Raw genomic sequence first — 72,089 nt, forward strand, 5'->3', positions numbered from 1 at the left:
TGGCTCACGCCATTCTTCCGGTTTTCTTGATCAACAAAGTTCGCAAACTTTGGTTCAAGGAATAGGATACATAAATGTGTTTCCACAACAATGCTTATGTCCACCATTGGTTATGTAATATAAACTCTCATTTCAATCATTAAAACATTCTTAGAGGACGTTATATAGTTGTTACACCATTTCTCGTCAAAGCAATTCTCAAGATGATTGAAACATATCATGAATTTCGTCACATGGTAACGATAAAGTTGATCGTAGCTAAAAGAAAACCAACACATATTTCAAGATACAGATAGGCGAGGTATACTCGGATCGAAATACCAAATGTGTATAATCGAAGTCTATATATATATAGCATACGACTTCTTGTCTCAAAGAGTAGGAGATAGAGTAGATAGACTTTTGAGTGATAGATAAGTTCAAGTCTTCACATACCTTTTTGTCGAGAAGTTCCACCGGTTCCTTGAGTAGTTCTTCTACTTGTATGATGAATCGCCATGAAGTCCTTGAGCTCAACTACACTTTCTATCCTAGTCCGAGACTTAGCTATAATAGACTAGAAATCAAGACTTATAGTTTTGATCACTAACATTGACAAACATGCTTGAGATAAAAACGCATGCGAGTTCGACCGAGCAATGCTCTAACAGTGCATGACAGTGGAACGGTGGTGCAAGTGGCGCTCAACGTAGCCATAGCCACTGGATTTAGGCGGCTGGTTGCCTAAAAGTTTCCACAAGTCTATCAGTTCGGTGGCAAACTTGGATGGCTGAGATTGCATCTCAGGAGGAAGGATAGCCGCCGATTATGGCTACCTTTTGTAGGCAGTGACGCCTTTAACGCGCGCTAACGGCATTGCGGCATGGTTTTCATGGCTTGCATGGCTCGTGTATGCCATTGGCACGGTAGTGTAAGTGGCATAGCCGCGCCTGTGGAATGGCGGCATGGACAAAGCTGGGATTTGGTGTCGTGACCAAATTAGGGTTTGGCGGCATGGCTGGCATGGCTCGTGCATGCCAGTGGTGCAGTGGTGCAAGTGGCGCCTGGCGTAGCCATGCCCGCTGAATTTAGGCGTCTGGTTTCCTAAAAGTTGCCACAAGTCTATCAGTATGGTGGCAAACTTGGACGGCTAAGATTACATCTCAGGAGGAAGGGTAGTCGTCGATCATGGCTACCTTTAGTTGGCAGTGGCGCCTTTAACGCACGCTAGCAGCATTGCGGCATGGCTGGCACGGCGACGCCTGGCGTATCCATGGCCACTGAAATTTTGGTACGTTGGTGTGGAAATTTTGCCTAAATTAGGGTTTGGTATGTCGAAACCCTAATTAGCATATATAGCATGCCGCATGTGGTGAGAGGTCATGTTTGGCATGTTTGGCATGCGCGTCTGGCATGTGCGTTTGGCATGTGTGTTTGGCATGCGCGTTTGGCATGCGCGCCTGGCATGCGCGTCTGGCTTGTTTGGCATGCCGTTTGGCATGTGTGCCTAGTATGCGCGTTTTGGCATGTTTGGCATGCCGTTAGCATGTGAGCATGGTTTTGGGAAGCCAACTTGGTATGGTGACCTCTTGACACAATTTCCAACCCTTTTAAGGATGTGGAAGGTTTAGAGCAACCTGATTGGTCGATGGGAGTAGGTGCCGGCCAATTATGGGCGTGGATACTCTTTCAGTGCACGTGGAAGGTTTAATGCGACCTGATTGGTCGACGAGAAGTTGGGCCGGCAAGTATGGGCCCATCCACGACTTATGGGAGTGTGGCAGATTTAAGGCGACCTGATTGGTCGACAAAGGAGTAGGGCCGGTTTAGGTAAAATGGGGGTGTGGCCAAGTGGCGCCAGCGGCCTGTGGCATGGCCACGCTTTTTCTCCTTCTCCGAGGCTCTGTTACTCTTTGTTTTCTGATTTTAGGAAGGACTCTGCACCTATTAATCCACGGCAGATCAATTGCTTAGTTGCTTAAGCGTAATTTCGACCAATGGGGTCTAATATATTGCGCAGGGCGCAAAACCCTAATTTCTGCAAACTAGTGAGGTTCATGAGTTTTTTGTGAGTTATCACAATTATTGATTGGATTTTGTGTGCTGTCACAAAATTCCTTTTTACAGAGTGCAGTGTGCTTTCTGTCTGAGCATTTCGTGTAATGGCCTTAACTTTGGTACTTGGAGATCCGTGCTACTCTGCTGCGAGTGAACATAAATTCGTCATGCCATACCGATATTAAGGGTTCTGCCGGGGAACATAGCACAAGAAAAGTACTCAGTGAGTCTTATGTAGGTGAAGTGCTGAAATTTACAGAATGTTTGGGATGGTTGCTACATCTGCCAGTCTGGGTAAATTTCATGTAGATATATTGAATGGCTCAATATGTATGCCAGTGGAGAGGTTGATACTCATGGCTCCGTTTACTTATGGAGTGACGTCACGTCAGATGTAACGTTTAACAGTTTTAACCTTAAGCTAAAAACCACCATCAACAGTAACTACACAAGATACAATTGAAGCAAAAACGATTTGATTCACTCGAATCTGTTCATGAACTTTATAGCCACGGTTCGCAATTAGCATTCCTTAGTTTATATAAACATGAGTTCACAAACAATCGTCTTTAGATATAACCTAACTCAAGTTCGCGGACTTAGTTCACGGATCTTGTTCTGGTTCTCTTGATCAACAAAGTTCGCAAACTTCGGTTCAAGGAATAATTTTTTTTTTCTGAATCACACTATGTTAATGATAAATTAAAAGACAATACAGACAACTACATAGGCTTTTTCAAGTAATTTTTAACAGTTTCTATAATATTCAACATTTTGTTGCTCTATTCTTGTTAAAAAATTTGGCCTTCCATAATAAATTTGCCTTTGTCCTGCTACCAATCTAGTTCCCTTCTTTGCTGTTGTATCTGCTGCAAAATTTGTTTCCCTGTAGCTATGCAAGAATTTGATAGAATGAATGTGACTTACTGCCTTTTGCCATCTCATTTTCACAAACCAGAGCATCTTGTTGTTCTCAAACTCAGTTATGACTGTTTTGGAATCTGAGTTAAGGATTACATTCTGCACTTTTCATTCAACAGCCAACTCCACTGCACAAATGATTGCATACACTTCTGCAATGTAATTTTTAGCAACACCAATTCCACCAACTATGGCTCCCAACACTTGACACAAGTGATCTCTAATCACTACTCCAAACCCAGTAAATCCTGGATTCCCAATTGATGCACCATCACAAGAAAACATGACAAAACCAGGACATGGAGGATTCCAGAAACAAGCTTTGATACTTTGAAATTTCATTTTTCTTGACTCCAATTTAAAGTAAAGGATTACCTGATTATCAATGTCAAAATTCCACTTATTGCTTTTCATTCTGAGGCTTCCTTCATAAACTGTCTTTTTGATTCTTGCTTTGAAGTTCTGCATATTACGCTTAATCTGCTCAAACCATAACTTGTTTTTTTGAAACCAAAGATCCTTTAAAATTGCACATGCAGCTATAATCCAGCATTCTCTGATGAAGGGACTTTTACCTTTTGCATTTTTTCACACATCTTCAAAAGATTTTGGAGATTTGATTTTGAATACAGCACTTATCCAATTCCAAATCTGTTTACTGAATTTGCATTCCCATAATAAATGATGCATGTTATCTTGCTCCTCTTCACAAATGCAGCATCTTGAAGCTAATTCATAACCTCTTTCCACCATCACAGAATCATCAACATACACTCCTTGGATTATTTTCCATATGTTACTTGCTATAGAAGGATGTAAGAATGAATTCCAAATATTTTTTGTAGCATTACAAAGGTTGTTCTTTGTTCCTTATCAAACTGATTGCGGATGAAGTTGTGAAATCACCTTTTATTTATCCTCTCCATATTAAGCAATCATCACCAATACCAAATTCAGGTAAAGTGTGAGATGCAAGAATTTGAATAAGCTCTTCTGGTAAATTCCATTTTCCTTCAAGAACTAAGTCAGCAACTTTCAAGTTTATATGCTCTTTAACATACCCAGTGAGTCCAACTTCTTCTATCAGAGGAGTATTACTCAACCATGCATCAAACCAGAATGATATTTTTTGTACATCTCCAAGACACCATCTGATGTTTTCTTTCAAATGATTCCATGCCCATTTTAGACCTGGCCAAATAGATGAAAGTTGCCAGTTATTCTTCCATTGATGGTGTTTGTCTTGAAATTTTTCTTTGATGAATAAGGCCCATTCATCTTCTGAGTTCATTATTCTCCATAGTATCTTCATCAATAATGCTTTATTAAGAACTTCCAACCTTTGAATTCCAAGGCCACCTTCACTGTATGGAGCACACACCTTCTTCCGTGATAGAGTTTTATATTTTCTAGATTCACTATCTCCAGACCATAAGAAGCTTCTGATTAGTTTTTCACAAATTTTGATCACTGATTTTGGCCATTTATAGATTGCCATGTTGTATATTGGCACACTACAAAGAACTGATTTGATAAGGACAAGCCTGTCATTAAAAGAAAGCATTTTTCCTTTCCAGCTAGACAACTTCTTTTGCATCAACTCCACCATAGGCCAAACTGTTGCAATTTTAACTCTGCCAGAATGCAAAATGACTCCCAAGTATTTGACAGGTAAATGACTTACTTCCATTTGCATAAATTCTTTAATTTGCATCATTCTTGTTGTGGTTGTCCCATCTACAAAAAGTTTACTTTTGCTTCTATTTATAACTTTCCTTGAACTTTCTTGATATTCTTCTAATAGTTTCATCAGATTTTGAATACTCTTCTTTGCTCCATTACAGAATATGAAGACATCATCTGCAAAAAAAAATGTGAGTAGGATGAATTCCATTCCTTATTACCGTTGGACTTGTCTTACCTTCCGTCACCAATTTTGAGATATTTCTGCTGAAAACATCTTCCATAAGTACAAAAAGGATTGGAGATAAAGGGTCTCATTGTCTTAATCCTATGCCAACTGAAAAAATCCATTTGGTCCACCATTTATCATGACTGAGATTCTTGCAGACTCAAAAATGATGTTTAGCCGTTCACACCATGTATCTGAGAATCCATACTTCTTTAAGACTTGAAATAAAAATTTCCAGCTCACAGAATCATAAGCTTGTGATATATCCACTTTGAGTCCAATGTTGCCATTTCTTCAGTTCTTCTTCATTTTATTGACCATTTCTGAAGCAAGAACAATTTGATCTTGTATGTTTCTCCCTTTGATGTATGCTGCTTGTTGAGGAGATATCAGTTTATCCATAAGACTTGACATTCTGGATGTAATAATTTTGGTGAAGATTTTGAAACTTACATTAGAGACCAATTGGTCTATATTGCTGAGGAGATCTTGCACCTTCAACTTTTGGCAGAAGCACAAGGAAGTTTGAGTTTAAGCCCTTTGGAATAAATCTTCTTTTCCAGCAAAACTGCACTGCATTTACTACATCAATTTGAATCACCTCCCAACAATCCCTGTAAAAGCTGCCAGAAAAGCCATCTGGACCTGGAGAGCTATCTAGATCCATTTCAAATAATATTTTTTTTTGATTTCTTTCATAGATGGGACTTCATCCAACATAGCTTGATCTTCTGCAGTTATAGCTTTTGGAATTACTTCAAGCAATGTTTCTGAAATATTCACCTCCTTGAACTTAAATTTTTCTTCAAAAAAGTTGATGAGCACTTCTGCAATTTTTGCTTGATCTGTAATGATTTCATTGTTGTTATTCTCCAATTCACAGATGGAATTTATAGCTTGCCTTACTTTAAGTTTGGTATGAAAGAAATTAGTGTTAGCTGACCCTTCTTTGACCAATTTGGTTCTAGCTTTAAGCTTTAGCATTTTACTTAATTGCACTTCTTTTGAACTTAACTTGTTTTCTGCTTTTGCTAAGTTGTTCAATAACTCTTCGTTAAATGGATTGTCATCAGATAGTTTCATTGCTTCTTGTACTTCTTTTGTGGATTCTTTGATTTGTTCATTAACATTGCCAAACACTACCCAATTCCATTCCACTGAGACCTTCTTTAACTTTTTTAGCTTGCTCTGAAAAACAAAAGCTGGATCACCTTCTATTTTTTCAGACCAACACTTGGAAACAACTTCCATAAAGTTAGGATGATCAATCCAAATTTTCTGATACTTTTGATGAACATTTTTTGGTTTAGGGCAGCTTACACATCCACCCAAAGTTGGAGAGTGATCAGAAGCTATACTTAAACCAACTTTATAACTCCAACCTTCATGTTTTTGAATCCACAAATTATTGATTACTGCCCTGTCAAGATTGCATAAAATTCTTTTTGAACCATGATGACAATTAGACCAACTATAGGCACACCCAGATTTTGAAGCTTGCTTTAATTCACACTTGTCAAGGCAGTTATTGAACTCCAGCATATTTTTTGTATTAGCAGCCCTTCCTCCAGATTTTTCTTCTGCAGTTGTGATTGCATTAAAGTCACCAATAGCCAACTAAGGAAGATTGAAACTACTTATTACTTCCATCTCAGTCCATAAAATTCTTCTTTGCACTGCACCAACATGAGCATGAACTCCAGACACCATATTGCCTCCAATGTTTACTGTGATCATTTGAGTTGACATAGAAACCACAGTTGGTGTAGGAAGACGTTTGTTCCGAAACAACCAGATATTCCCTTTTTTATTTAAAACTGAATTATGAATTACCATGTTCTGCATTCCTGGTAAATTCAACTTATTGCAAAATGTTGCACTACAACTAAGTTTAGGTTCTGCTATAAAAACTAATGAAGGTTGAAATTGATTTATTAAAGACCTTAATTTCTCTTGAGCCCTAGGTCTTCTCGGGCCGCTGAGATTCCACAATAATACCTTCATTGTAAGGATTGGAGGTCCCTAGTACTTCCTTTTCCTTGATTCTTTCTGAATTTATACTTATTGTTAACTTGTTGAGATTTTACCTTAGTTGTAACTTCCTTTTTTAGATCATCTGGATTTGGCTTTGTACCTGATGATGAAGGCTTTTGAATTATTTTTGACCAAGTTGTTGTTGGAATTCTTTCCTCAGAGATTGAACCATCTTTCCCATTGATAAATTTGATAACACTTTTTTCTACTGCATTATCTTCAGTTATTTGTTGTATTATTGCAGGAGGTAGATTTGCACTTTCTTCACTTACATGTATATCTATATCCTCTTCAATTACAGTATTGAGAGTTTCAAATCTTCCAGAAGATAGATTAAGTGGTGGAATTTGTTGTTGAAGTACTGAAGTATGCTGACTTATTCCTGTAACTGGAGTAAAACATATATCAAACTTGTCTTGTTCTTGTGGAGATTCTGTTCTAGGAGATTGATTACCATTTGAATTATTTCCTTTATCATTTGCTTTCTCAGGAGAAATTGGTTTGAAATTAGTTGTTGCATCTCCTTGTTTTCCTTTGCTTTTGCTTGATGCTTCTTCAACTGATGTTTTCACTCTGCATTCAGCCTGTACATGACCAACAATTTTACAATGATGACAAAATTTTGGTAGCTTTGTTAGAAGTACACTTTGCATAAATCCTCCAAACTTTGTTTTGATCCATAGTTTATGTGGAATTTTCTTTGCTAAATCAATTTGAATGAGTACTCTTGCATATAAACCATTTTCAAAATTTAAAGTAGCTTCATCTACCTTGACTGGATCTCCCAAAGCTTTGATGATTTGAAAAAGAGTCTGCTCATCCCAATATTCTAAACTCAGTCCAGGAAAATGAACCCAAACCATTGCTATAGAAGTTCTATATAACTCAGGGCGAAAATCTGGTATCAATTTCGAATCCATAAAGTTTGATAATCTACCTCCCAATTTCCAGTTTTGATATAACTTTGATCTCTTTCATTATCAAGTTTAATTGTAAAGAATCCCTTTCCTAATGGTATAATATTACATTGACCAACTAATTTCCATTGAGATTTCAAGTTTGATACAACATCTGCAAATTTTAGACGAAGCAAATCAAGTCGACCAATCAAAGAAAACTTCCACGCCGCACATCTATCTTCAGTACCATTGATAAGATCTATTGAAGGACTTTCCTCAACAGAATTATTCAGATCCACAATGGATGAATTCATTTCAGAATTTTGAGATTTATCCATGAAAATTACAAGAAAAAATAGAGAATTAAGAAGTAACCAACACCGATTAATGAACATCAATCATTTGAGAAATATTTGGTCTGAAATCACCTGAATTAATGATAAAGAACACTGAAATTTGTACTTGAAGCCGAGAAAAATTGGACGAGTTGGTCGCCCGATTCGCAGAGCTCAACTTACCTTCTGGTGTTTCTCACAATCCTCGGTTCAAGGAATAAGGACTTATGCATATATGTGTTTCCACAACAATGCTTATATCCATCATTGGTTATATAATCTAAACTCTCATTTCAATCATTGAAACATTCTTAGAGGACGTTATATAGTTGTTATTCACAAACCATTTTTCGTCAAAGCAATTTTCAAAGTGATTGAAACATAACATGACTTTCGTCACTAGGTAAAGATGAACTTGGCCAAAGCGAAAGCTTACCAACACATATTTCGAGAAATAGATAGGCGAGTAAAACTCGGCTCAAAATAGCAAATGTGTATAATCAAAGTATATATAGCAAAACGACTTTTGTCTCAAGATAGGAGATAGGATAGATAGACTTTTGAGTGATAGATAAGTTCAAGTCTCCACATACCTATTTGTCAATGAAGTTCCACCAGTTCCTTGAGTAGTTATTCGTCTTGTATGATGATCCGCCATGGAGTTCTTGATCTCAATTACAATTTTTATCCTAGTCCGAGACTTAGCTATAGTAGACTAGAAATCAAGACTTATAGTATTGATCACTAACATTGACAAATATGCTTGAGATAGCAACGCATGCGAGTTCGACCGAGCAATGCTCTAACAATTTCCCCCTTTGTCAATTTTAGTGAAAAAACTATCAATACATATGGAATACAAAAAAGATAAAGAAACTTATGTAGCTCCTATTCCACGTGTCTAATCTTCAACATTACTCAAAATCTTCGTCACTTCCAAGTACTCCAATGATCCCAAAGGTTGTAAGTTCAACATCATCGTTGTTGAAAATCCGTAGCTATAACAATGAAAAAACATAATTCTCGATCATTGTTATACAGTGTCATAATATCATTACACAACATCAAAGTTCAATTGTATCACAACTTTGACAACAATATTATGGTGATATGTATCACTCCCCCTTAGTCAATACTCCATCTCAGATGGAAACCACACCCCCTTACATAATGACCCGAAAACCATATGTATTTGTAGTGTGAACTACATATTAATTCTCCCCCTTTTTGTCAATAAAATTGGCAAAGGTACAAGAACGGGATCCTAATGAAATTTCCGAAAGAGATATTTCATGACCAAAAGAAAGCATATATCATCTTGTTTATATGCAATCATAAAGCCGAAGCTAAATGCATTCATAAAAGAGTTTAAAGATACAAGATTTCCCCTATAATATTCCACAGCCGTACTCCCCACAAAGATTTGGCAATTAAGAACTCTCCCCCATAAAATGTCATTCCCAAAAGAACAACAAGGGCGACCTTAATTTCGAAATAAAAGAAGGATTTCTTTGGACATAACAAATCACATACGAGTATGAATTTGAATCCAAAAATACTCAATTAAATTAACCAAAAGAGAACTTATGATTAATTTAATCGGAAATGCTCAACATAAGTGAACTTATGGAGAATAAAAAATGATCAATTAGATTAATCACAAGAGAACCCATAATTGATCTCATCGGAATACACAACCAAATTAAACACAAAAAGTAATCAATTTAATTGGTCATGCTCGACATAAAGTACCTCATGGAGCAACAACTAAGCTAATCATAAGAAAATAATCAACTCAGTCGATAGTGCTCAATATAAGACACCTTACGGAACAACACAATATATACATAAAATTATGGATCGGGGAAGATCAATACTGCGGAATACACAAGGATTCATTCTATTTTCCATCACTATTCGCATAAAGACATTCAATAGACATAATCCTTGTAAACAAAAGATTTTAACCTATCCTCCATCAATAATTGACATAATAGGCTTAACTTTTGTATTTGTAAAAAGTCCATTCATTCTTTTATCAATACGTGAATATCGACTTACGAAAGACTTCACTTTTGACAAGGTATGGGACAATCATATTCACGGACGCAAACATACATATCACATAACAAATTGCAATATATAAAACCATAAAGATTAATACTGCAAAAATCATCTTCCAACCAGTTTTAGAATTTAAACAAATAAACCTAAAAACATGAATATGAAAACGTTGGACATAGATATGTGTAAACACAATAATGGCTATTCCAAACTCTAGTTATTCTTCTTAATAAAAACAAGAAAAGAAAATTTCTCATCCGAATACTTACTAGTCGTTGTAGATCTTTCTCAGAGCATCTACAGAGAATTCCTTCTTATTATTGGAAAACCCATTGATTATGGGATCGTTCAATTCCTCCAAGTCTTCAGAAATATCTGTCAACTCACTAAGTTCTCTTTTTAGTTCACGCACGGTGTTTGTTTTTTGAGACAACATTCGTTCATAGTGAATTAACTTTTCTAAAGACGAAACAATGTGAGATTTTAAATCGTTTCTTCCGTTGATGAATTCTTTCACCAAGTCCCTGAAGTTATCATCAAGCTGATAAAAAGACAAGAACCAATTAGAGGAAGAACCTTCTCCATCATTTGTAGCCTTCACTTTCTTCACCTTTGAGGAAGAAATTCCTTTACACAGATACACGTTAGCTGCTTCGACTGCATCCCTGCTTGTGGTGCCTCTAGTTACAGGAGCCATGAAACTGTATCTTTTTTGGGAAGGAGGAAGTCTACAAACGATTTTATAAATAGACTTATGAACGTCTAAACCCTATAAGAACAAGTCTTCTGTAGTTTAATGATCCATTATCTATATTGTTAGGAGAATATTTTCTTAACAAAAATACCATACTTGAGCCAAAAAGACGCAAAACCCCATTTTCTCAAGTTAAAGATGAGGATATGAACGTCTCTGGTAATAGACAGAGACGTTGTGAGCCAAACGCTCCCCTTGTTTACCACATAGTGGTTTACCAAGGTTTGTTGTATAAATAGATTTCCTACCTCTTATGATTATGGAAGCACTGGTTTCATGAGACCCATATTGACTATCCAGATTCATCTTTTGCATGTTCTTTTGCAGTTTGGTGATTTTCTTATTGCTCCTTCTGAATCTCCAACACGTGCTTTGAACATGATTTGCTTTTGCATAAAACGAACAAATCAAGGATCCTTTGTCTTGTTGAAATGCCTTCTATTTATCACAACTGTCAATTTTTATTCCATGATTAATAGAAACAACAGAGTTGACAATGCTAACATTTTTGCCTTTAAATCCTAAACCATTTGTGTTTACAAAGGACTTCTGACCAAATAGCATTGCTGAAATTTTGTCAGAGCTTCCAGATAATCTTTGTAGATCATCTTTAAGAGTGTTAGTCTCTTTTTCCTTTAAAGCAATGGTTCTGGTGAGTTCATCATTGAGACAATCTATCTCAAGAGTTTTCACCAGGATTAATGATACTAGTTTCTTCAATGAATCTTTCAATTGAAGATTTTCCTGAAGAACCTCTCTATTCAAGAATTCGAAAATCTCTGTGTCAGACTCAAATTCTGAATCAGAACTTGAGTATGTGGATGTTTTTGCTGCAAGAGCTGAGGGTTCACCACATCCATCAAACGTATTCAAACCGTTGACACTTAAAGATTTTTCTTTCACAGAATCATTAACAACAAATTCTGAAAAGAGACGTTTATCACATCTAATGCTTCCTTTTACAAATTCTTTGATCCTTTCTATTATCAATGGTTTATCAAACAGATCACCATTTGAATAACATTCATCATCCCAGGACAAGTTAGAGGTTTCACTTGCGTCGGAAACATCATTGAATGCAAAAGTTTGAACAGAATTTTGATCAAGAATTTTTACCTTTCCAAAAGGATTATTTTTGTAGAGAGTGTTGAGGTTGTTTCCTCCATCGATGGTATGCTTCTTAGAAACGTATCTATAATCTTCAAATATAGTTTCTAAGATATACCAGGCATCTTTAGACTTAGTGCAAGTAGACACATAGTGCTGAAGGTCTGAGGTAATGGCCTGTTTGATAGCATCTAAGCCATCAGAATTTTGCTTTGCAGCAAAGATTTCTTCTGGACTATATCTACCAACATCCTTAGGCACAGATACATCGCCTTCTGTATTAACCGGAGGATCATAGCCATTAACGACACGTACCCATGTTCGAAAATCACGAGCTTGAAGAAAAGCACGCATAACAACTTTCCACCATGGGTAGTTTGAACCATCGAAGACTGGTGGTACGTTAATAGAGATAGCACCTCTGTCCATAGAGTCAGATCACTACAAACACAGACTTGTAAGGTCTTACACGTGTTTGCCTGCTCTGATACCAATTGAAAAAGCGTAGGTACAACAACCACACCCAATATTTCTCTTAGCAATCTATACGGACAAACTCTATATACTTTTAAGAGAATCAATAAGACTCAATCTTAAAAACGTATATCAAAGAGTTAATATCTCAATCTCTCGATTTGATCTATACTCAAGCAAATAGAAATCTTCTAGTCTTTATCAAATACTAGAGAGATAACTTGAACGGTACCAAAGACCAATGTTCAAGTATCAATCAATTTCAATCAACAACCAAAGGTCGGATTTCCAATTGATTTATTCTAACGCACAACCTGTGATTTTTCAATTATAAAGATAAACAATATAATGCGAAAATAAAAATAACACAGACACCAGAATTTTGTTAACAAGGAAACCGCAAATGCAGAAAAACCCCGGGACCTAGTCCATATTGAACACACACCGTATTAAGACGCTACAGACACTAGCCTACTACAAACTAACTTCGGTCTGTACTGTAGTTGAACCCCAATCAATCTCACACTGATCCAAGGTACAGTTGTTCTCCTTACGTCTCTGATCCCAGAAGGATACTATGCACTTGATTCCCTTAGCTGATCTCACCCACAACTAAGAGTTTCTACGACCCAAAGTCGAAGACTTTAATAAACAAATATGTATCACACATAAAAGTCTACGATAATAGATAATTCCATCTCCCACGGATATACCTACAAGTTTTGTTCCGTCTTTTGATAAATCAAGGTAAACAGGAACCAATTGATATCCCAGACTTATATTCCCGAAGAACAGCCTAGTATTATCAATCGCCTCACAATAATCTTAATCGACGCGACGAAAGAAGATATTGTGGAATCACAAACGATGAGATGAAGATGTTTGTGACTACTTTTATATCTTGCCTATAGGAAATATCAATCTCAAGCCAATCTTTGCGATTATACTCGTACGATAGAAATAGCAAGATCAGATCAGACAACTACGAGAAAGTAGTATCGGTCTGGCTTCACAATCCCAATGAAGTATTTAAGTCGTTAACCTGGTTTAGAAGAAGAAACCAAAGGTTAAAGGAGAATCAACTCTAGCTTACACAACTAGTATCACACGTAAGGTGTGGGTATTAGGTTTCCCAGTTGCTAGAGTTCTCCCTTATATAGTCTTTCAAATCAGGGTTTGCAATCAATGTTAGCTTGGTAACAAAGCATTCAATATTCACCGTTAGATGAAAACCTGATTAGATTCAATCTAATATCTTTCAACCGTTAGATCGAAAACCTAGCTTGTTACACACAAATGAAATGCACGTTTCTAGGTTTATGTAACCGTACCCAAACATGTACATTTGTTGGTTCAACAATAGTTAACCAAATGGTTAGACATATGAGTACTTTCATATCAACCATATTCTTCTTCACCATAACTAGTTCAAATGACTCAAATGAACTAGTTAGAGAGTTGTTCAATTGCAAGGAAATCTTATGTAACTACACAAGACACAATTGAAGCAAAAACGATTCGATTCACTCGAATCGGTTCATGAACTTTATAGCCAAGGTTTGCAATTAGAATTCCTTAGTTTATATAAACATGAGTTCACCAATAATTGTGTTTAGATATAACCTAACTCAAGTTCGCGGACTGGGTTCGCGGACTTAAGTTCTCGGAAGGAGTTCTCAAACTCCAATAGATTTTCTCGGATCAAGAACTTCCGCCAGTTCGCGGACTTAGTTCACTGCTCTTGTTCCAGTTCTCTTGATCAACAAAGTTCGCAAACTTCGGTTCAAGGAATAAGGACTTATACATATATGTGTTTCCATAATAATGCTTATATCCATCATTGGTTATATAATATAAACTCTCATTTCAATCATTGAAACATTCTTAGAGGATGTTATATAGTTGTTATTCACAAACCATTTTTCGTCAAAGCAATTTTCAAAGTGATTGAAATATAACATGACTTTCGTCACTAGGTAAAGATGAACTTGGCCAAAGCGAAAGCTTACCAACACATATTTCGAGAAATAGATAGGCGAGTTAAACTCGGCTCGAAATAACAAATGTGTATAATCAAAGTTTATATAGCAAAACGACTTTTGTCTCAAGATAGGAGATAGAGTAGATAGATTTTTGAGTGATAGATAAGTTCAAGTCTCCACATACCTTTTTGTCGATGAAGTTCCACCAGTTCCTTGAGTAGATCTTCGTCTTGTATGATGATCGTCCATGGAGTTCTTGAGCTCAACTACACTTTCTATCCTAGTCCGAGACTTAGCTATAGTAGACTAGAAATCAAGACTTATAGTTTTGATCACTAACATTGACAAACATGCTTGATATAGCAATGCATGCGAGTTCGACCGAGCAATGCTCTAACATCTTTCCAACACATATTTCAAGAAATATGTAAGCTAGATAAACTCAGCTCGAAATCTCAAATGTGTATATAGAAAACTATATCGTAATACGACTTATGTCTCAGTATAGGAGATAGAGTAGAAATAGACTTTCCAAGTGATAGATGAGTTCAAGTCTCTACATACCTTTTGTCGATGAAGTTCCACAAGCTCCTCTTAGTAGTTATTCGTCTTCAAATGATGAACGCCGTGAAAACTAAGCTCAACTACACAATATATATCCTAGTCCGAGACATCTATAGATAGGCTAGAAATCAAGACATATAGTTTTGGTCACTAACATTGACAAACATGCTTGAGAGAGCAACGCATGCGAGTTCTACCGAACAGTGCTCTAACAATTCTCTTCTGGTATAAGGACACTGGAGTTTGTTCGAGGATTGATTATTTATTTACAATGTCTGAAGATAGAACTAGTGATCATCTAATGTTAACAAACTCTATTCTGTGTGTGGTCAATTATTAGTAGAAGTCAAGTTGTTTGTGCAGGTAATTTAAAGAATGAAGAAGATTAAGAGTTTTTTTTTTGGTATTCAGATCTTTACGATACTTCTTGCACACTTGATTGACTGGGATCCAAATAAACAGTTTATTTCGGTAGACATCAGACTTTTTGTAAAGATCGACAATCTATCTAGTTGTTTCTCTTTTGAGAATTGCGTTGATAGTTTGTAAACTAAGATAGGTTATTTTGGTAATATTTATCTTGGTGATCTTTGGCCACAAATGAGTATATTGATTATACAGAAGATCATTTGACTTTATTTATCTCTGATTGAACCTTTGATTTTGGATATTAATAAGTGTGTGGCTATTGAAATAGGTTAATCCTTTATTGTTTCGGATTGCGATCCAAAGGAGTCGATAAACAAAAGTCTTCACATGTATAGTCCAGATTGGTTGTTGATGTAGGGATACTGAAAGAACTGAGTGACGAGGAGTAGTTTACTTGGTCTCAACTATATGAAGTTGCGGTAGTCAATTTGTATAGCGACTTAGTTCTGAGAGAATTCAAAGATGGACTAGGTCCCGGGGTTTTTCTGCCTTGCAGTTTTCCTTGTTAATAAAATCTTTTCTGTTGTATGATTTATTTTTCTTTCGAATTATATAGCTTGTCTTTATAACTAAATTAGATACACTTGTATGTTAATCAAACCTGGTACGATCATATAGATTGGTCCGCCCACGAACTTAAGCCGTTTACCAAGTTACGTCTTTTTGAAATAATCTTTTAACATCTATTGCCTCTATAAGATTATGTAAGGTGTTTCTGTAGTAGGTTGATACAAAAAGATTGTGGTGTACTTGATACCCTCGTCGTCTCGGGTATCTTAGCATTGTAACTCCAATCCATAGATGTATGACCTCTCTTCTTTCTGATAGATTCCAATGGAACTTGCTCATCCTCATCTGACGTAACTCTAGCTCACAATTTTTCAAGATTCTTTAGGTTTAAGAGAATGATTTTGGTACGAGGGACTTGGGATATAAAGTTTCAGATGATTTGGTAGTAGTGATCGTGGTATTTGACTCTGAGCAAGGTTGTGAAAGAGGGGAACGGTGGGCTAAGGACCGACACTGTTCTTGGTAAAAGAAGCTGAGGTCGGATTTCTGCTGGATAGAAAAGGTGAGCTGGTTGGTGCCCTAAGAGGAAGTTGGGGTAAATTCCCGTATAAACAGGTTTAAATGTGGTTGTTTGAAAGGTTTGGGATTGGAGTATTCAATATCTGCTTTTCCTGGATTAACGAGTTGGGATTTGGTTCAGGTATAATGGAAGTAATGTTGATGGGTGTTAAGCTTTGATTAGGTTAGTAATTGATGGATGTTTATGGAGAGTTAGGTTGCTCGAGTTTGTCGCAGGAAAAGAAGGAGAACTCGTAGAGTCTAGTGGTCGTACTACCAAGTCAATCCCACTTCTCAAACTGCCGCCGAGATACTCGGAAGATGATAAGCTGTCGGAGTTAGGGTTTCGACGATCAAACCCATGAGAGGAAGAATAATTCATCCCAATTTTTGGCTTAAAGAAATCTCTAATTTCATTTGAACATTTGGCTATTCCTTATGCAAAGAATTCTTTTTCAGACTCTATCTTACCCTCTTCAAAGATCCGAAAAAAGACGGACATTGGACATTGACGCAACTGCCCGAAAACTCCACAAGAATAGCATTACTTAGGTAGTTTCTCATGTCTCGAATTCTCAGATTTAAAACCACCCTGTGTCATGATTTTTTTCTTAACGCGTCATGCTGTGATTTGTCATTTTACCTATAATATGTTTATTTTTGAAATCGACTCTTATTTGTCATCGTGTAACAATGATATACGTCGCCGATCGGTCATCTATAACCGGTGCCATACACTGTAGTTTTTTTCTCTTAAGAAAACAAGCTACTCCTTCCGTCCCACTATTAAAATATTATTAAATATTTTTTTATAATTATACCCTTATCAATAATAATAACTAGTAAAATTTAGAGATAATTTTTGTCTCAAACTATATCATGGATATTTATAAATTTTATATCAATGAAAAATATTTTAAAATCTAACGAATATGTACGTGGATATCAAATTATATATTCTTTTGATATCAAAGATAATTAATTAAAAGAATAGTTTTAGAAATATCGATTTGGCTGGTAGGATAGATCAAATATTAGTAGGACAATTTTAAAATAAGTAGGTCATATAATAGTGTAACGGAGCGAGTAATATACATTTCCTAAGAACGCCTCTACCACATGTATCCGACAATCTAGGCCTTTTTCTTTTGTTAGATTTAAGTATCATCTTTGTCGAATGTGTACGCACCGACTATATACCTTATTTTATACATATTTATTTTTGTGATGCATGTGTTGTACATTATTTATCTCCATCATCTTTCCAGCAGTGCACAGTGCCTTACCAGTAAGTAATGATCATCATCATCGAATTCGACCATGGAGATCCTCTAACTACATTGTGGGACCACCATAAAAAGCGGATCATTGTTCATACACTGTCTTAGAACCGGATGTAAATTTCCAATTAAGCTGTGGAAGAACTTTGAGTAGCCGCATTGTCGAATTTCTACCTGTTGGCTAGTCAGATGGAAAGCTATTGAATCACTGGTAAGATAGAGTCATCCCAAGATAGGATGACGGAAACTGAAACCAGGTTGAGGTAACAAGTGTGTGTTCTTTCTCTCATGGCTGCTTGCTAGCTTTGGTAGTTAGGCCGCGACTTCTCAATACAGCAGCCTTTGGGTGGGGATAATTAATAATATGAAAAAGAAACGGGGTGTGATGGCCCTAGGGTGAAGTTTGGAGCTGGATATAGAGAAAGTTTAACGCGTGATGGGTTGGCAGGTCTTAAAATCCAGCAATTTGGAAGAATGTTAATTAAACAAAAACACTGGAGTAGTAACAGTAGCACGTGTAATGTCTCTTCACGTGACCTCTCTGATTTGCTAACGAGAACGAGACGAGACGAGACGAGACGAACATTATTATTTCTCTTTCTTTCTTTCTTTTCTTAAACCCCGTTATTCCGTTAATCCCATAACAGTAATAAACACCAAAATGGAAGGGTATTATAATAATATGTCTGTGAAAATGTAATAAACAAAAGAAAAAGTCAAAGAAAAGTAGCAGCAGAAGTTGTTGTTAATGGTGGTCATGAGTAGTGGGATCAAGTTCGAGTCATTTCTATTCTTCTTCTTCTTCTTCTGTCAACATTTTAATACCCAGAATTTCTTAAACCGATTCATAACTCACTAATCTTGACCTTGTTGAGTGAGAAGAGTAAACGACTCCTTCTGCTAATTTCTAAGATAGATCGATTTTTTGAGGTAAACCTTTCATTTTATAAAGTTGTCTTCAAGTTTTGATTCCTTGTTCACAGAAATTCACTGAAGATCTTGTTTTCTGAGTAAGAGTCTGAGCTTGAGATCAATCCAAGTAAAAATAAAATAAAAATTGATTGAATAAAGGGGGGAGGCATTAATTTGATAGTTTCTAGTGGTTCAGGTGATTCAGATAGTTTCTTTTTTCTTTTTTTTGTTTACTGAGAAAAAAGGGTTTTAAATAGAGAGGTTATTTTAAGATTTCAGTGGATTTAGTTTCCTATTTTAGGGTTTCTATAAGTGTTTCTTGCTGACAAGGCTTGAATTTTAGAATGGAGTAGATTTAGGGTTAAGTGAAAGTGAGTACTGCAGGAGGGATTTAAAGAAATTGCAAAATTTGGGGATTTTTAGGTTCTCTTTAGAGCTCTATTTTTGGCTATGAAGGGGAACATATAGCATAGTAATTACAGAAATTTTGCCATGGAAGATTTGTCCAAGTATTGCCATAGTTCTGTTCACTTTGCAGTGGCTCGCCGTGATTATGTCTCCCTTAAGAGAATTGTCTCTTCGCTACCTCGTTTACCTAAGGCTGGTGAGGTTACTACTGAAGCTGAATCTATGGCAGCTGAGACCCAAGCAGATCTTGTTTCAGCTTCTATAGATCGGCGTGATGTTCCTGGCCGTGAGACTCCACTTCACCTTGCTGTTCGTCTTCGTGATGCAATTTCTGCAGAGATTTTGATGTGTGCTGGTGCTGATTGGAGTTTACAAAATGAAAATGGTTGGAGTGCTCTTCAAGAAGCTGTTTGCACCCGTGAGGATTCAATTGCAATGATCATTGCACGGCATTATCAGCCTCTTGCTTGGGAAAAATGGTGTCGTCGTCTTCCACGAATTGTGTCATCTGCAGCTCGGATTCGTGATTTTTACATGGAGATAACCTTTCATTTTGAGAGTTCTGTCATTCCCTTTATTGGTCGAATTGCTCCATCAGATACATACCGCATCTGGAAACGTGGTTCTAATCTACGTGCTGATATGACCCTTGCTGGTTTTGATGGGTTCCGGATTCAACGATCAGATCAAACATTTCTCTTTCTTGGAGAAGGTTATAGTTCAGATGATGGGAATGTATCCGTACCTCCTGGTTCTTTGATTGTTCTTGCACACAAGGAAAAAGAAATTACAAATGCTCTAGAAGGAGCTGGGAATCGGCCCACGGAAGCTGAGGTTGCTCATGAGGTAGCTTTGATGTCTCAGACTAACATGTATAGGCCTGGGATTGATGTTACACAAGCTGAGCTGATTCCCCATATAAATTGGCGCCGGCAGGAGAGGACCGAAATGGTTGGGAGTTGGAAGGCGAAGGTTTATGATATGCTTCATGTGATGGTGAGTGTAAAGTCAAGACGTGTCCCTGGTGCAATGACCGATGAAGAACTATTTGCTGCAGAAAATGATGAGAGGACAGTGGGTGGTGCTGATAATGATGAGTTTGATGATGTATTAACAGCTGAAGAAAGGAAACAATTAGATTCTGCACTCAGGATGGGTGGTAATTCTGATGGTTTGGGTGAGGATGAGGAGCATGGGGCTTGTGAGGCTCAGGAAAATGGTGCTGGAGGTTCAAATGAAAATTGTGAACCCAATAGCTTTACTAAGGAGAAGAAGAGTTGGTTTGACTGGAAAAAGAAGGGTTCAAAGCATGGGGTTGACGACCCTGAGGACTCCAAGATTCTGAAGAAGTTCTCCAAACTGGCCCCAGAGGAAGGCGACCAGAAAAGGCTTGACTATCAGAGGTCATCGTCTGATTTGCACAAAGATGATTCTGGGGATGTTAAGAAGGGGAAAGAGAAAACAAGTAAAAAGAAAAAAAAGAGCGGTGCCACAGGCGAGTCTAAGAGTGAGAGCGAGTACAAAAAAGGTTTGAGACCGGTTTTATGGTTGACGCCTGACTTTCCTCTAAAAACAGAAGAGCTCTTGCCATTACTCGACATCTTAGCAAACAAGGTTAAGGCTGTCAGGAGACTCAGAGAGCTTTTGACCACCAAGCTACCACACGGCACATTCCCTGTCAAGGTAATCTCAGGTTCTTTTCTTACAACTTGGGTATTTTCTCTTTTTACTATCATGTGGACTCTTCTTTCTGTTGGTAGGCTGTTGCACTTCTTCAAAGAAATATGTTTCCCATGTGCTAAAGATAAAGAGCATTGTTATTTGACTATGTTTATTGATTTGTGTTTCTTTCCCTACGTTAGTTGTATGGGATTTCTAAACGCAACAGCCATTTATGCTCTCGCATGTGTACAGCAGTTAATAAATTAACTAGCTTTTAGTCTACGTACCGCTTCAATGTAGAGTGAATTGCTTGGACATACAAAACTGGCTAGTGATTCATATCTCATTGTGATGGATCATCCATGAATATCTGAGCCAGAGTCTTTCAGCGTCCTAGGTTTAGCCATGCCACAAGTACTCTGTGTAAACACAAGAAGTAAATGTGTCTGTCCTAAGTGCATTAGTTCGGTATCTAGTATGGAAACTAGCTTGTGCAATTAAGTGAGTTCAAAGTATGCAAATCTTCATGCTTGCTTGTTCACGCCTTGAGAAGGATTGAAGCGGTGCATTCATATTCTAGAGGTGTATTTGTGTCCAAGATATGTTAGAAGTTTTACCCATTAAAAGGCTATAAGCTCATTATGGGAAGGAAAGAATGAGGTTGGTCAAAATTGATTAATCTAAAAAAGTTAGGATGAAACTATGTCGACAGTTATATGTTTTTGTTTTCCATTTCACAAATACTTTTGCGGTTGAATACAAAATAGATGGTTTAATAGTCTTACTCTTACATTCACAGCCTTCCAGTGTATATAATGTTTTGGTTTTGTTCATCTCAGATTGCTATTCCTATAGTTCCAACTATTAGGGTCATTGTAACTTTCACAAAATTTGAAGAGCTTCAACCAGTGGAGGAGTTCTCTACACCCATGTCAAGTCCAAATTTCCAGGATGCCAGAGCCAAAGACTCAGAGGGATCAACTTCATGGATTTCTTGGATGAAGGGAGGCCGTGGTGGGCACTCTAGTGACAATGAAAGCAGGTGCCATAAGGAAGAGGTTGATCCTTTTCACATACCATCTGACTACACGTGGGTTGATGCCAATGAGAAAAAGCGTCGGATGAAGGCCAAGAAGGCTAGGAGCAAAAAGGGTAAGAGACAGTTGTCTGCTAAAAGCACCGAGGGCAGCCAATATGTGAGTGATGATGTTGGAACGTTAGGGTAGGATTTCAATTTGTGCTTTACCTTTTTAGAGATACAGGATCCCGGATGAGGAAGAGTTGCAAGGCTCGCTCATCTGTAAGTTCTGATTCATGGACATCCTTGGAAGATGCGGCGGAAGGATAAAGTTAGATAATTGTTGGGTGCGACTTAATTAGGAAGATCCTCATCTTTCTCTTCTTTGTACTACTGTGTTATATGTGATGTGTTGTGAAATAGAGAGGAATATTATTTTTCCTCTTTCATTTTTTATCCATAGGAGGTTCTGATATTTCCTTGAACTGATGTATCTGTGTAATCTGTGTCGATTAGCTACGGTTATGTCCTGCAATCTGGATTATTTTTTGTTTCTTTTTGTCGCAGGCATATTTGAAAAATCAACTGTTAACAAGAGTTCAAATAAAAGCTGTATGGCTACGTTTTTCAGTCCAAAGAAGATTACCCTTTTATTCCTTCACCAATGTCACAGTTCTACTGGACTGTGTCATTTCATCCCTACTTCTTGCTCTTTTCGGACGCCAAGGCATTATGAAATTTGTTTCCTTCTCCATCTAATAGTAGATCCCGATCACAACGCATACAGGCTTTGGAGAATTACCAGTGGTGGGCAGCAGCATTACATTTTCATTCTTTATCGGCTAATAAATATTTTGGAGATATATTCCCAGATTAGTTTCCCCGCAATTTATAAAGGGGATACCAGTATTATTTGGGGGTGATACCAATTCATATAGGACAAAAAAATATTAAGCGATCCTGACCGTCAGATTGCTGAATTGGTATCACCCCCGCTAATAGTGGTATCCCCTTTATAAATCATGAGTTCCCGGGATGGACATTATTATTTTCATTCTATACCGTGTCATATTGGGTGGAAATAAAATAACCTGTCTTGATTGGGGCATATCTAACGAGACAAAAGCTGTCATTTTGAAGTAAAAGAAGCCACCCCTTAACCATGTATTTTCTAAATGTCTAACATACCCTTGTTTAATTAACACTAAAAAAATATGATTAGCTTAATTAATTGTGTTTAGATTTATTAATTGAGTAGATTAAAACTTATCAAATTATGAATTTGATTATGAAATTTTGTTTTTAATTGAACTTATTTGGGAAGATTTTTGATGATTTTTTTTTTGTTTTGAGAAATTTTTTTGCAACGGAAATGAAAACACACTACCCAAACACTTCTAAAAAGGGGATTGCAAAGCTGTTGTATGAAATCATACTCAAAATTAGATCAGAAATCAACACTTTCAGTTCTGAAAGTATGAAAAGTCGGCAAGATCGACGAATGAATACCATGCCGACTATATTTGGCCGACAAGGTAGATGAATGAAGATGATGCCGACTAACTTTGGCCGGCAGGGTATTCAAATGAAGACAATGCCGACTTTATTTTTTTGACACATAGGAGACGACTAATATAGTCGGCAAGGTCTACAAAAAAAAAAACCCGCCGGCTGTTGAGAAAAACACCCTTTCGGCTGTTGAAAAAATTTACAGTCGCCATGGATATTATGAAAAGTCGGCAAGATATGCATGTTACGACCTTGCCGACTGTATTAGCCGGTAAGGTCTTCAAAAAATACCCTGTCGGCTGTTGAAATTTTTTACAGTCGCCATGGCTATTATGAAAAGTCGGCAAGATATGCATTTAAGAACTTGTAGAAATCAGAATTTTCGATTTCTAACCTAATATAACAACCAAATCACACAACACAATGATGGATTTGAGTTTAGACATCACTTAGAGTCTTCTTTTCGCCGGTAGAATCAACCATTTTTTTGGAAAATCAATGTTCAAGATTTTCGGTTGATGCAAGAAATGGGAGAAGATGAAGTGGACGAGCAGACAGAGCAGAGAAGAGAATTAGGAAAGATTAAGAGTTTTTTAGTTTTTAATTTTAGGGTTTAATTTCAAGTTAATTAGTTCAAGGGTATTAAAGTAAAATCACCAATTTTGACCACCCCTTAACAAGATCACTAGGTCCATTTAAATTTGGGTATCCCCGGTCTAGCCGGGTAAAATAACTGGATCCATTTCCGTGAATCTTTCATCAAAGATCTCACTTTCTTTTCTTTTCTCCATTTCCCGCCGTTTCTCTCAAATCTCATTAAACCCTCACTTCTCTCCACCATCATTCTGCTGTTATTATCTTGTTACCACCGAAGTTGTTAAAATGGCAGAGGAAAGCCCATATCCGCTGCGTTCTCGAAGGGCATCTGGTAATCATTTATACTTGCCCTAATTTCGGATTTCATGTCAATATTTAGTAAAAATCGACAACGTTGCTGCATAATCTTATATACTATAGTAATGTAAAGGTAGAATTTCGACCGGAGCATCTTTTTCACATGGAGCTTGAAAAGACAAACGTTCTAAATCTTAGCTTATGAGAAAAAAAAATCTTACAAAAAAATCTTAGCTTAAGAGAAGCATTAAGGTCCTTCACGACGTTAGCTCTGTACCTAATCTAATGCATATTAGAATTCATGTCATTACAGATTCAGTATCAGGAGATTGGTTTCTTGGTCACCTTACATGATTGAATTTATAAAGATTAGGTTTCAAACATCAAATTCAAGTCGTTGTCGTGGTAGTTTAAGTTCTTTGGTTCAGTAAGTATGTATTGAGATTTCTGTTGAATTTGTCTTCACTGATAACTATCACTTGACATATTTTGAATTGATTTATGAGTTTCATTTGCTGATAATTAGTAATGCAGTCACTGTTTGTAGAAATTCCCAAGAGACAAACTATTTTCAGTTTTCAAGTTTGTTTTAGCTTTTATTAACAATTTTTTGGTCATGGTGGATGTGTGTATCTGAATTAGGAAATTAGAATTTCACTGAAAGTTAGATTACATATACGGGATACAAATGATAGCTCAGAAGCTAGCTTTGCCCGATTGATATTTGGACTTCTGTTAGTGCACAATCATGTCCTCAAACATTATAGCTTTCATCTATTGCTGAATAAAGAAAAATCTGTTCACCTCTTTTTGGCTTATCTATTAGCAATTCTATTGTAAGCACTTCCTGTCCACTTGTCTAGAGTTCCCAGTAAAGGAGATTTTCATTGACCAAGCCTTCTGGATGTCCATCTCGCTATGCTCCAACTCCTCCTCTTGGTCTCCTAGAGAAAATGGGTGACAAATCGGTGTTGCGCACCTGAATACAATGTCCTCGTAAATACCATCACTCTGCAAAAGGCAAGCCTTATTTTTTATAGCGCAGAGGGAAGTTTAATGCCTGCAATTGAAAGAGATCAAGTTCGTGAGTATAGTTGTATTGTGCAAAAAAAAAAATAGAGTTGGAAATGAAAGAAGTGAGGAGTAGGAATAAGAATCAAGTGCTGGTGGATTTAAAACAGATAAGTGCATTGTAATATCAACAATGGGGATATAACTCAAAGATTCCATGTTTTTTTTTTCCCCATCGTCATTGACTTTCCATGTCGAAGTAAAACATACATGGGTTTTGCCTCGGACACCTGAGTTAACTCTTTCGTGCATCACACATTATTGCGGCTATCAAATATACAAGAGAACATCAGGTTTGTGTATAGATAAGAAATTATTCAATGAATGAGGTTAATTTTGAATCAGAACAGCAAGCACATCGTGCATGCGTCTTTGCTAGTCATGATAAACTAGAGTTATTACTTGTAGACTATATCTAATTTTAAGAACAATGATGTCGGTAAGTCATGTATTTTTTGTGCCCATTTTAAGAGCAATGATGTCGGTAAAATGTGTAATTTTCATGCCCTATTTTGAGTGATGTTTTTTTTTTTTTTTGTAAACTTTTTTTTTTAGTTCAAAAAGAATATGGTCTTGTTGGATCAAAATCTGTCTCGCCAAAGAGGGCAAAAGCTTTAGCGAAAGATTTATTTGCCCCAGCTTCACTTGATCTTCCTAAGTTAAAGAAAAGGAAAAAATCTGAGAAAGCTGCAAATTCATCTAGAAAAACAAGAGCTATGGTTTCTAAGAAACCAACTGAGAAAAAAGGTAAGAGCCGTGATGGACCAAAAAGACGTGTTTATTACAAAAAAGTTGTCTATGATGGTGGAGAGTTTGATGTTGGGGATGATGTTTATGTGAAGAGGAGAGAAGGTGCTAATTCTGATAATGATGATCCTGAGGTTGAAGAATGTTTCTTTTGCTTTAAGTCTGGTAGGAATTTGATGATTGAGTGTGACGATTGCTTGGGTGGTTTCATCTTAAATGTCTTAGACCTCCACTGAAGGAGATTCCAGATGGGGATTGGATTTGTGAATTTTGTGAGGCTAGGAAAGAGGGGAAGAAAGTTGACCTTCCTGAACCACCAAAAGGGAAAAAGCGGAGGAGAACGGCAAGGGAGAAGCTTCTTTCTAGTGACCTATGGGCTGTACATATTAAAAGGTGAGAATTGAAATACAGCTTTTACAATGTTATACATAATTCAGTTTATTAACTCTGAAATTTAACCAGCTTATGGAAGGAACCAGATGGCAGTTATTGGTTTAGAGGCCGATGGTATGTGATTCCTGAAGAGACTGCAGTTGGAAGGCAGCCACATAATCTGCGTAGGGAGCTTTATCGCACTAATGAATTTGCAGACATTGAGGTGAGGTGACTCTTGGCTGATAGAAGTTATCCTGTCTTTTATATGCTTCTAAGTTGAAGTTATATTATTGTTTTCACCTTGTAGTCTATATAGCCACTAAGAAGTTAGACATGTATATCTTTGCTCAGCAAAAAAAGGGAATGAACATTCATGTGCCCTTGATTCTGACGGAGTGAAATGACGATACTTGTTTTGGACAAACCCCTAAATATATCATTGGGGTCATGGTTCATATTTGTTAAATAACTTAAAATACTGTAGTGTTTTTGGATCATTTTCATATTCCTCACCATTACCTGTCAATGCATGCAGATGGAATCTATTCTTTGGCATTGCTCTGTAATGAATTGTAAAGAATTTTCTGAAGCCAATAATGAAGGAGATGACGTCTTTCTTTGTGAATACGAATATGATATCCAGCGGCAGAGTTTCAAGCGCCTTGCAGATATTGACAATGAGGAAGAGGTAAGCATTTAAATTGACAGCAAAAGCATTAATAGAGTGGTTAGTTAAATGAAAGATGTTATTCTATTGTGAGCTTAAACCTATACCACATGTGCCAGGATGATAAAGAAGCTGTGAAAGATGAAGACTGGGAATCTTGTAGTGATTCAATATCTGACCCTGAAGAAAACTTAAAGAGTGCACGGAAGAGGCTTAATTTTTCAGCAAGTGGGCAATCATCTGGTCATGGATTTGCTGCAGTATGATTTTTTTTTTCCTTCTTTTTTTCTTCTAGTTCTCTTCTTTATACGTTTCACCTTCTGCTTGAGGACCACTAAGATGGTTGTATCCTTCATCTATGCAGAATGCACAAGGTGGGAAGTTCTTTGGCCTTCACAAAATAGGGACAAAGAAGATCTTAGAGCATGTGAAAGGCCACAGGCAGACTGAGACCGAAAAAGCAAAAGCGACATTGCTGTTGGCAACACTACCTAAATCTCCTCCTTGTAGGAATAAGTATGTCAACAATTCAGGGTTTCCATGTATCTCCATCTATAATATCGGTTTTAACAAAAGAAATTTGCTTTATGCCAGAGAAATGGAGGAGATAATTGAATTTGTTAAAGGCGCTGTCAGTAATGGTCAGTGTCGGGGACACTGCTTGTACATCCATGGTGTTCCTGGAACTGGCAAGGTAAGCTATCATATATAGTACTATGACTTATTCAGGAGTTTGAAACTGCGCCTGACTGACCTGTTGAACCAGCATCGAAATGATGTGGCTACTAGGACAAGCTCTCACATTAGAGGGTTTGTGTTTCCAGGGCCTAGATGTACTGAGCTAATCTGATTGTCCTGAAAAACAGCAAGCTATAGTTGTTGGCTGATGCTGTTGCCCAAATCTAGACTGACATTGAGTAGATTCCCCTTCAGCTTCCTGTCAAAGGTATATAACAAACGTTAATATTTTTCCTTGGTCTGAGAAAGTATCTTCAAAACCTGATATATACCTGGCCTTTCAAATTGTAGTGTGTCTCTTATAGAAACTGGTAAAGAGTCGTGAGCAACAGAATCAGTGGATCACTGAGTACTATTATTTCACTGTTTCAGGAACTGGTTCTTTTCCCTTTTCTTTCTTTGTATGTGCTCCATCTTATATTTTCTGATTGCAATGATACTCACCACGTTTTTTGAATTCTATCCACTTCAATACACAGACTATGAGTGTACTTGCAGCAATGAGGAATCTGCGGTCTGAAGTTGATGCAGGTAGGATAAGCCCGTACTGTTTTGTGGAGATTAATGGTTTAAAATTGGCTTCTCCAGAGAATATTTACAGGGTACGAATCTGTATTTGTATAAAAATCATTGCTTGCATTTCCTATTTGTTTATTTTTTCTCCTTGTAGATTGTGACCACCAAATTCTTTCAGGTCATATATGAAAAACTAAGTGGGCACAGGGTCAGTTGGAAAAAGGCTCTTTCCTTGCTGAATGAGAAATTTTCAGATGATAATAAAGTCTGCAGCAGTCAACCCTGTGTTTTACTAATCTACGAGCTTGATCTTCTTGTAACAAGGAACCAGTCGGTAATTTATTGTGTTAATAATTTACAGTTAGTTGTCTAGGAAATATTTTTGAGTAGGAGAGTATTTTAAGACCAGATATCTTCCACAGATGGCAGCTCGTGATGCTTTTAGACAGCCAGTCATAATGCTTTGAGAAAGATATAGTTTTTTGTGTTTTTTTGTTTGACCTCTAGTAAATACCAAACGAGAATCGAAGTTAGGGTTTTACAGGGAGAAGATCTACTACCAATTATTTATTGGGAAGGGAAATCTTTGTTCCAAAAATTTAGTGATCTGTTCTCATATATGCGAGAAGTTATGCATTCTTAACCATATACTATGATAACAGGTTCTATACAATATCCTTGATTGGCCGACTAAACCACATTCCAAATTGGTTGTAATAGGTAACATGTAAATTCAGATTTGTGCTCCTAAGCTTTCCCGAATTCACCTAAATCTTAATATGTTTCTTTTGTTGATAATTCATGTCCAGGGATAGCAAACACCATGAATCTTCCTGAGAAACTGCTACCCCGTATTTCAAGTCGCATGGGAATCCAACGACTTTTTAGCCCTTATACTTACCAGCAACTTCGAGAAATCATTTCAAGCCGCATAAAAGGAATAGAAGCATTTGATAAACAAGCTATAGAATTTGCGTCGAGGAAGGTGTGGGTTCTTTCGGTATCTTCATCGTAACAAATTTTGTGTCATAGATGACCATATTTTCTATTTCCTGCAGGCCAAACATAATATATAGTTGTTTGTTCCTCTTGTGAACACATAAATCACGAAGCCATCCACGTGTTCACAAACAATACTCGCATACAATCTGATTCTAGAATTGTACGCTGTATGTGTAAAGGGGATGATTATATCGATTCATCGACTCGAAGCCTTCGAGCTTGTCATTGTCTAGTCGAATATTATCATAAATAATGTTCGCATAAAGGAATAAATAGAGAATCGAGTATAAATGTAAAACACATGAAGTTCAACGCTGAATGTAAAGTGCTAAAATGTAAATAAGACAAAGATTTACGTGGTTCAGCACTAAGGCCTACATCCACGGGGCTGGTGTTTCACTATCTATTGAATGATTACAAAGATAGTCGAATGACTTTAGAGTGTACATAGGTCTGCGGAAGTAGGGGGATTCCTTACTCTTCCTATTTCTCTCTCCTATATTCTCCTATAATTGCTCTATTGGTCGACCCCTTCTCTCTTAGTGGAGAGGGGTATTTATAGGGTTGGAACGTGGGTCCCATTCTGAGGCCGTTGTAATCTTATCTTCTTGTGCTTTGTGCCCATTACGCAGAGGTCTTCGGCATATGTGCGGCCTGAGCTTGAATACGAAGGGTTATCCTCGCCTCTTCCACGAGCTGATTGACACGTGTATATCTCTTTGGTATTTAATGCGGGTAGATGGATGTCTGCTCGTGTCAGACAAGTGTCTCTTTGTCTGGTCACATCTGTGTCAGCCAAACTTCCTCTCGCCGTTGATCTGGGATCTTCCTCGGGATTGGGTGATAACACCCAAGGGGTATTATCTGGTGCTCCTCTGAGCCATCATACCTCTGTGATCCTCTGTCCCTGACCGTCAGATCTGCTGACCGGTGGCATCTTCTGATGAGATGCTTGCTATCATGTTTTGATATCTTGTTTTGCATGCCTTCCACGTGTCTCTTTCTGTACACGTGGTGGATGATGAAAGGTGTACATACAATTTGCCCCTCTTCTTCTGACTTGGGCGTATTTTGCAATTTTGAAGAAGAAAGGTCGTCCTACACGTTTCCCACTTTGCATTAACTTTCCCCTAACTGCTCCTTGGTACGAGGATTATTGTCTTCTCTAGCTTCATAAATAGGAAAGAGAATGTGAAAAAAACTTTTATCCTCTTCTTGTCAGTGTTCATCCTCTTCTTGTTTTCTATTCTTGTTCTTTAGTCATTTATTATCATCATTCTTGTGAGGAAGATAACAATTCAATTTTCTGTTCTTTCGCTCTCGATTGTTGTTGCCCCTGTATCTTTTTGATATCTCCGATCCTCCTTTCTTCGACTGTGGTTGGTGCTTGTCGTCCTCTTCTATACAGGTATGGGGTTTTTCATTAGCTGTTCATCATTGATTTATCTATGTATCTACCCGTTTGTTCCTGCTGCTGTATTCTTGGTTTTGATGAAGAACACATGTCGAAGCATATATGCTTGCCCCTGTTCTTTGTTACAAGTCTGTGAGTCTGTATCTAAGTATTATCCCTGGAGTTGGATGGAGTATTTTTTATTTTTAGTTCTTAGGGTTTTTAATGTTTATCCGGATGAACCATCAATTATGGGTTTTTTGATCTTTAGTGATCTCCTCGTATTCTTCTCTAAACTGTTTTGTGTTTCCTTGTAGATATGTCTGATCGTCCGCGGGCTCCTTACCAAACCCCGCCGTCTAGTCCGCCAAGATCCCCTCCGCGTCGAGATTCTGACAGATCTCCACTTGGGGAAGGTCCTTACAAGTCTTCGCAATCGGATCCTCGGGGTCATAGGGTTTCATCTTCCTCTGGTGCGAAGGTTGTGCCTACTAAGAAAGGGGATGTGCCGAAGGGTCCTTCTGGATCTAGGTATGCTGTTAACCGCCCCTTCTCGTCCTCGTGAAGATTCTAGGAGTACGCAGGCTCCTCCTCGTGATGACTCTAGGAGTACGCGGGCTCCTCCTCCTCGTACTGAAACATTGGATGTTCCGCCCCTTCGTTCAATGGCTCCTCCTTCAGTGCCTCCGCAGAAATCTTTGCCGCCTCCTCCCGCGGTTTCTTTCAAAGGGAAGTACTCCAAGGGTACTATGTCGAGAGCTGATCCGTCTAAAAATCTTCCTTCTAAAAGGAAAGCTTCGGAATTGAGTCCTACTTCTGATTCCGCAGACGAAGAAGAAACTGTCCCCGTGATACGCAGCATTTCAGTTGGTAAGAAGAAGGTCACTTTCAAGCATATTGATCTTGAGATGTTCAAGGAAAAACATGAACTTCAAGCTTTTGAGGTTCGCTTCTATGCCCCTGACGATGATATCACTTACGAGCTCCTTGCTAAGTATCAGTTTGACGAGTTTCATCTGTTGACTACGGTTGGAGCCTTCGAGGCGGGTCTCATGTTGCCCCTATATAAGTCGGGTGACTCCTTTTATTATGACGTGTTGGCTAGTCGCGAAGGCTCTTCCACAAACACTCATAATCGTTCCGTGTCACAACTATCTGGGAATTATCTTCGTTCACTGAAGGAATGTTACCTGCGAAGCAAGGGAGAGACTATGATGACCTGCTATGTTCCAAATCCTGCTGAGAGAGAGTGGTACACTCCTCAGAATTTTAACAGTTCTTTTGGGGATTATGTCAACAGTAGAAACCGTAAGCCGTGGAGTGTTAGTCTTCGTAATATTGCTGCTCCCCGTGGTGAAATTCGTCTTTTGAGTGAGGTGAGTGATGCCAAGCTGAAGTATGTTCCTGGTACTGAGGGATCTGCTAAACGGAAACTCTTTCCTGCTCGTGAAAGGATTAAGCGTGACCATGATTATGAATGGCATGCTACTGTTATTGAGGTAGTTGGTCCTTGGGCTTATGGATGGATTCCGGGTCCGCGCGGTTGGCGTCCTTCTGAAAATAGCAAGCCTCGTGAAACTCCTCCTGCTCGTTATGGAGATTTCTGTCCTTGGCGTCCGAATTTCGCGGGCATGAATTTTCCTTATGCTCTTGATGTCGTTGATGGAGATGAGGAGGAGGGTTCTGGTGCTACCCATCCAACGAAGAGTGATGTTGCTGCCAAGGTATAGTTTCTTCTTATATTCTCTATTCTATTTGCCCCTTTTTCCTTGCTTGAAATAATTTTCATTTTTGAAGTGAGGGGAAAAATGAGACTTTGTGGGGATGTGACTGGTTTGTAGGTGTCGAAGAAGAAGAAACTTGGACCCAAACAATCTTCTACCGTGGTTACCGGTGAGGCTGAGGTTTATGAGGAGGTTACGAGTCCTGTAAACGAAGGGTATGCTGAGGATGAAGAAATGTATGATGGAGAAGAGCGTACCGACACTTCTCACCCTGATGACGAAGGTGGTAATGGTGAAGAAGATGTTGCCGCGGGTGGTGATGGTGAGTCTGAGGGTAATATTACCATTGGTGGTACTGGCGGGGGTGGATCTTCCCCTGTTGGCGATGATATTGTTGGTGTGGGTACTCTGCCCGTTATTTCCCCTGAATTTTCTTTCGGTAGGATATATTCCGGGGGAATCCTTTGATGTGAATGCTGCCATGGGTCTTGCCGAAGACTTCTCATTGCTTTCCCCAAATGATGATTGGGATGTGCTTGGGGATATTGGTAAAGAAGATGCCACGGTCAGCAGGCTGAAAACGCGGTGGTCATACTGAGGCTGGTGATGTCGAGACTTGCGGAGTGAGGGAGAACAGCCAAAGGGAAGTCTGCGGTTGAATCTCCTTCAGAGGATTTCCCTTACTCGCTAATGCCTGAAGGCGAAGATGCCATTTTGGCTTGGCTTAAGAAGAAAATCTGATGTTCGTCCCAACCCTGCCCCAGTGGTCCTGGTGAGAAGAATTTGACGCTTATACTCGTCAGATGATGCAAGTGTCTTCTGAAGTCCGCGTTGCTGAGATGTGGGAGAAGAATCTGAGAGCTTCAGAAGCTAACCTAGTGGTTGACCCTCCCTCCTCTGTTGCTGATATGATGGCCATAGCTGATGGGTACCAATACGGTTTTCCCCAGCAGCGTGTCTTAGAGGTAAATCCTTGTACTGATTCCCTCATGATACGAACATTGTATTCTTCGCGATATCGATCCCTTGGGTATAATAATGTTTGTGTTTGTGACATAGATGATGAGGAGCGAACATTGTAACCATGTTCTATACCAATTTTAAAGCAAAGTCTTTAAAGTTGGAGGCTAAGCTTCGTCATAGAGAAGAAGAACTATCTGCGGCCGAGATGGAAATAAGTGAACTGAAGGGTCGCCTGAAGGAAAAGGAGCTGGGTAATGCGAGGAGAGTCTCGTTCGGAACTTGCTATAGTCCGCAACGAATTGGAGCAAGCTCGCAGAAATGTATCGTCCCTCACAGGTTCGTATTTTTATTGGTCTTTACTCCTCGTGATTCCCTATTTGTACTTTGGTGTTCTGTCTCAGTCTCCCCACCCTATCTTCAGTGGGTGGAGTCCCCGAGCTCATATGGCTTCGGAAAGAAAGGGAACGACAGAAATCCCGCATTGCAGAGTTGGTGGGTAAGTTGAAAAGCGAAGCCGTAAAGTGGAATGCTCGTGCTGATGAGCACAACGCCTTAACAGCTGAGTGGCGTGAAAAGCGAACACTGATGGTTGATATGCAAAATAAGTACAATCATGACCGTTGTCTGTTTAATGGTACGCTGCTATGGACGCGTGACAACCTGCGTGATGCTCGAGGACATGCTTCGGACTTAGAGGCTAGAGTGCGCTTTTTGGAAGGAGAGTTACAACAGGCTCGTTCTTTCTTAGGCCCCGGGGTTAGGGATAGTATGCTGCGTCTTTCCGAGGAAAGAGATAATGCTAGGGCTGAGGTTGGTGCTCTTAGTAAAGCCCTAGCAGCGTCTCGAGCTGATGTTGCTCGCCAAGTGGAGTCTGAAAGAGATCTTGAAGTGAATGTGTATCGACTCCATAAAAGGATGGGGGAGATGAATGACGAAGTCAACCATCTTCGTCACTTGGATTCAATGAAGCAGGTAGACTTAGACGCGAGTCAATTTGCTCTTACGAACCTTCAAACGGATTATAAGAAACTATCCGACGAATATGACTTTCTTGATGAGGCTCGGGACGCAGTTGTTAATGAGTATGAAGAGGCTTCGGCTAATGTCGAAGGTATAACCTCGTTTTATCGAGTGTGATTCTGTTATTTCTTCGTTTTAACCCCTTGGTATTTCTTGTTTTCAGCACTCGAGGGACAGCTTCACGCAGCAAATGATGAGCTTAAAAAACTCAATCTGCCTTAGTGCAGCAGGAAGGACAAGCCAACTATTTCAAAGGGTTGGCCGCGTCTCGTGAGGAAGCAGCGGAGATTGCCTCCAAAGAGGCGGAACGCCTATCTGCATTGCTGTCTCAGGCCAACCAGCGGACCGCTGTTATCACTTATAAAGCTCGATGTCAGTTGGCTGAAGAGACCAACAAAGTCCTAGATAAGATTGAACTTGATCTTAAAGTCGAACATGGTCTTGTCAAGAATTATCCGCGTCGTCCCCTTCCCGCGCCCTTGCCTGGTTCTTCTGGGCCTTCTTCAGGTGGTAGCGTACCTTCATCTCGCAGAGACAACCCTGTTGATGGAGCTGTATCGTCCAAGTAGATTTTTTTATTAGTCATAGAAAGTTGATCCTTGTTGATTATATAATTTCGGATCATTTTTTGATGTGTTTCCTGCTTTATCTTATTTGCTGAATCTTGTAATCAACTCTTTATGAAATGGATCATCCTTTTGGCATACCTGCGTTATCAATTCATCTTTATTTTAAGTATTGTGAAGTGTTAAACTAGAAATAACTTGCTTTGTAAAAAGTTGAGAGTGTTTGGGTGCGACACCGAAGGTAAATACCTTCGTGATCGTCTTGAGACCTGTCACCCCGCTGGCGAATCCTGGGCCAGAGGATTCCCAAACGGTGGGGGCCGAGGCAGCGTTCTAGGATATGGAATGCTTATTTGAAATATTTACATGCACCCATTCCGTCGACCCGCTGCCTTAAAATTGGTTGGGTATCTCTTTCTGCTGGGTGTCTTCCCCCTGGTCTTACACTCATAGACACTGATAGGGGAGCCCTGAGAGATTGTAGATTAACTACTTTCCCCAATATTGTTAATTTATTATGTAATGTACATGCGTTCACCCAGCGGGCCTTTTAACCATTTCGTTTGCTTGAAGATTTCCCAAAAAGTTTTTTTGATTGATAGGTTGAGGCCTGCTACTCCTCGTCCAGAGATAGAAACATGTAAAGCGGTTACGCTTCCTTATTCTTCTGGTATTCTTCACGCAGGTGCAAAGCTGCGCTGTTCATATGGGTAGTACGGTTTGAGCCATTTATCATTCCAAGGGTGCCGGAGGACCTCGCCTTTCAGATTGCGAAGATAGTAGGAACCGTTTCCCGCAGTGTCGTGTATTATAAAAGGTCCTCCCCATGTAGGTGCTAACTTTCCCCATTTCTTCTCTCGTTGATACTGCGGGATTGTTCTTAGCACATACTGCCCTTCTACAAAATTTCGAAGCTTAACCTTTTGGTTGTACTCTCTCGCTAGTCTCCGTTGATAATTTTCCATCTTTTGCAATGCTGCTTCCCTCCTTTCTTCCAGGTCGTCCAGTCTCTCTAACATCATGTCTGTTGTGAGATTTTTCTCCCATGCTTCCGTCTTTGTGGTTGGCATGAGGATATCTGTTGGGATGACTGCTTCAACTCCATAAGTAAGTAGAAATGGGGACTCCCCAGTGGCAGATCTTCGTGTTTTCCTGTATGCCCATAATACATTGTGTAGTTGTTCACACCATCGCCTCTTGTGTTCGTCTAATTGCTTTTTAAGGATAAGGGCGAGGGTCTTGTTAGTAGCTTCCGCTTGTCCGTTGCTTTGAGGGTATATGGGGGTGGACTTGTTTTTCCTTATTTTGAAAGTGTCGAAGAGCATGTCTATGTTTTTCCCCTGTAATTGTGTACCATTATCGGACACGATTTCCGCTGGTATGCCCGAACCTGCAATAAGTTTTGGAATATAAGTAAACACGTCCACGTCTCTGATACTGGCTAAGGCTTTGGCTTCCACCCATTTACTGAAGTAGTCTGTGGCTACTATCAAAAATCGTCTTTTCCCTGATCCTTCGATGAAAGGCCCAACGATATCTATGCCCCATTTTGAAAATGGCCACGGACTATCCACAGAATTCAACGTTGTTGCTGGTGCGTGTATCTTTTTGGCGAAACGCTGACATTCTTCACATCGTCGGGACATTTTTGTTGCAGCATCTTGTATCATTGTGGGCCAGTAATATCCTTGCATTTTTGCTTTGTCGGCGAGTGATCTCATGCCGCTATGATTCCCTGCGTCACCATAATGGATGTCGTTTAGAATTCGATGCCCCTCTTTCCTGGATAAGCAACGTAGTAACGGTCCGAGGAAGGATTTCTTGTACAGGATCCTATCCCGAAGATCATATCTTCCTACTTTGGAGAGTATTTTCCTGGTTTGTTTGTGATCCGCGGGTAAGGTTCCATCCTTGAGAAACGCATGGATCATCATTCTCCAATCATCTTCGTTGTTGAAATCTTCGTTTTGATTTGCTCTTGACAGGATATCTTCTTCGTCAAAATCGTCACGGATGTCTTCTCCCACCTGATCTTCGATATTTTCTTCCACTGTATCTTGATTTGTAGCAAAGGAAAATTGTGATGCAATCGATCTTCGTGTAATTCCTTTCCGCAGAATTGAGGGTCTTGCTGACATAATAGATAGGCTGTTCTATCTTCGTATTGGTTTTGACCAACACTGCGCTAACTGCGTCTTCTGTCGCTGCTATGTATAATGCCAAAACCTCATCAGGATCAGGCTTCTGCAGGATTGGAATTGAAGCCAGGTGTTCCTTGATTCTTTGGAAGGCTTCTTCGCATTCTGCGGTCCATTCAAACTTACTCCCTTTTTTGAGAATATTGAAAAAATATTTGCATTTGTCCGAGGATCGGGCAATAAATCTGCCCAAGGCTGCTAAGGACCCATTGAGCTTTTGCACTTCTTTTAAATTCTTCGGAGATGGCATTTCCACTATGGCCTGAATCTTCGCGGGGTCTACCTCAATACCCCTTTTTGTTACCAGATATCCGAGGAATTTCCCTGAGGTGACACCGAAGTGCATTTTTCTGGATTTACTTTCATGTGATGTTTCCTCATTGCTTCGAAAATATCTCTCAGGTCCTGGTGGTGATCTTTGCGCAGCCTACTTTTGACGAGCATGTCATCAACGTAGACTTCTAGGGTACTACCAATCCATGGCCTGAAGATAGCATCGACCATTCTTGGTACGTTGCCCCTGCGTTTCGAAGTCCAAAGGGCATTCTAGTGTAGCAATAAAGGCCATGCGGGGTGTAGAATGTTGTGTAGTTGATCTTCTTCTGCCAGGGCTACTTGGTTGTAACCAGAATATCCGTCCATGAATGACAGCTCTTCGTACCCTTCCACTGCTTCAACCAGTTGATCTATGCTCGGTAGGGGATAGCTGTCTTTTGGACATGCCTTGTTGAGGTTAGTAAAGTCGATGCATATCCTAACCCCTCCATTTTTCTTAGGAACGACGACCATGTTGGAGATCCATGTAGGGTATTTGACTTCCTTGATGAAGCCTGCTTCTAGTAGTTTCCGAAGTTCTTTTTCTACTGCCTTATGATACTCTGGTGCAACTTTTCTTATTTTCTGCCTGAAAGGTGGCGTGCCTGGTTTGATGCGCAGCTCGTGTTGGATTATTTTCGGATCAATCCCCGGCATGTCTCCTAACTTCCAGGCGAATACATCCGCGTATTCTTTAAGTAATTTGGTTAAGGAATCTTCTCTTTTTTCGTCCATTATGGTCCCTACTTTGATCATCTTCGGGTTTTCTTCCGTTCCTATGTTGATTTCTTTTACGGGCTCCACTGGTGTGAACACCGGCTTCGGGTCCCCAAGGACTGGGACGTTCTTTAATTGCTATTTGGTATGTTTCTGTCCTTCGTTGGCTGCTGAAGTACTTGCCTCTGTGTTAAGGACATTATCATCTTTGTCAAGCCCTTCCATGCGGTTTCTTGGGAACAGGTCTATGGCCTTTCTTTCGCAGCTTCTTTATTTTTGATCCTTCGGGTTTTTCGTTGCTCTTCCTGTTCTTTGTTGATACGATCCTGAGTGGCCTGGCACTCTTTTGCAGAGACCCGATCTCCCTTGATTTCCATTACTCCCTCGGGTGTAGGGAACCTGAGATACTGGTAGTAAGTTGCTGCCACTCCCTTGAGTTTATGTACCCACTTTCGTCCAATAATGGCGTTATAGGGGGATGGGGCGTCTACCATGTTGAATCGTTTTTCTACTTTCATGGGCCCGACGTTCACCTGCAACACGATGTCTCCCAATGGCTTTGTGGGCGCTCCGTTGAACCCGTAGATGGTGTAATAAGAGGTCATCAGCTGTTCATCATGGAGCTTCATCTGTTTGAAGGCGTCGTAGAATAGAACGTTCACTGAGCTTCCCCCGTCGATGAGGATCTTTTTGAGGTTACATCCGGCCACTGGTAGTGTGAGGACCAAGGGATCGTTATGGTCTTCCATATCTTCTTCGATATCTTCAGTATCGAAGATGATAGGTGCGTCCATCAACTCTTCATGCTCTTCCACCTCTACGCCATCAATCTTATATAATTCGCAGTGGTCTTCGAATTGCTTTCGTAGCCTCTTTCCTATCTGCGTTGTAAGTGAGGGCCCTGCGGCTTCGGAACACGAGATGGTGTTGATTGTGCGGTTTCCCTCTGGAAGTTGGACTTGCTTGGTTCGTTTGGATCTGTCCTCGGTGAGCTCCTTTCGTATGTATTGCTTGAGTTCGCCAGCATCAATCAATTTTTGGATCATTATTTTGAGGTTTTTGCATTTCTCGGTCGGGTGTCCATTGAAGCAATGATACTCACAGTAATCTTTAGACTTCTCGGTCCTTGGGGGCTGTTTTCCCTTAGACCACGGCCACTCCAAATTTTCCCTTCCTTTGATCTCTCGCAAGATCCGAGCGTATCTAGCATTGAGCTTCGTGTAAACCTGATCTTCGAATTTTCGATCGTCTTTTCGTCGTTAATCTCTTCATTCCCTCTTATCTTCGTGCGGTCGTTCCACTGAGTTATATCTTTTGGCCCCGCTGGTTTGTTCTGCGGAATTGGTACGATGAGACCTCTGCGTTTGTGCCCTCGGGTTCTCACGCTGGATTTCTTCAAGACGAGCATACTTCTCAATAATTATTCGAAGATCTCCTTCTGTCTTAGGTACGCTTCTGTGGATCTCAACAAATAGTGGACTCATTCGGTCTAATCTCCACTTGTAGCAGTTGATGCTTACTACGGGATCCACACTCCCTATGGCTTGGCAGATCTTGTGCCATCTGTTGGTATATTCCCTCGTGTTCTCCTTGTAACCAATTGCCAGAGAAAAAAGTTTATCCATTCCAGTGTTGACAGCTTTGTTGTACATGTAGGTTCTCAAGAATTTCTCTGCGAGTTGATCGTAGGAGTTGATGGAATCAGGTGGCAGGTTGTCAAACCAAGACAAAGCCGATCCCTTCAGACTTGATGGGAAATACCTACAGAGGACGGCGTCGTTTTGACTCCATCGGGCTAAGATACGATTATAATACCGAATATGTGCCGCGGGATCACTGAATCCGTCATAGCATTCAAAAGTTGGGACAGGGAACTTTAACGGAATGGGGGTATTTGCCAGGCGATGAGTTAGGGGCGTGGAGTTAGCTTCTTTCATCACCTCTTCAAGCCTTCCTCCGCCTTGTCTGGATTTTAACTTCCTGATATCAGCCATCATCTCATCACGCAGCTCCTTCATTGCGCGGTAATATCCCATGTTCTCATGCTCAGTGGAGCGTTTCTTTCTTCGAACTTCACTGTCATAATAGTCTAAGTCTTCGGCGGAATATTCCGGATCGGATGCACTGCTTCCCCTAGCGGCGTTTGCTAGGATGATTCTTTAGTATCGATTAGGCTTTGGTGCTTTAGAATTTGCTTCGTCCAGTTGTGGGATAGTCTTCGTGCTTTGGGCAATCCTATCTTTCAAGTATTGGTTCTCCATGGCCAGAAGAGCTACGGCATCTGCGTAGACCTGCTGGCTCTTTTTCAATTCTTCGAGCTCTACCATCATTCGGTGGGACTGGTTTGATCCCTGATTGGGAGTTCCGGCTTGTGCCCCTACGGCCGTAGTTCCCCCTTCGTCTACTATGTGTATTAAGGGTGGCAGAGGATCAACTTCAATTGTTGGTATCTCCAAGTTTGGTCCCCTTGGTTGAGCTTCCACCCGCGGTGCTAAAACCATTGGTATGGTTTGATTCTGACCGTTGGTTGACGGCATTCCGAAGACTGGTGGATGTGCGGGCTGATGTGTCATAGATTCTGCCACCCCTTCTCTTTGTTGATGGATTTGGTTTGAAACCAAAGTCTTGTTAGCTTCTGTTGCCTGGAGGGCCGCAACAGTTGCGTTGTTCTTTGTGGCTGCTGCTTTGAGAGTCGCGGCTTCAATGGAGTTAATGTTCATAGGTGAGGTGATTTCCGCAGCATCCTGCCTCTGAGTAGTTGTTTTAGCTTTGTCTCCTTTTTGCTTGCTTCGGGTCATGACCAGGGTAATCCTCCGTGTCTCCTTTGATGAGGCTTTGGTGTTTCCTGCCTCTAGTATCTTTTCCATTTTTAGTCCTTTTCTGCATAGGGGAATAAATAAAGAGAACCAAAGATATCCACGAGGATCGGGTTAGTGCCCTTCGTATCCGCAAAATTTGTGGAATAAAAGGAAATGAGCTGCCCAAGGGCCTTAGTAAAAGAGAAACATAAAGACTCCATCGGTCTAGTTTTCGCAATACAAATCCTCTAATAAACAATCATGGACCTTGTTTTCAGACTACTTTTGAAAAGGAAAACTCTTGAAAAGGCAGATCCGTAGCGACAACTCATGAATCTGGATTATTAAGTCTTAGTTTTAAAAGAAAAACGCCTCACGTGCAAATCTGTGATAGATAGCCGTGGATGTGTCTGCTTTGAAATGGTGTTTGTGAAAATGAAGACCATGAACCCAGAATAAAAAAGGTTTTGAAAGCACGCTGAACCCAGAATAGGGCACAACCATAATGCGCGTTTAAGGTGAAATCACAGGATAAGATAAATCTTTTACCGGGACAAAGTCCCTATTTCTAGCGCCAGATTGTGAACACATAAATCACGAAGCCATCCACGTGTTCACAAACAATACTCGCATACAGTCTGATTCTAGAATTGTACGCTTTATATGTAAAGGGGATAATTATATCGATTCATCGACTCGAAGCCTTCGAGCTTGTCATTGTATAGTCGAATATTATCATAAATAATGTTCGCATAAAGGAATAAACAGAGAATCGAGTATAAATGTAAAGCACATGAAGTTCAACGCTGAATGAAAAGTGCTAAAATGTAAATAAGACAAAGATTTACATGGTTCAGCACTAAGGCCTACATCCACGGGGCTCGTGTTTCACTATCTATTGAATGATCACAAAGATAGTCGAATGACTTTAGAGTGTACATAGGTCTGCGGAAGTAGGGGGATTCCTTACTCTTCTTATTTCTCTCTCCTATATTCTTTTACAATTGCTCTGGATTGATCGACCCCTTCTCTCTTAGTGGAGAGGGGTATTATAAGGTTGGAACGTGGGTCCTACTTCTGAGGTGCCGTTGTAATCTTATCTTCTTGTGTTTTGTTCCCATTACGCAGAGGTCTTCGGTATATGCTGCGGCCTGAGCTTGAATACGAAGGGTTATCCTCGCCTCTTCCACGAGCTGATTGACACGTGTATATCTCTTTGGTATTTAATGCGGGTAGATGGATGTCTGCTCGTGTCAGGCAAGTGTCTCTTTGTCTGGTCACATCTGTGTCAGTCAAACTTCCTCTCAGCCGTTGATCTGGGACCTTCCTCGGTATTGGGTGTATTAACACCCAAGGGGTATTATCTGGTGCTCCTCTGAGCCATCGTACCTCTGTGATCCTCTGTCCCTGACCGTCGGATCTGCTGACCGCTGGTATCTTCTGATGAGATACTTGCTATCATGTTTTGATATCTTGTTTTGCATGCCTTCCACGTGTCTCTTTCTGTACACGTGGTGGATGATGAAAGGTGTACATACACCTCTGGAATCCAGGTGTTCAGATTTCAGATTCACTAAACTGTGTGTATTCCAGGTGGCAGCAGTTTCAGGAGATGCACGTCGTTCGCTGGAAATATGTAGGCGAGCTGCTGAAATCGCAGATTATAAAATTAAAAAATCATCGTCCAACCCGGATTTCTCATCCTCAGGTACATACAAAGGTCTAGTAGACATATTAAGTTTCCAACCTTCTTTTTTTTGTAAAATAATAATACAAATCCCGGTAGTTAGATACAGTGGTATTGTATCATGTGTTTGCTCTAGTGTAGGGGTTTACGCAGGTGCATACAAGGTTTCGTAGACATATTAAGTTTCCTACCTTTTTCTTAATAAAGAAATAATACCTACTCATTAACAAACCCTAGTGTAAATACATGACTTTGACCAAGAGCCGAGGACAGGAATGGGGGCTTTGGGTATAAACCAAAGTCGTCATTAGCAGGACCGGGGTCACCATGCACGATAACGCAGTATGAGTGGGTTTCCTCAAAGGTGGGTTGCCCCGAAGATGATAACCAATGGGTTCCTAGATAACCCCAGCTGTAATAGTACATGTGTACGACTAATAATAGAAGACTTACTAGAAAAGGTATTAGGGTACACGTGTACGGTATTCACGTGTCAGGTTTTGCCTATAAAAGCAAGGAATTCTCCCAGAAAGGACAAGGTTCTCCAGATAATTGTATTGTGTATTGGGATTAGTCTCCTCATTACCCTGTGATAATTTAAGGGTGTTTACATTGGCGACTTCACTGGGACTAGTCCTCGGTACCAATATAATTCTGATGGAGTCCTCGGCTACAGACGACTTAAACAATGCAGGCTCGGGAACTCCCGCTAAAGGGGCAGGAGGACTAATAGCAGCACCGGGCATCAATGAAATGTCAAATCGACAAATAAATCCTGAGTTTGGAATGCCATTGACAGGAGAGTCAAGAGGACAGAACCAAAGCCTACTAATAAGGGTGAATCAATCAAATGTACCCGGGGTTGTGTCCATACATGTCGAGGAAATCCAATAGGTACAAACCGGAACAGACAGAGCAAGTACACTGACACATGAACAACCATTACTTGACCCGCATCAGCTCGAAAATACAAAAAATGCGTCAAGAGTTGGCCAATTCAGATAAAAGAAGGTTGGTCCTCATGGAAAGATTATATGAACTACATCCTGAAGGTGGTGACGAAGATTCCGACCCTTTCGGGGTCCCTCAGCATCCTCTCTTGCTACAGAGAAGTGCTCAGCGGAACCCCTTTGGGAGACGACTCTCATCTATTAGACCAAACCCCAACGAAGTGAGACGTTGGGGTCTATCCAAATGCCGAAAAAGAGTCCTCAAAACTTGAGAGGGCAACCTAGCAAGGAACATATCAAGCCTTTATAACGGAGGAACACATCTCTAAATATCTCGAAAAACATTATGGCTTGATCCCGCCCACGACAAACTTTACTGTGCAGTCCCCCTTTACCCAAGGTCTATTGGATAAGTCAATGCCAGTGACATACAAACAACCCAAATTTCAATTATCCGACAGTTCTGGAAACGCAACAGAGCATGTGTTTTGTTTTCATATGAGTTTGAATGAACACGCCACAAATGACTCTATTTTCCTCAGGGAATTCGAGAAGTCACTTACCGGGGCAGCTTTCTTGTGGTTCGTAGGACTTGAAGAAAATAGCATCTCGTCGTGGAATTAAATGCGAACCCAATTCATGAAGAAATTCTATTCTCGGTAGAAGCAACTAACTATTTCAGACATTTGTAACCATAAATTCAAGCCGGAAGGAAAGTACTTAGATTTTGCGATGAGCTTTCGGGGAGAGTGTCTTCGTAGCAATGTGAAAATTCATGAAAAAGAACTTGTCAAGATAGGCATCAGCCGGTTGCCAACAGAACTGAGCTTCATTATAGCGGCAGTCAGGTTAGAAACTTTTGCAGACTTTGAGGATGCGTGTTCTTGGGCAGATGATGCAGCGGAATTCAAAACATCCGTAGCCAAGAAATGGGGACACTCAGTGGCGTACGCCAAAGACGAATGAGCTAACGAACAGGGGAAAATACCATTTACTTTCAGAGACGGGAAATATTATAAGAGGAGCGCTGACTCAAATGAAGTAGTAGAACCCCCAGATTTCCCATGTCCATCAGAGGTTGCAATCGAACTCTTGAAAGAGTGGCGTAAAGAGGGGGACAAGACCCTTCCCTCTCATGCGAAAGAGCCGACAGAACAAGACAAACGCCATCCAAGGTACTGCCACTTCCACCAAAAGGTAGAACACGCGACGAAGAACTGTAGAATATTCAAATGGAAGATCCACAACAGGGAGCGAAGTGGGGAAATTGATTTCGGCCTAGAGACACATATACATAAAGATCCGTTACCACGACAAGTTTTCATGATCACACACGAAGAACTTGAGGCAACACCGGAAGAAGTTTGTGTCGTGTCCGAAGCGGGCAACTATCAATACATTGCAGCCACGGTCACCAAGAAACCATTATTCACAGCATTTCCGACACTCTAAATTTCACAGCTGAAAAACGTCAAGTTGCGTCAATCATTTTAACCAAGATAACCGCGAATGAGGAAATACATCAATACTTGGATCGCAAATATCCGCTCCCTACCGACATCATCACCTTCTCGGAAAAAGACCACGTAACGGATTGTGACCATACAAGACCCTTGTATGTCACGGTGGGAATCCGAAAGCATAAATTCAAGAGAGCCTTTGTTGACACAAGATCATCACTTAACCTGATTCCTCTACATATCGCTGAAAGCATCGGGGTTAAAGAAGAAGATATCAACAAATTTTCCACTGGCATCCAAGGTTTCGGGGGAATCATACAACAAACGATAGGGACTATTAAGTTGAAAATCCAAGTAGGACCTATCCAAGCTAGTGAACCCTTTTATGTTATGGACTATTAAGGGTTCACTATCCAAGATAGTGAACCCTTGTAGAGGACCTGATTCCTCTACACCCGGCTTACCATTTACTCTTGGGAAGGCCGTGGTTACACAAGCATGGGATCGTGCCCTCCACTTACCACCAGTGCATTAAATTCATCTTGAAAGGTAAGCAGAAGCGAGTCCCAGCCTTAATCGACCCATTCACAACTGAAGAAGCACACTTAGCAGAAGCGGCCTTCTACAACGGATTAAGTGAACCAAGTGAGGTAGTTACACATATATACTCAACCCCAATCCCAGATTGGGAAACTACCTACGCCAACCCAACTACGGATAATTCTGCCAAACACACACAAGTTCATAAGGATGAACGGAGGAAGTTTCGGAAAACTACCCATCCAGACGGCGGACATGTATACAAGCGTTAAGAAAAGCCAAGCATGTACCAACAAAGAGCCTTCAATAAGACCCCGACGAGAAATATTGCAGGGGGAGTATGCATGGGTCCCACGGAAAACAAATGACACTAATACTAATTCGTGTAAGAAACAATGCCATTTAATAAAAGGATTCATCCACTTACTCTACAGTCTTCTTCTATTCTTTACCTCTTTCAGAAGGGTGACCAGAATCACCGAAAGAGTGTAATGCAGCCATTATCTGGATAACTTTATCCTGCGTAACTCAATCCGGGAACGGATTCAAAATCCAACCACAATAGCGAGAAAAAAACAACACAAACAAAATTTAATAGACAACCAAAGATTCAAATTACATAATCCCCATCATCACAAGTCTCAATTACCCATCTAATTTACAAGTCTAACTCACCACTTAAAAGACATGACACAACAAAAGCACAAGACATGAACACGCAAACACCGTGCATGAGTGTTAAGTGTGACCAGCCAATTCGTTACGAACTTGAGATAAAACAACCTTCGCATGACGCAAGGCAACCTCGATATCCCGGACAAGGAAAGAGAACCTAACTCGTCTCGCCTTTCGTACAAGACGAAGGTCATCACTAGCTATATCTGCCAAATACCTCGTCCTCGCCGATTTTGTTAAATTATTTTCCGCACTTGCTATCAAATCCTGATCTTCCGCCGACACACGCCTAAAATGTCCAATGGCCAAATTTAACACATTGATCAACCGAGTCAATGTTAACATCTCGAGTACCAATCTGGTATGAGTTGACATTTCCAAGCAATATCACAGACACCACCAACATAAATTCTCATACTAAATAATCAATATCTACATCTACTTATAAAGCAATTCATGCATGATAATCAAGATAATTATAACATAATAGTCAACCAACACATCCAACAACACACCAACATATTCAAAATGTCTCAACAAAAGGAAGGGAGAAGAAACAATAAAATTCAAAACAGAGCGGTAATACGCCCAAATTCAAACTGGATATGGTAACATCAATCAAAACTAGCTAACTCGGCTTCTTTGTCAGCCAACTCTTTTTGCTTCAACTTCAGCCGTTTCGAGGTAGCAGCAACTTCGGCAGCAATTTCAGACGCTTCAAAGGTTATTCGAATTTTCTCTTTCTGTTGCTCTTTCAACGTCTGGGTCTCCGTCTTCACATCCTCTTTAAAACTCATAATCTCCCCAGGCAACACCAGCTGTCGACCCGCCCTTTTGTCCTCCAAATCTTTGAAAAATCCTTCAATCCAATCCATGTTAAACTTTAGAAAACGCGGCAGACCAAAACTGCTTCTCCACGTCTCTAAGGTGGCAGGGGAAGGGCATTCATTTCCAAATTCAACCATCTGTTTAGCTGCAGCGACCAGAGTAGACACACTGGATATTAAAGTGTTCCGATCTGACAATACTTTCATGCTTGCAACATGACCACTGTCTTCCACAATCTCTTTGTAATACTCTCTCAATTCTAGAGACACGGGAAAATTGTAAACTGGCACAAAGTGGGCATAAGTTCCGGCTGCATCGGCAGCGTTTCCTTTGAAATCGAACCAAGTGGCTCGACCGACCAAAGAACTAGGACTTCCAACAGAAGGGGGTGGTGTCGGGTCAGGATACCTCGACCCAGACATAATATGACTACCCTGTTGCCTCCTCTTCTTCGAACTGTTTTGCTCCACTGATTGTTCAGCACGACCCATGGTTACACTCTGGTAAACAAAACCGAGGACACAATGGATCATTTTCCAAAGGAACTAAAAAACAAAAAAAAACAACAAACAACAAACAAACAAACAAACAAACAAACCTTTTTCTTTCAAAAAAATTAGTGTGCAACACTTCACCTGAAAACTCGGATCGGAGAAAGAATGCTGAGGACTCAACGCTTCACCAACTTGTAAATCTATTCCAAGGAAGAGAGAGGTTTTCAGTGACAGACAAATGCTTATTCTCTCAAACATACAAGACAACATATTTATAAGGCACAAGAGTACAGATGATGTGGACAACATGCCAACTGAATTCCTAAAAACTTTATGACAATCACGTGAGGCCACGATTACTAACGATTATATAGTAGCTAGTTTTACCTATTTGACCCTCAGAAGATGTTGTCGATTCCCCCTATTGCGTATCACTATCCGAGGTCTCTTTAACAGCTTCACAAAGCACAACCACACATCAACTTCTCCAGAACAAATCAACAATTACATATGCTACGTACTTATTTAAAATTATTCAGAAAATTTACCTTAGAAGTAGAAACGGTCACCTCTTTTCCCTTTTGAGCACCACTCCCACTACCCTTCCCTCTCGACCCAGACTTTATGCCATGAGCAGCAGCAACCCCGGGTTCGAGTTTAATACGACCCCGAGTATTCAACTTATGTGGACTAATGGCCCTTGCTGGATCGGCGACGTCACACAAAAATTCTATCATCCGAGTCAACTCGTCATACCAGTTTGAACACCAAGCTTGTGTAAATTTTGGGGGAACTTTAGGTGACGGTACTGGTAAAATGAAAGGACGATCACGACAGTACCGAGGGACATTGGGTTTGAAGACAAGTCTATGATAGCAATTCTTCACTAACTCAAAATCATCATCGGGAGGAAACATCGGGTCTTGTATAGATGCCAAGCCCTGGTCATAACCTAACTGCCTAGCAAACCTGTCAACATTGTACCCAACGGCACAAAACTTCCCCCCGAAATACCCTGGGATGAAACCCAAGGTAGCCATCGCTGTAAAATCCCATTCATCATCATCAAAGTTTCAATGTTCCGAGTCTAACACATCACTAAGGAAAACAAAAACAGGACCCATAAACAACGCCGATCGAGGGGGCACGTCGCCCAAAAGAACTGATAACATCTTCACTCCTTATGGCTAAGGTGTTAACCCCAGACCTGCTAACGGGAAAACGCTCCCAAAACCACATATGCGAGAAACTTGTTGACGCGAAACTTTCAATCACATGTTGAGAACTGTTGGTAACTTCAATATCTGCAATCAATGTATCCAAATAACGATACACACCACCTAAAAACATGGGGGCTAATGGATACATAACCCCTCGAGCCATCTTGACAGCTAACCGGAAGACATCTTCTCGAATGATGTCCCTAGGGGAACATTCGAAGAAATCATGGATCAATCAGTATGTTAAGAATGTAGCCAACTCGGCATCATCACTATGACCATGAGAAGGGGGCTCGTAGGACTTCACAATAGAGGGAAGATCTTTCCTGCTGGTTGTCTCAATTATGAGGGGCTCCCAATAGCTCATCCAACCCGAAATAGAGGCACGCTTATCCCCCCGAACAAAACCCTCAGTTACCCCGGCACCGCCCTTGCGTCCTATGATCTTACGAACCCCCACCAGTTCTGTGAATAAAGTCGAATCTTCCTCAGTCATGTTTTCGGGATCAACTTCTTCGAAATCATGAGAACTATGAACAGGCAACCCCGTCAAGGCAACAACGTCTTCTAAAGTAGGAGAAGCTTCCCCCCATGCAAAGGCTAAAGTATGAACATCGGCAACCCATCGAAGACAGGCATAGGTGAGAGCCTTATTGGATCGAAAAATACTACGATGAGCAGATATTTCTAAAGCTTTTTCAATGTTAAGAGCACGAATACGCTGAGCATGGTGTGGTTTTGACATTATGTAGTGTTTCCATGACGACCACTCATAACTAACAAGAGTTGTGGAGGCAAACTCTATAGAGGGATCCCGGTAATCCCCGCGTTCGATGCAAAGCCGGGGAAAAATCTCGAGAGGAAGAAGTTTGGGGGGGGGGGGGGGGGTGTAACCTCAGGAACCATCAGGGTTGTGTTATTATCAATGGAATGAAACCCTATGACGTTTAATATAGGGATAAATTCATCGTCGAAGACGGACCCGGAATTGCGATTTTTCTCAGCCTCTGAACCGAATAACTGAACCTTTCTTATTTCCGCGGAATCCTCTGCTGACATCGATTTAACTGCACCAGTTGTCGGCTGTTCCATCCTACGTCCGGGGTCAATTACACTGCTGAAAGCAACGTATAGCAGAGGAGAAGGAGAGAGAGAGAGAGAAGAGGAAGAAAATGCCAAAAATAGAAATAAGAAAAGAAGAAGAAAGAGCGGATTTTATACGAAGACAGTGGTGGGAAGACAAAGAGACGGGAACGCACACGTGGCAAATATTCAATGGGAGGTGAAACGGCAAGAGAAGATTGGAACGTCATAATTAAATGAAGTTTTCCCCATTGAGTCTCGTTTGGTCTTCACCTTGATAATGAAACACAGATCCGGGGTTGTAAAAAGGGAATTCTAACCAATCTAAGCATTTTAAGCCCAAAATTGTGACTAGCCGGGGGCTTCACCAAAAGGACCGTCAAAGATACTTCCCGAAGGCAAGACATGACTGATTGCCAAGCCTGTGAGTCTCGACAACACAGTCAGGGGGTAATGTAAACACATGACTCTGACCAAGAGCCGAGGACAGGAATGGGGCTTTGGGTATAAATCAAAGCCGCCATTAGCAGGGCCGGGGTCACCATGCACGATAACGCAGTATGAGTGGGTTTTTCCAAAGGTGGGTTGCCCCGAAGATGATAACCAATGGGTGCGTAGATAACCCCAGTTGTAATAGTACATATGTACGGCTAATAATAAAAGACTTACTATAAAAGATATTAGGGTACACGTATACGGTATTCACGTGTCATATTTTGCCTATAAAAGCAAGGAATTCTCCTAGAAAAGACAAGGCTCTCCAGATAATTGTATTGTATATTGGGATTAGTCTCCTCATTACCCTGTGATAATTTAAGGGTGTTTACACCTAGTAGTTCAAAAAAGAGGTACCAAATCCTGAGTTTGCTCTAGTGCAGGGGTTTACTCATTTAGGAAGTACAACTACTTCATGAGATTTTGAATGGGTATGCTTTTCTATACTTTGCAGGAAAAAACCATATTGGAATGGCCGAGGTGGAAGCAGCCATACAAGAAATGTTCAGGCACCTCATATTCAGGTGACTTTAACTTAATTATAGACATTGTATTTGTGTAACTAAACCTTCAAGAAAGAAGGTAAGCATGAATGCGTTGTTGAAGAATTTACTGGTTCTGAAACAACTCATAGAACCAGTCACACTGAGCTGAATAATAATTACTCTTACAATGCTTTAGAAAGTCTGACAAAAAGAATCTTTAATTCCTCTTTACTTGATCCATTCATTCGGGTCCTTGTAAATAATTTGTAGATTAGATGGTTGTTGCTAACCATCATCATTTTACTGAGTAAGAAAATAGAAACAATGTTCAATTTCTTGGAGGAAAATTATTAGTTTGTTGATCTTTCAAACTAATAATTTTTGTTTTTGAGAACAAAAATTAATTTTTCTTTCACCAACTTGTTTTTGAGAACAAACTTGTAGAGATGCTTGGTTGATGTTGACTTTTTTGTTCTTTCACTCTCTTGGTGCAGTTGGCAGCTAATGTGTTTTCTCTTTGTGGAAGCAACAAGGAAGAGTTCCCAGGATATTATAAACTGTTAAAAATTGGGTAAAAGCATGTTTTACTATTGGCAAAAGTTGTATTATTATTTACTGCAGGATCTTTACCAATCTCCTATTTAATAAATCTGATTGAGTACTTTTGTAGGTGTAAACTTGGTGAATGCAGAATCATTATATGCGAGGCAGGCATAGGTTGCAAAAATTACAGCTCAATTTTCCAAGGTTAGTTAATTCCAGCTGTGAAACCTGTTGATTCACAACAATTGATTTCTGTTATTTATCAAACCTCTCGACAGCTTCAGAGTATAAGATCATTCACTGTTTTATTTGGCAGTGATGATGTGGCATTTGCACTAAAAGACTGCTCGGATCTACCTTGGTTGACCAAGTACCTTTAGTTAGATTTTTTTTCCCGACTCTTCTCCTTTTTGGATGCCTTTTTTCCGTTGGTTGATTTGTTTGATTTTGTTACTGATAGCCTATTCCTTGTGTAATTGAATTCAAATTAATTTCTGAATAGTTAACGTTTAACCAATTTGTTTAGACTTTTTCTTTTACCTATTCTATGTTTCTATTGCCAAATGGCCTTCAGTTTAACACTGGTAAACACTATCTAGAAATTCAAAGAACTTTTAACATACTATGAGAAAATCGCAAGAATCTACAAAATGTGCAATTCCCCTCGTAGTTACAAATAGTTTCTTTTTACTAAACAACGGTACGAGGGGAAAGAAAAAAAAGAGAGTAAAAATATTAGAAAACAGAGATGGCACTTTATCTAGGTTTCTCGTCGTTTGGCTCTGTTTTGGTGCTTCATTATTTACAGCATACAGTGGATACTAACTGTTTCTCCTGAAAGTTTGATGGTAAAGGCCAAGAACAAAAAGAAAACAGAGATGAAACACAGAAGTATTATGGACAGAGAGAAGGCACACCTAGATCATCATGTTCTCCCTCTTTATCTTGGCATATCTTCAGGGAATGCAGCTGGCCCCGCAAGTTCAGGACCTGACATGGATGTCGAAACAATTATAACATTTTATTTGAAATGAGTCAATGACTTCACTATGAAGCATGGGGAAAAAATAACCGCGTCATAGATAGAGCAAATCACCTCATCTTGAAGCAAGCGGGGAAGGTTATCTATTGAGACCAGACTATACATCTCTTGTAAAAGCTTTTCATCTTTTATACCGGACCATGTATGAGGAGGCAATGCAAGTAATAGTGCAGTAAGAATGTCACTGCATACTGGGTGCATCGTGTTGGATTTACATGGACCAGAAACATGGCAACCACACGGATTTGCTTCAGAGTAAGGGACCAACATATCGACCCCTTGCTGACTTTTACCAGTAACGACTGTCCCACACACCATGGTAATAGGTGTGTCGCCGTTAGTCGTTAATGATACACATGTATCCTTACAACAGAACCCGTTTGAGGAACCAAATTTTCCTGACAGAATTTCCGCTCCTTGGGAACAGACCATAGCTGCGATCTCAGGCAAGGTGTCTTTGTCGTTCCAAGATGGAATGCTCCTACAACATGGACTCTCAACCACGTGTTTAAATAGCTCAGTTTCACGGACTTGTTTCAATACCTCTTCCTGAAACTCAAAGAATATAGTGTTATAACATTTATAAGGAAGCCATCAAGCAAATTATAAAAAGAGCTAGAGAAAACAGAAATTACAGAAAACCTTTATTGCAAGTCTTTCTTTTTCTTCTTCGCTTAAACTTGAACCCGCATCTTCTTGTCTCCGCACTTCTGCGACCCACTTGATGAACTCTGTAAATTTGGCAGGGAGTGATGTAACTACAACTGAGAGAACTTTCTGAACATCCCTCACATCGGCGGATTGCAAAAGATCATGAACATCACCCATCAAGTACTTTGCAGTATCATTCCAGCTCCCGTTTTTACAGCTCTGCATGAAGCAATGCAATCACAATAAGCTTATCAAACAATTGCAAAAGCGTGCAAATATATTCACAAATATTAAAGAAGATAGAGAACCATCTAACAATACCAAGGTATAAAGCAAAGATGGTGTCCTCAAACGCCTTGAGATAAGCATGAACCTAAAGCACCCAAATTCAATCAATAACCCAAGTCCAAATAAAAAGGAGAAAAGCATAATCTATAAAGTAAAAAACAACTAATGAAGTCAGCTAATTAATTCAAACAAAAAGTGGAAATGAAAGGTACCATAACTTTTTAACTTTCAAGATCTTATTAGGTGGTTGAGGGAATTTTTGGAAGTTTAGAATGGGATGGTATTTGTACAAGCTTTATGATGGGAGATTAACCTTACAAGGATTATGCTTCAAAAAAAAAAAAAAACTCACAAGGATTGGAGCCTCAAATCACACACCCACATGGATACCACATTGGCACATTTACAAGAGCACCTTATCTAAGTACATAACAAAGCTCAAATAGCATTGAAATACGTTTCAACCATTTCTTAGATGTAGACTCGAATTATCCAAAGCTCTATAGACTGGGGTACTAGCATTTGGGACATCCATTTTTTCATCATGCAATTGGTGACATATGAGTTTTCGATCTACATCAGAAAGAAGTTCATACCCTCGATGATGCCCCGTTGCTTCATCAATAGTGTTCATGGCCTCCCAAAGAAGTGTAACCGGAACCCAGTGAGGAGGATACTTAAAACGAGCAGTATCTAAAATCAGTGCCAAGTCTCTTGCAGCATGGTACCCACCAATAGGTGAAAAATGGCCTGTTCCTGTCTGAATACAAACATAACCAAACCGCTCACAGTTCTTACCGTTTAGTATGTAGATCAAGTACATCAAGAACGTGATAGCTACTAAGATACCACAAATATTTGGATACAAAGAGACTCAACGCGACGAATTAGTGTAAACTTTGAACTAAGTGGAATACACATTAATCTAACAAGTAGATGGAAATTGGCTCAGTTACCTGTTTCAAAGGTCCTCTGTGGTATGATGTAACCAGATGGGAATCTTCAGATGAAGTACATGTCATGAGATATTTGCGAAAATCATCGATTGAGCTTTTATTTGTGCGAAAAGCTTTAACTTCTGCTCCAGCACAGTGAGCTAAACATACAACTTTACTAAATGTGATTCCTTCAGCTTTGACCTTCTCTAAAGGTTCACAGCAATCCAACATGGATTCATCGAACCACCTCCAAGGTCCTGTGAGAAATCACACTTGTTAATACCTAGAAAATCAATGTCTTAGAAATATTTAACAATGTAAATCACCTTTCCATTTTCTTCGTGGATCAATTGCAAGGGCATTCAAGACCATTGAAATACTGGCTAATCCGCAATATGCAGGTTCCGACTGCGTCTGGAAGTAAGAAATTAACTTGAAAAATCCTTCCATATTTCCACTTTGAAGGGCTTCACTGAAAAGTTCCTGTCAATCCCAAACATAAAAACTGTGTTAGAAGTTTAAAGAAACTCTGACATGAATGTTGTCGAAAACGTAAACTCTCAAACAACGAATATAATTCGTAAATCAAAACATTACCATCCATAACATTTTGAGCTTTAGATTGCCACAGTTGAAACATGTACTGTTTAGGTTTCTACACCTACACTCCCTAAAGAATGATATTTATGTAGTATGATTACATTAACTACTCACAAAATTTGAAGTATCCAATTGTTATTATTACATCAATGTAGCGTAAATACTAGAATGACTCCAAGTGACTTGTGATGGATAATTATTTCATGAAAAATTAAGGCTTTGCGCTTCCAACCCTTGAAAGTCAAATTCAATTTTTATTTATCGAACACAGCTACAAACCCTAGGATCTTCTAAGAAGAATCCAAAAAGATAAAAGGAAAGAGGGAAAAGGGTATAGAGTAAAATCAATCACCTTCCCTTCAGTAGAAGCAAATTCAATTGCAGGCGGAGAAGGAAGAACTCTTCTGTACAAACCAGCCATGGCCATTGTTGCAGAATTCTTATTTGCTCTGACTTCAATATTTCTTGTTTGTTCTCTCCTGTTATTATTTTCAAAATACAAATTGTTTTTCTTCTTCTCTCTAACGACACTCTGTCTCTGTGAAGTCCTAGGAGGAGGATACAAGGTCGTAGGATAGGCTGTTGATTTTAATTTTCTTTGGAGCGTAAGATAGGCTGTGGTTAATGACCGAGAAACCAATGCCATCAACTTATTAATACCGATAAAGTAACGTTTTGTGGTAAACTCTAGCGGTAGGTAATGTGAGCGTAGGCATTTATAGACCGGTGGATGTATCAAGAAAGTGGAATCCGATAGTGACAATTACTTTACAGTAAAGCAAAAGTTTAAAACCTCTAAAGTCGTGGCCTAGGTGCTTTGCCGGTAATTAGGAAAACCTAAAAGTCGATTTACACTTGTAGATGGTGGATTTTTGATAAGGGTTAAAATCGTAAAATCATAATTATACATGCTCCTGATCTGGTAATCAGAGGAGTATTGAGGCTCATGTCTCTCATTCAAGCATGAAAGTTCATGCCATAAAATCTCTGACTGAGAAGGTTGTCTCTCAGAGTATATGTAGATGTGTAGTCTCTCAGCTGAGGCAACGACACATCTCATGAATACTTAGCAATATCAGTAATTGTTTCTATATAGAATCGAAAGATTGGACGACTCCTAAACAGCATGCGTGCTAGTATAGAGCAATAACGTCTTCAAGATGCAACAAGGTTTTCCCTGACTATATTAGAGAAATATGTCGTTTCAACAAGCTCATATCTCTCAATTCTCAGATAATTAATGCTCCTAGACAGCATGCCTAGTATAGAACCATCAATTAATTATCTCTAGTCGTTAACTGAATATTCAACAATATTCTACGATTTTCATAATATTTAGTCACTTCAATTTGTGGTTGTTCCCAGCAGAATTCCACGGGTTAGTGATAAATATTCAACGTACGGGCATCTGAGCAGCTCTCGAGTAAGCCCCGACCAAAATGGTGCAAGTGTACTCAGCAATAATGCACAAACGAGCACCTGAATGCACAAACGAGCATTCCAAAACACGAAGGAACGATGAACCTATGCAAAACAGGAAGAAAATAACAAAATAATAAAATATTAATCAAAGGCGCTGGGGGACTGGGCCCACCGACCGACCGGTCGTGCCGTGGCCAGTCTCACGCCCAATTTTATATTTTAATATTTTTCCTGATCTTATGAAAATCCCTTCATTTAAGCAAATCTCCTTCGTTTCAAGGAAACTCCCCAGTCTCATGGTGTTTCCTCGCATCAAAGAAATAATAATAAATTAGGAAAGATGTCATGGGACCGGGATCACTAGCCGGCCGGCCATGCCCTAGCCGTGGCCGGTCCCACACCTTATGACTCCTTATTATTTTATTATTATTTTCCTCATCCCATGAAAATTCCTTGAATTCATGAAATTTCCCTCAAGTCATGAAAATCATGTAAAATTAGGGAAACTCGTGGGACCGGCCGGCTAGCGCCCCTTATTTTATTATTATTATTTTTTTATGTTTTTCTCATCTCATGGAAACTCCCTGATTTCAACAAATTCCTTGGTTTCAACAAACCTCTTGATTTTATGATATTTCCCTAAAATCATGAAAAATATTATAAAATTGGAAAAAGTGCCTTGGGACGGGATCTTTGGCCGGCCGGCCATGCCTTGGCCATGGCCGGTCCCACACTTCATGACTCCCTATTCTATTATTATTATTTCCATAATCTCATGGAAATTCCAAACACTTCATGACTCCCTATTTTATTATTATTATTTCCATAATCTCATGGAAATTCCTTAACTTCATGAAATTCCTCAGTTTCATGATATTTTCCTCACATCAGGGAAAATACATAAAATTGGGGAAAGGTGCTGCGGGACCGAGCTTGCTAGCTGGTCGGTCATGCCCTAGACGTAGCCGGTCCCACACTTTGCAATCCCCTATTTTATTAATTATTTTTTCATCATCTCATGAAGATTCCCCAATTTCAGCAAAACCCTGAATCCTTCATATTTTCCCAAGATGTTGCTCAAACGCGCATCAGAAAATATGAAAACTCTCAGGACTGAGACACGAACATTAAGGTGACACGGGCATGACTCCTTGATCGACTAAGGACGGTCCTGAGGCTTGCAAAGAGCCGGTCCCACGTGTTTTAACAATTTTGACCTAATTTGCTCAATTGCTCATATTGGGTCCAAACTCTTCCCAAACAACTTTGGGTTTGCTCAAACGACCATCAGCTGGTCCCATGATCACCAAAGGCCGGTCTCATGCCCCCTTGGTCGGTCCCTCATCTCTCCATAATCAGGTTTTACTACCTGATACTCACACGAGCACTATTTTAATAAGTGATTAAACCAGCATTTAATCATCTTTTCACCAACTGGTCTTCAGGAGACTTTGGTATTTTGCTCACTTGAGCATTTGGGAGCTACACGGTCGATTCATCATCCCATGTAGTCGGTCCCTCCTTCATATCATGAACGGTTTTCAATAAATCATCGATTAATCATCAATTCAACAATTGATCAAAATTAGGGTTTCGAATCTAGAGCTCTGCAAAAAAAACATAATTCTGAGCAGATTCAAACATTAACAATTTTACATTGATCCCGTGGTCAATATTTTAATAATTATGCTCGGCTCAGATGCCAACATCTTAAATAAACATTTTCTCAGACGAGCAACATCTGCTCTACACCAAAAAATATTGGTTCAACTATCAATATTCAACAATTCATCAAATGAGCAACATTCGCTCAAATGGAAAATATTTGTTCACGTTGAAGAATGTTGGTTCAACTATCAATATTCAATAATTCATCAGATGAGCAACATTTTCTCAGATGAGAAATATTTGCTCAGACTAGCAATATTTGCTCAGACTAAGGAATATTGGTTCAACTATCAATATTCAACAATTCGGCAGCACAGTTTGCTCAGGTTATCAACATTTATTCGACAATGATATTTTCTGTCTCAGCATACATGTTCGATTCATGAGTCTCAGAATATTTGCAAATTATGTTCAACTCAGCAATACAAGTCAACAACTGACTAACTAAATACACATTCATGAGATATTAATCGTGTCACATGGGGGGATATTAACTAGGGTTTTGGTATGGTGGTCTACAACACGTGTGTTCATACACACGATGAGAATGTGAGCAAGTTGTGCAATCAATTGGAGGAGTTAGCAAAGTAGTGGGTGGAAAGTTAACCAAGTCTCTGCACGATGAGCAACTGGTTTCAACACGATTTTCCACTTCCCCACTCTTTGACTCCAGCAACTGTCACACTTCATGGGATCATGGTGTTTTCAATTCAGCAATATAAAAGGCCTCTGAATCATGATTGAAACAGACATGAATTTCTCGACAAGTTCACACAGACAATCCTTTGTCTACACGAACTCATCGTATGAGCAATCACTCTCAACTGAGTAAATTCAATCATTCAGAACTTTCTTACGCAAAATACACAACACACCTACAATCTCGATCACCATTGATCTCACACATTTCTCAGCTTCCCTCCTACAGATCAGCCCATCCTCTCTTGTGACCTAATTGACTCTGGAACGGCCATTGTCTTGCTTTAGGCCTGAGTCCTACAGATTAATCTCTCGAACTTAAAGCACTCCCTTCTTGCAGTGCATCTGTGTCAGGTTGAGCATTTGCTCGGTTCAAGGAGTCTCCTCCGCACGGTCATCTCCTCAATTCTGTAAAAACCAGAAAATCATTTTTCCCCATCTACAGATTGAAGACCACAATGGGAGATTAATCTCTCGGTTGCAATCTCACGTTCTCACAAAGATGGCTGGTCTTAGGTCAGGGCTAGTTACAGGTTCCAACACAAACGACGCTAGCACTAGCAACAATAACAATGAGGATATCCCGGAAACCATTCCGGCCTCTAACACTGACGATGGTAATGTTATTCCTCCTCACTCTAACATGGAAGGTCATCCCCTGTTCGGCCGACACCATGAGGAAGTCAGGGGGAATCCACCACCTAGCATGGTTGATCTCATCAAGGTGCAAGAGACTCTTGCAAAGAATAAAACTGACATGGCTGCAACACAGAAGGAGCTATTCAATTATCTCAAGACTCTCACTAACAAGATGTCAGAGAAGACTCAAGGAAAAGGAAAAAAAAAGGAAACATCCTCAGATGCTGATCCGGAAGTAGTTCCAATTCATACAGTGGATGACGGCAAAGTCCGCAAAGATGCGGACGATCCATCATCAAAGGAATCATCAAATTTCATTACTCGGGAAGATTTGGAAAGCCTCTTGGAGAACCATGGAAAAGACAAGACATCACATGTCCACCTTCACCAGCCTCCATACCCTGCTGCTAAATAAAGGATTACTCTTCCAAAAGGTTATACCTCTCCAACCTTCACTTTATATGACGGAACAGGCAATGCTCGGGAGCATGTTTCTCGGTTCCTGGAAGCCTTGGGCGAACATGAGCATAACCATGTTGTTCGCCTCAAAGAATTTACAAAATCCTTGAAAAGCGGGGCATACACCTGGTATAACAACATCGCACCAGGAACTATCAACAATTGGGGAGAAATGATTAATGCTTTCTACAGAAAGTACTTCTTTGTGTCAGAGCAAGTTACTCTCTCTGATCTTGGAAGAATGTTTCAGAGGAACAGTGAACATCCCAATGATTACGTGAAAAGATTCAGAGTCCAGGCCCTGGACTGTCATGACCCAAACGTCACAGAACAACAACTTGTATACTTGTGTATCAACGGCATGATCCCGGTCTACAGAGCTTTTTTGGAAAATCTTTGTTTCCATACCTTCTCAGAGCTTCATGTAGCGGCCAAGAGATCAGCATCTACTGCACCCTCTTTACTAGAGAGAACAAAGCCACAAAGGATGAAGAACCGCGAGACGCTCGAAGTAGCAGGCGTATGATCAACAAGCAGTACAACCTCTAGCCTTCCACAAACGTTGTCACACAAGGGAGCAAACAGAAAGCCGAATCACCGCGCAATCATACCTCAGCTCCTTCAAAAGCACAAAGGAAGGATAATCAAGATGCACAAACCCCTGACCAGCGCATAGAGATTCATGATCAAGACGCACCTGACTTTCCCCTTTTCATTGAAGAGGTGATCGGACTCCTGGATGCTTGGATCCAAGATGGTTCTATCAAATTTCCATATGTTAAGAAAGAACCGACTGAAGAAGACATGGAAAGTCCTCGTTACTGCCGCTTCCACAGGTTCTTCAATCATCCCACAAGTGACTGCAGAGTCTTAAAACGCATATTCAGGGAAAAGGTTGAATTGGGATAGCTTAACTTGGGGACTGAAGGAGTACACAGATATCCTCTCCCAGTCAGGACTTTTTCTATCTCTGAACAACCAGTCAAAGAAGCAGTCAGACATTGATCGAAAATGTCTGCGAATTGCTCTATCTGTCGAATGCGCAAAGGGGAGACATGTTCATGGCTCTGAACCACATAGTGTCTGGGAAACGTCTACCGATTCCAGAAGTACCTCCTGAACCCCCAGCCACTGACAAGGAAATGTATGACTGGAGACTGCTCACCACAGTGCATGTTAAAGGAAACAAATTCAAGAGAGCATTTGTTGATGTTGGCACTGTCATCAACATCATTCCTTTGAAAACTCTCAGAGACGCTGGCATTACTCGACAAGAAGCTACACATGCTCCCATATCAATCAGGGATCACGAAGGTATACTCAGAGATGCATACGTCCACATCAGCCTCAAAGTCAGAGAAAATTCGGTGTGCACTGAGACCAAGTTTTATATAATCCGAGAATATCCAGGATATGACATGATTCTCGGACGAACTTGGATTCATACCGGAAAGGCGACTCTAATGCCTTCGATTGAAGAAAGCTCCGATTCAGAAGAAATAGAAGATACTCCATCGTTCGAGCATCTGGAGGAAGTTAAAGCCTCGGTGGAATTAGCATAGAAACCTGGAGAAAGTGCACACTCTTTCATCAAAAGATTATGTATTCAGGCAAGTCTGATTCCTATCCATGCGCCTATACTACCAATGTTTAATTATGTTGCTCTGGTTCGAGGAATTCTTCCCACTGACAACTTAGTTGTCACAAAGTGTTATGAATGGATAGCCTCTCCACGACAATATTACACCAAGTAGTTGAATACGGATTTTCTTCAAACTGAGCATTCTATAAAAAGATTTATTGCTGAAGACATGGTAAAGCATGACAGACAGTACGCTGGGTACTCCCCTCTGCACGAGTCTCCATATGTGCCACAACCATGGAATACCATCACACGAGGAATTCCGAGTCAGCAGAAGATATTCAAGGTGTGAACGACCAAGCCTAACAAATTCAAGGAAGGAGATTTATTTCTCAAAGCAACTCAGCGCAATCTTCACTCTGGAAGAAGCTCCAATTGGGAAGGACCATTTATGGTTGCTAAGTCCATAACCGGAGGATACTACAGGTTGATCAACACAGATGGCAGGACCCTGCCAGTGATCCACGAGAATTGTCTTAAGGTATTTGATACCTGAAATTATTGGGCGTTTGAGCATTCATGACGCCTGTGATTTGGCATTTAGGATTTTCTTTCACTGTATTTCAATTTCTCTAGAACGTTTGCAATACTTGCATTCAGTATTTGAATTCAGCAATTTATCAAAATTCAATTCATTCTACTTAAAGAAAATCTCTATCAAACCCAAAAGAAAATCCTCAATCATCTACCAATCCAAAAACAATCAATATCAAAACCAAAATAAAACCTCACATCTCTCAGAAGTTCAGAAGTTCAAGAGATTATGAAAATAGATCAAAGAAAGTCAGCAAAGAAAGATTTTTTCTCCTCTGCATCCTTCAAGACTTGCAAGGCCGCCTTCTCCGTGTTCAACTCCTTAGTTAACTTAGCAATCTTGTCTTCTTTCTCCATCACAACATCATTGGGAAAGGGTATGTTACTCTCACACGAGTTCTTGATTGCATCTATTTTCTTACGAAGCCACTTCACGTTGAAGCCAAGTCTTTCAGAATTCTCCAAGTTGAATTCCCAATCAAAGAGTACATATGGAGTCACAGTATTCCTGGCCCTGTCGCATATATCACTTACAACACGCAAGATGACACTTACTTGCATTGTTAAAGCATAAGCGCGTCCAGGGTCCCTGGTAACAATGATGTGACCAAACTTCCTGCATATCTTCTCGTACAAGCCTGCATATCCAATAGGAACGCTGAATCCACCAACTAATTCATGATATGGAAGCGACGCATCAAATGGAGGATCAAAAGAAATTCCTGCACTTGGATATTCATGCACCACTATACGGTTCTCAATTACTGAAGCAACTTCTACGGTCATAGCAGCAGTTTCTTCAGTCTCCTCTACTTGTGGCTCGGTTTCTTCTACCACTGGAGTAGCAACAATCGAGGTTTCCATAACTTCAGTAACAACCCTCTCATGGACTTAAAGTGCAGGTATGGTTGTCTCTTCATCAATAACTCCATGGCTGCTCGCGTTATCATTATTGGTTTCAGTATCCTCAACTTCGGTGTTTGGTATCTAATACGAAGATTACATGAGGTTAGAGCAATCTAGACATGGAAACCAAATAGGATCATAAAATACATCATACAAGAAGTCCAACATCATCAAGGTTCATCATTATGCACTCAAAACACGAGCAAACACGCTTAGCGGCAAGTTCATCTGAAGAGATTTTACTCTGCCCTGTACAAGATGACGAACAGGGTGAAATCTACAAGGAATCTGAGGATGAGTCATATACCATTCTCTTTGTATGGATGTTCTATACAACATGTCAAAATTTCATAATAATCCGATGAACTAGCAAGGAGATGTGGTCAAAACATTGGACAACGTACAGTCTGAAACAATTCTGAAAGTCTCCTGGACGTTTACTGTTTCGCCTTTTCAGACCCTGAACTGCTCAAAACTTAAAAAGCTTCCGCGCTAAAGCTTTGAAATTCTCTGGGCTTAAAGATACATATGCAGACCATAAAAATCCGACTTCAGATAAAGATTTTATGGTGTTTTTCCTAAGAGACTGAGTTCTGAATTTTTTGATGACGAATTTTGACAAAGTTTTTCGTATATGCACGTGGATTCTCATTCACTCATTCATAAATAAAAAATTTTATACTTCTATGGATAAAGTTCAAGGGAAATACTTACTTGGGGGGTCTCTGAAACGTTTAAGGAATCGGAATTGCCCGTGTCACCATCAAGAGGCTCATTATTTCCATTCGGTTTCGAACCTTGTGAATTTTCTTTATCTCTATTCTCCGAGGATGAACGGGCATCAACACTCTCCACTTCCATAACGACATCCCCATGGACATATTGTCAAACAATTAACATTTTATATATGAAGCATCATATTTGGCTATGTAGAAGAGTACTCACATCGTTTCCTTCTTCAACGCTCGAATCAAAAATTGTCTGCCCAGCAGCAGAGAATTGAAGGCCGTCAATACTTGACGGAGCAAAATTCTGTAACCAAATAACAAATATTGGTTTTACGATCCTGGTAACCGGGGACTTTATGGTGTTAGGAAGCAGCTTACAATTCTTGTTCCTACCTTCTCCACCGTGAATGACGGTTTCTGCTTCCGAGAAATTCACTTCAAGACGAGGTCTCAAAACACGACCGTCCTGCAAAAAGAAATTGATGCGATAAACAAAGGCAATTATTTGAATTTTATGAAGAATTTGCAAAAAGATACATACTGGTGAACATCCTGGAGATGTCTTTCGCTTATCGCCGCCGGAGATGTGTTTTAATCTTGGTCGAGAAGCAATCATATCAGCAGAAGGAGGCTCTTTCACTAAAGGTTGGCCAACCATTACGAAGTCGTGTAAACGCTCAATGTGTTGATCCCAAAAGTCTATATAACCTGGAGTTACATATGTAATTCGTTCAGAACCAGGGAACCAGTAAGAACCTTCTTCCACACGTGTGCGATCTAAATAGGTTTTAAGCTGTTCCACTGGTGGTTTCTTCCTTCGAAAAGTTGGAATGCATTGATCCATGCCCATCTGACGAGCCGCTCTATCAATGTTATATTCTTCTACTGAAAAGTCTCCATATATTGTTGATATCAAGTGACCTGGAGTACAACTCAACATAAAAGATCTCTCGCCATCGCTCAAGTCAACGCCAGATTTCAAAGTCATACTTTCTCCGGTATTGAAAGTTTGCAACTGAGAAACATAAGGAGGAATCAGCACCCAGGGGCGGAAATTAAACTCAGATTCATTGTCTAACACATCAATGAAGAGTGTCTTGGATTGAGGTTACTTCGTACACCAGCACATAATCCTGGTATTATCCCTCTCAGGAAAAATACGGCGATAATCAGCAGCATTCAACCCTTGCAAAATGCTGCGGGGAATATGTGCATAACTCTTGAAGCGTTCCCACATCAAGGCCTGAAGAAACATCGTATTAGCGTAGCATTCAATCTTCATAAAGCCATTCGAAACACTGGAGTCTATAACCAAGGAATCCAGGTTAGAGTACAAAGAACCCAAGAATAGACTACCTATGGGAAGTTGTTCACCTTGTGCCATCTTAATAGCAAAAGGGATTAAAATGGTTTTAGCAAAGATCTGATGTCTTCAAACACGTCCCTGGACAGCCATAAACACAAAAAAATGGCAATAGATAACATATCATCAGGCTCGTCAAGAGGAATATCTCATGGCCACCAGTGTGTTAACCATTGGGCATAGCAACCTTTGCCAGACGCCTTATTAATTCTCTCAATCTCGGCTGTCAAGATATTGGAAACTATTGTCTCCTCTGTTAAAAGCTCTTCAGGGAATTTATCTATGATCGGGAGGTGCAACAAAGCAACTACATCCTATAAGGTAATAGTAAACTCTCCCCATCTGCATATGAAGGTGTGAGTTGGAATGCACCAGCGAGCAAGTAGGTCTACAATACCTTGTGCGTCATGAAAAATGAACAAATCTCCAGAAGCTTGGATATCTCCGGTCACCTGTGCTCTATCCTACATGTCTCTAACGCGAGGAAAACCCAGCATGTGTCTCTCCCATCCAGAGAATTTTTATAAAGGCTGTCGAGAAAGCTTGAATTCTATAATCGACATAAGGAAAAGTCCTCGTTCAAGCAAATATCGAATGGCTGCTCGAGGAGTCACCAGTTTCTTATGAACAACCTCCCTAGGATTTATCAAAAGGCGAAATGCTGGAGATTGAAGACGTTTTTCAGTTCCCGGTTGAAGAGTGAAAAATGCATCATCTATGTATCGAACGTTTTTGAGCCCATGAGTTTCTTCTTCTTCTTCACCAGCAGAAGTCTCATCCATACATGCATCGTCTCTGGAGGCATCATTTTCCTGGGAGTCAGACATCCTTGCGAAGTAGCTGTAATGTGCACAAAGCATTCTACTTCAGTGTATCATCATACAAGGTGCAAGCTTCGAAAATATGATGGAGTTATATAATATGACAACAGAATGCTTATGCAGACATTTACAAAAATGGTAATTCTTAACTCTTACCTCTTTACAATTTCACTAAACAGTAATTGTGATATAAGAGTTAACACTCCAAACTAGTTCGTTCTTTGAAACCTGCAATAACGAACAAAGCATCATCATTTGAAAATCGGAACCCGATTTTTCATAAAATCATGAATATAATTTATTAATATAAACATCCACAGCTGGACTATGAAATTCACACCAAGACGATATTTCATCATAAATAAATTGTCTAATTTCGAGGATTACTCAAAACCCATGTTTTAATTTTACGAAATCATAATTAACGTGAATAACTCACGTAAATTTTCAATTTTTTTTATCTAACGTGAGAAAACTCATATAAATAAATATATGGCATTATATTTTATTATATGTCACGGATCCACATATAAAAAAAATCTATTTTCCTTCGTATGAGCATTTATCTTTGAAACGAAGGTTTATTTCGGTCTTGTGAAAAGCTCACATCTTTTAAGATGAAGTTTTGGTTTCCATGAAAGCTCGTGAACAAAATTTTATACACAGGTCTATTTCAAAAAAAAAAACTCTTTCAAGTTAAGGATTATTGCTAGTCTCTTGAACTAATGACCGAACGAACATACGTTTAATAAAACAAGGGTTTTTCAATAAAACTCACACTCATATATACACATGTATACAATTTTAACATGATCAAAGCATGAAAAACTCATGAAATCATCAAAAAAAAAAAATTTCCGCGTACCTGGTCGGCGCCGACCGGAAGTTGGCTGGACGGCGGTTGCTCCGGTCGGACGGCGCTCCGGCCAATTTTTTCCTTCTCCTGCTGTTGACGTGAAGGACGTGAAGATGATGAAGGGAGGAGGTCGTGGTCGGTCATGGGAGAGAAATAAAAAAAAAAGGATTAATTCCCTTTTATATCAATTTTATTTCCAAAACCTAATTCCATAAGGATTTCCTTTTCAGGCCCGACCCGTGAATCCTAAACCGACCAAGGTTCCACCATCAAGTCAGCGGTTCTACACCAATTTATGCTCGTTGGGTGACGCTCTATTATGCCACTGGGGTTTTCATTCAAACCATGGTTCGCTCATTCAGTCAAAATCCGGTAACGTCATATCTTATGACTAAGTTCAATTACTTATTTTATCTGTAACTGGAAATCACCATTCAGTACATACTGAGGAACATGATTGTCCTTCACTAAGCATGGGACTTAATGTAGATGGTGGATTTTCGATAAGGGTTAAAATCATAAAACCATATTTATACATGCTCCTGATCCGGCAATCACATGAGTATTAAGGCTCGTGTCTCTCATTGAAGCATGAAAGCTCATGCCATAAAATCTATGGCTGAGAAGGCTGTCTCTAAGAGTATATGTAGATGTGTAGTCTCTCAGCTGAGGAAACGACACATCTCATGAATACTGAGCAATATCAGTAATTGGTTCTATATAGAATCGAACGATTGGACAGCTCCTAGACAGCATGCCTGCTAGTATAGAGCAATAACGTCTTCAGGATGCAACAAGGTTTTCCTTGACTATATTAGAGAAATATGACGTTTCAACAATCTCATATCTCTCAATTCTCAGATAATCAATGCTCCTAGACAACATGCCTGATAGTATGGAGCCATCAATTAATTATCTCTAATAGTTAACTTATTCAACAATATTCTACGATTTTTCGTAATATTTAGTCACTTCAATTTGTGGTTCTTCCCAGCAGAATTCCACAGGTTAGTGATAAATATTCAACGTATGGGCATCTTACCATCTCTCGAGTAATCCCCGACCAAGATGGTGCAAGTGTACGCAGCAATAATGCACAAACGAGCACCTGAATGCACAAACGAGCATTCTAAAACACGAAGGAACGATGAACTTATGCAAAATAGGAAGAAAATAATAAATAATAATATATTAATCGAGGCACTAGGGGACTGGGCTCACCGGCCGGCCGGTCGTCCCGTGGCCAGTCCCACGCCCAATTTTATATTTTATCATATTTTATTATTTTCCCTTATCTCATGAAAATCCCTTCATTTGAGCAAATCTCCTTCGTCTCAAGGAAACTCCCCAGTCTCATGGTGTTTCCTCGTATCAAAGAAATAATAATAAATTAGGAAAGATGTCGTGGGACAGGGCTCACTAGCAGGCCGTCCATGTCTTAGCCGTGGCCGGTCCCACACCTCATGACTCCTTATTATTTTATTATTATTTTCCTCATCCCTTGAAAATTCCTTGAATTCATGAAATTTCCTTCAAGTCATGAAAATCATGAAAAATTAGGGAAACTCATGGGACCGGCCCTAGCCGGCCAGTCGCACACACTGCTTATTTTATTATTATTATTTTTTATGTTTCCCTCATCCCATGGAAACTCCCTGATTTCAACAAATTCTTTGGTTTCAACAAACCTTTTGGTTTTATGATATTTCCCTAAAATCATGAAAAATATTATAGAATTGGGAAAAGTGCCTTGGGATGGGCTCTTTGGCCGGACGGCCATGCCTTGACCATGGCCGGTCCCACACTTCATGATTCCCTATTTTATTATTATTATTTCCATAATCTCATGGAAATTCCTTAACTTCATGAAATTCCTCAGTTTCATGATATTTCCCTCACATCAGAGAAAATACATAAAATTAGGGAAAGGTGTTGCGGGACCGAGCTTGCCAGCTGGCCGGTCATGCCCTAGCCGTGGCCGGTCCCACACCTTGCAATCCCCTATTTTATTAATTATTTTTTCATCATCTCATGAAGATTCCCCAGTTTCAGTAAAACCCTGAATCCTTCATATTTTCTCAAGATGTTGCTCAAACGCGCATCAGAAAATATCGAAACTCTCAGGACTGAGACACGGACATTATGCTGACATGGAAATGACTCCTTGACCGACCAATGCCGGTCCTAAGGCTTGCAAAGAGCCGGTCCCACGTGTTTTAACAATTTCGACCTAATTTGCTCAATTGCTCATATTTGGTCCAAACTCTTCCCAAACAACTTGGGGTTTGCTCAAACGACCATCAGCTTGTACAATGATCACCAAAGGTCGGATGCCCCCTTGGTCGGTCCCTCATCTCTCCATAATCAGGTTTTACTACCTGATGCTCACACGAGCACTATTTTAATAAATGATTAAACCAGCGTTTAATCATCTTTTCACCAACTGGTCTTCAGGAGACTTTGGTATTTGCCACTTGAGCATATGGGAGCTACACGGTCGATTCATCATCCCATGTAGCCGGTCCATCCTTCATATCATGAACGGTTTTCAATAAATCATCGATTAATCATCAATTCAGCAATTGATCAAAATTAGGGTTTCGAATCCAGAGCTCTGCAGAAAACATAATTCTGAGCAGATTCAAACACTAACAATTTTACGTTGATGCCGTGGTCAAAAATTTAATAATTATGCTAGGCTTAGATGCCAACATCTTAAATCAGCATTTGCTTAGACGAGCAACATCTTCTCACACCAAAAAATATTGGTTCAACTATCAATATTCAACAATTCATCAAATGACCAACATTCGCTCAAATGGACAATATTTGTTCACGTTGAATAATGTTGGGTCAACTATCAATATTCAATAATTCATCAGATGAGCAACATTTGCTCAGACTAACAATATTTGCTCAGACTAAGGAATATTGGTTCAACTATCAGTATTCAATGATTCAGCATCACAGTTTGCTCAGGTTATCAACATTTATTCGACAATTATCTTTTCTGTCTCAGCAGACATGTTCGATTCATGAATCTCAGAATATTTGCAAATTATGTTCAACTCAGCAATACAAGTCAGCAACTGACTAACTAAATACACGTTCATGAGATATTAATCGTGTCACATGGGGGGATATTATCTAGGGTTTTGGTCTGGCTGTTTACGGCACTTGTGTTCATACACAAAATGAGAATGTGAGCAAGTCGTGCAATCAGTTGGAGGAGTTAGCAAAGTAGTGGGTGGAAAGTTAACCAAGTCTCCGTCGATGAGCAACTGGTTTCAACACGATTTTCCACTTCCCCACTCTTTGACTCCAGCAACTGTCACACTTTATGGGATCATGTTGTTTTCAATTCAGCAATATAAAAGGCCTCTGACTCATGATTGAAACAGACAAGAATTTCTCGACAAGTTCACATAGACAATCCTTCGTCTACACGAACTCATCGTCTGAGCAATCATTTTCAACTGAGTAAATTCAATCATTCAGAACTTTCTTACTTAGAATACACAACACACCTACAATCTCAATCATCATTGATCTCACACACTTCTCAGCTTCCCTCCTACAGATCAGCCCATCCTCTCTTGTGACCGAATTGACTCTGGAACGGTCATTGTCTTGCTTTAGGCCGGAGTCCTACAGATTAATCTCTCGAAAATTAAAGAACTCCCTTCTTGCAGTGCATATGTGTGAGGTTGATCATTTGCTCGGTTCAAGGAGTCTCCTCCACACGGTCATCTCCTCAATTCCGTAAAAACCAGCAAATCGTTTTCCCCCATCTACAACACCAAAATACAAACCGATAAATACACAAACCAATTTTATTAAGGGAAAATTAGGGTTAGGCCCCGCCCATGGGTAACCCATAATATAAGGCCCTAGTTAAAAGAGTTTTAAAACCAGGTTCCGAATTAAAAACAAATTTAATTAAAGTTGAAATGACTAAATTAGCCTTAAGTATATATGAGTCCCAACTACCTTTCTCTCGTTCAAACGCCATTATTTCATTTCCAGGAGAGAGAAAACAAATCTCACTCTCACCAGAAACAGAAGCAGATCGAAAAACTAAACGAAAAAAATCAAAAAATCTTGCTGAAATCGGTTGCAAAACACAGATCGAGATCAAAACTATTCATCATCTGTTGAATCGCTAAACCCTAAATCACAACAACAAATCGAAACACGCTTTTCAGTTTTAGATTTAAACCCTAAATCGTTGTTGTTAGGCCAAGCACTATGGTGCCCTATTTCCCTTCCCTATCCCTCATTTGTAGGGAAAAATCCAAATTGGCAATAACTATGGTCTCCCATATCCCTACAAAAGTAGGGAAATCCCTTCCCTTCCCTACTAGGTGGATCACATCTGATCCGGGTAGTAGAGAAGGGAAATGAGACGCATACTCAGTTTCCGTCAAAATTTCTGCTTTACGGAAACTCAGTATCCGTAAAGAAGTTGAAACGGATACTCAGTTTCCGTAGCATATTCGACGGCAACTGAGTTTCCGTGTTTGGTTTTTGTGGTTTTACCCTGAAACTTTCTTTTATCACTCTTTTTTTTTAATAAAACTCTTTTTTACGTATAATATCTATTTTTTACCTATAATATCTCCTTTTTTTACTCCAGATTATCTTTTTTTACCTAAACAAATATATTCCAACAGAAAAAACAAATTGGGAAAAAAAAACGGAAACTGATATTCACACGGAAACTTAGTTTCAGTATCATGTAGGGAAGGGATAAATGGGCACCATAGTAGAGCTGTTTTGTGACCTGTATCCCTTTCCTTTATTTGAGGGAAAGGAAAGGGAAGCTCTGCACCATAGTGCTTGGCCTTACTGATTATGATAGGAAATCGTCTGATGATGAAATAGTGGGTATGTTTTAATTTGAATCTGTTAGTTTTGATTCCTGTTGTTACTGATTAATTCGTGTTGATTCAAATTCCTGAACTAGGGTTTGAAAAAACAGTATTGAGATTAGAACAAACATAACAGATTCTGACTGATGATTTTACAGATCGGAGAAGAAGAACAATAGTTTGTGCATAAACTTGAATTCTTCTTTGAATCGATTAGAGTTTGTCTCAACTGCAGATTCAGTCTTCTAACCGAAAAACCAGAAGAACAAATCATTGAGGTTCACATTCATTTCAGGTATGATTTACTTTGATTGGAAACAGTTTTAAAACCCTAGAAAATCAAAGTTGAATTAAAATCAACTAATTTGATTTTCTTACAATTTCCACTGCAGATTCAAATTCAGGCGATAATCAAATGGCGAGAGGAAA

At 39.7% G+C, this 72,089-nt stretch overlaps 2 protein-coding genes, 1 long non-coding RNA gene, 1 other non-coding gene and 1 pseudogene across 4 annotated transcripts; 3 read left to right on the plus strand and 2 right to left on the minus strand.

Moving 5' to 3' along the window:
• The first annotated feature begins 18,521 nt into the window (after nt 1–18,521).
• Nucleotides 18,522–22,490, plus strand: LOC113349883. Its single transcript, XM_026593919.1, has 2 exons — nt 18,522–20,863; nt 21,682–22,490. Exons 1-2 carry the CDS (start codon nt 19,265–19,267, stop codon nt 22,066–22,068), a joined length of 1,986 nt encoding a protein of 661 aa, XP_026449704.1. The 5' UTR covers nt 18,522–19,264; the 3' UTR covers nt 22,069–22,490.
• A 1,673-nt stretch (nt 22,491–24,163) lies between these two features.
• On the plus strand, nt 24,164–51,913 carry LOC113349884 (annotated as a pseudogene).
• On the minus strand, nt 24,835–28,334 carry LOC113349885. The gene is made up of 4 exons (XR_003360451.1): nt 28,134–28,334; nt 27,878–28,060; nt 26,976–27,117; nt 24,835–25,323 (listed from the first exon to the last, which is right to left on the minus strand). It is a non-coding gene; the product is annotated as an uncharacterized LOC113349885 (long non-coding RNA).
• On the plus strand, nt 27,052–27,129 carry LOC113354803. Its single transcript, XR_003362017.1, has one exon. It is a non-coding gene; the product is annotated as a small nucleolar RNA snoR28 (small nucleolar RNA).
• Nucleotides 51,914–52,125: 212 nt separating the features above from the next.
• On the minus strand, nt 52,126–55,718 carry LOC113349886 (glutathione gamma-glutamylcysteinyltransferase 1-like). The gene is made up of 8 exons (XM_026593920.1): nt 55,405–55,718; nt 54,779–54,935; nt 54,471–54,709; nt 54,111–54,274; nt 53,548–53,599; nt 53,218–53,445; nt 52,630–53,124; nt 52,126–52,523 (listed from the first exon to the last, which is right to left on the minus strand). Exons 1-8 carry the CDS (start codon nt 55,696–55,698, stop codon nt 52,428–52,430), a joined length of 1,725 nt encoding a protein of 574 aa, XP_026449705.1. The 5' UTR covers nt 55,699–55,718; the 3' UTR covers nt 52,126–52,427.
• Nucleotides 55,719–72,089: the final 16,371 nt, after the last annotated feature.

The sequence above is a fragment of the Papaver somniferum genome, chromosome 2 (genome assembly GCF_003573695.1).
Source record: "Papaver somniferum cultivar HN1 chromosome 2, ASM357369v1, whole genome shotgun sequence".
Classification (NCBI taxonomy): domain Eukaryota; kingdom Viridiplantae; phylum Streptophyta; class Magnoliopsida; order Ranunculales; family Papaveraceae; genus Papaver; species Papaver somniferum.

Bases quoted from the DNA above. Each gene is read 5' to 3' on its own strand.
- LOC113349883 (XM_026593919.1), top strand. From the start codon at position 19,265: ATGGAAGATTTGTCCAAGTATTGCCATAGTTCTGTTCACTTTGCAGTG. The intron at 20,864-21,681 runs GTAATCTCAGGT...TGTTCATCTCAG, and splicing joins ACGGCACATTCCCTGTCAAG to ATTGCTATTCCTATAGTTCC.
- LOC113349886 (XM_026593920.1), bottom strand. From the start codon at position 55,698: ATGGCATTGGTTTCTCGGTCATTAACCACAGCCTATCTTACGCTCCAA. The intron at 54,936-55,404 runs GTGATTGATTTT...TGGGATTGACAG, and splicing joins TTGCTTCTACTGAAGGGAAG to GAACTTTTCAGTGAAGCCCT. The intron at 53,125-53,217 runs GTTTTCTGTAAT...TTTGAGTTTCAG, and splicing joins AAGAAAGACTTGCAATAAAG to GAAGAGGTATTGAAACAAGT.